The sequence below is a fragment of the Solanum verrucosum genome, unplaced genomic scaffold (genome assembly GCF_900185275.1).
Source record: "Solanum verrucosum unplaced genomic scaffold, falcon-dt-bn FXZP01000020.1, whole genome shotgun sequence".
In the NCBI taxonomy this organism is placed as follows: domain Eukaryota; kingdom Viridiplantae; phylum Streptophyta; class Magnoliopsida; order Solanales; family Solanaceae; genus Solanum; species Solanum verrucosum.
The window spans coordinates 1168680-1240768 of record NW_026019903.1 but is presented as its reverse complement, the minus strand read 5'-3'; the positions used below and the strand labels follow the sequence as shown (position 1 = coordinate 1240768).

Sequence of the window (72089 nt, the reverse complement as noted above, 5' to 3'; positions counted from 1 at the left end):
TTTAACCGCAGAAATGGTTTCGGGTGCATTACAGATTTGGAGTAAGATGAGAGACAATGGATTGAGGCCGAGTTCATCTGCTGTCTGCATCCTATTTAAGTTGCTGCTTAGGATTGGTGATTATGGTAGTGTCTGGAAGTTATTTCGGGACATGCTGCAAAAAGGGCCTCGTCCTACTGACACTCTCTTTAATGTAATGATTCTTGGATATTGTAGAAAAGGTAGGCTTCAGACAGGAGAAAGTTTGTTTCATCTGATGCGGAAGTTTGGATGTGAGCCAGATGTTTTTACATATAATATTTTGATCAATGCATACTGTATTAGGGGATGGACTTCAGATGCATTGAAATGGGTGCATATGATGGTCGAACATGGATGTCATCCTACTATCTCTACCTTTAGTACGGTTATCAATGCTCTATGCAAGGAAGGGAATGTGGTGGAAGCCAGAAAATTGTTTGATGGAATGCAAGAGGTGGGTGTCTTTCCTAGCACTGTCACGTATAACGCTCTGATGGATGGCTATGTCAAAGCACGGGAAATTTTTCAAGCAAGTATGCTATATGAAGAAATGAAAAGGAAGGGTGTAGCTCCAGATGCTATAACTTTTAACATTTTGGTGGCAGGTCACTATAAGTATGGTAGGGAAGAGGATGGCGACCGGTTATTATGGGATCTAACGGTGGCAGGACTTTCTCCAGATTATTTATCCTCTGATGTATCTATTGCAGGATTGTGTTGGGTAGGAAGGTTGAATGAGGCTGTGGCATTGTTGAATAATCTGCTTGAAAAGGGGATACCTGTTAGTGTAATAGCTTTTAATTCCATTATTGCTGCATACAGCAAAGAAGGGTTAGAAGAAAAGGCATTTGAAGTCTATAATATTATGGTTCAATTTGGTCAGTCTCCTTCAGCTTCGACATGTGCTTCTCTGCTCCTCGGCTTGTCAGTGACAGGGAGGCTGCAAGAAGCAAGAGATTTAATGGCTAAGATGATTACAATGTCCTTCCCTATTAACATAACTGCTTGCACTGTGCTTCTGGATGGTTATTTTAAGAAAGGGGATGTAATGGGAGCGAGAACATTGTGGGAAGAGATGGAAAAGATGGGAATCGCTCCTGATGCTGTTGCTTTTTCTGCATTGATAGATGGGCTTGTCAAAGCTGGCTCTGTTGGAGACGCTTATGATGCCTTTCTTCAGATGATTAGGAAAGGGCTTGTACCAAATAATTTTGTTTATAATTCGCTAATTACTGGTTTCTGTTATAGCGGAAATATGAATGAGGCTCAGAAATTAGAAAGGGACATGAGGGAAAGGGGTCTTCTCCCAGATGTCTTTACAATTAATACCATCATTAATGGTTTCTGCAAACAGGGAAGGATGAAACTTGCTATTGACTGTTTCGTGGAAATGCATCGAAGTGGTTTACAGCCTGATATTGCTACGTATAACACCTTGATCAATGGATTCTGTAAGGCATTTGATGTGGTTAATGCAGATAACTTTATGACAAGAATGTATGCCAGTGGATGGGAACCTGACATCACAACCTACAATATAAGGATTCATAGTTTCTGTAGTACTAGGAGGATAAATCGAGCTGTTATGATTCTGGATGAGCTTGTATCTGCTGGTGTGGTGCCAAATACTGTTACATACAACATTATGATGAATAGTGCTTGCAATGACATATTGGACCGTGCAATGATTTTGGCTGCAAAGTTGCTTAAGATGGCATTCATCCCAAACACTGTTACAGCTAATTTACTACTTTCTCATCTATGGAAGCAGGGACTACCTCAGCGTGCGTTGGTTTGGGGGAAGAAGTTGAGCGAAATTGGATTTGAGTTTGACGAAATAACACATAAAATATTGGACAAATCTTCTCTTTGTATACAAGAAAACACAGATTATTGTACAGAAACAACAGAAAAGAGTCTTTTTTTAGACTTCCTCATGTACATTACCTACGACTACATACGTAGAAGTAGGGCTTATAGTGATAATAATGACAGCTCTTTCAAACTAGTTGAGGATGGACCTTGTGGGTCCTTCAAGTTAGTCAACAAGGCTACTGTTTAGCAATCTGATGAAAGAGCAAGAAACTGAATGACTACCAACCCGGAAATTCTTGTGGAAATGAAAACAGAAAAACCTACTGAAAGAATTAGCTTCAGTACAATTTTCAAATGCTGAAGAAGCTTGAATTTCTTATAACCGATGATGCTTCCCGACACTGAAGTTGGTAATTACGTCATGAAGCTGCAGTTTCTATGGCAAGTTGCAAAATTTATGAATGCCGGTATATACCTTATACTTTGTATAGTATACGATTTTCATGTGCACTTCCTACAGACTTTTGTTCTTCTGTTTTCAGTTTGATTAACCTTAGAGATCTTTCTTGAATTCGAGCTTCTTAGTTGTTGGAATGCTTTCTCCTGTTGAACTCATGAAATTGCTCTGAACTAGATAAACTCATGAAAAAATTGATGCTGGAATCTGGATAGGTTTTGTGAGATGGCTTATGGGGTCTTCTAGAAATGGGTAGGTAATAGCAGCGGATATGGAATAACGCTATCGTAAAGAAAATAAAATGTACTTTTCAGCAACCATACATGGTCTTCCAACTTTTTGAAGCACCTATTTTTCTGGCTGACAGAAAGTTGAGTCATACTGCCTTGCCTCCCTTCAACCAAGCAGTATTGTTGCATCTTTCTGGCTGACAGAAAATTTGAGTCGTACTGCGTTATCTCTGTTCAACCAAGCATTTGTTATGTACCATATATTTATATAGAATTTTGATAATCTCGGTACTTAAAAGGTAATATTTGCATTGGCCATTGCTTGTTTACTGTTAAAAGTTTTAGATTTATGAGATGAGTTTTGTTAGAGGGATTAGAATCAGCTACTTTGAGTTTGTGCTTAATCGTTAATCTAGGAAACATTCTTTCAGGAATCGACATCTGGCACTCTGACCTCCATGATTTCTGCCGCCTACTTTTTGCTAGTATTGTCTTCTGAACTGCGATAATCCCTCAACACTGTGCTTCTCCTGAAGTCAACTTTCCTTTCTTCACTTCCTAATGCCCTGCTTTTTGTTAGAAACTTTCCACTCTCACCAAAAATCCCAAGTAGCCAGTGATAGTATTCTGGCATGTCTATCACCCAATTTTCAATTGACAAACATGATTAGTTTCCAGACTGCTTTTCTCTGCATTATTTACATTATTAGCTCAATGATGATTCTGAAGCTATTTTAGGTTATCAGACTTTAACATTTTAAAATTTGTTTACTCTCAGTTTTGCTCATGTGAATAATGAGGAAATGGAAAGACTGAAATGATTGTGGATTCTTGCTTATAATTTATCCACTTGGTTGTGTCAAATCTGATTGACTATTTATCCTAAAACAAGATGTTGATTTACTCGATTTTCTTTCAGTTTGGAGATCCAAATTGTGCCCAGAGGACTGCTTGAAAAAGATTATGTGATGACTCCTCTATCACTCATCTGTGCACCTGAGGGAGAAGAGACTTAGATGCTGCTCTATGTACGGAATTTCCCTGATGTTTTCTTGAGCTGATAATGAAGGTTATGGAAAGTAAATTATTGCTTGTTCTGGATGTGCCTAAAGATTTGATCCTGAAAAGGAACTATTATGATGAATGATAAAATATCAAGAGCTGCGTTATGGAAACACAGCGACAGCAGTAAATTCTCGAGGATCGTGAATTTGTTATTGTAAGGTTTTACCAACTGCTGTCGATCAAAAGAGGGTTTGCTAGCTGCTGTCGATCAAAAAAGGTTGTGCCAGCTTCTGTCGTTGTTACCGTTTGAAATTTTGCGGACATGGTACAAACAGCATGAAATGGATGATTAGGATTCACATGCAGACCCAACTAGCCTGGGATATTTTGTTGTTGATGTTTGTAAACCTCCCAACAATGATAGAGCTGGTAAGTTTATTTTTTAAACATATCTTCATCTAGTATAACTGTGTATGCAACTTCCATATAAAGGTCTATGTCTCTGCAAATGAGTTCAGGTCAAACATTGTGTTTCTTTCTTTGAACAATGTTATTTCAAGGATTTACTGACAGGAAGTTTAATGTCATCCTTGCATTATGCTCCCAACCCTTCTCACTTTTCAGCTTATTGAAAGAATTGGTTTCGGTGTTGTCTTTATCCATGTCTCTTTAATCACAATTTACGATATGTCCTAATTACATAAATGGCTGAAGAAGTTTCATGTTAACAATGTTACTTTTATTCCCATTGAACATACAAGAAGATGAACTGTACTTTTCTTAATACTGTTTCTCCCTTAAAGGTGGATGCATGACTAGAAAGCTTGAAGCTTTTATTAGAAAGTAGTAGGTATTTGTTAACAACGACATCCAGGGGTAGTCTAGCAACGCATGCATGCTACATTAAACAGCATGCATATGGAATATAGTGACATTAAAATGCGAACAAGTCCTGTTTGATATTGCTATTTGCACTATGGATAACATGATTAAACCACTGGTCAAAATCGATGCTTCCAAGACTCCTACTCGTCAGCTGCTGCTAATAGAGTGTGCCCTCAGGACTTGCAGCTCGCAGTCTATTTGATGGATTTATTAATCCGCAGTTTTATGAACTTCCATCTTCAGAAGAGAACTGCTACTTAACCAGTGACAGATAAACCTTATTGAAACTAGCATTTTTTATGCATTGATATATGTACCTTTGTGAGCCCTTTTAATGTAATTCTTGTAGCTTGGCATGACTGTCCCTTCATGATGAATCTCCCGGGTACCCCCAACCCCCTCTCCTCTTCTCTTTTCCCCTTATTGTTGCTCTATCTTGATGAATTCTGCAATCGATTTTTCACATTGCAGGATGTGCAGAGGGCTTTGTCCAAACTACTGGTGATCGGTGCCATTATGGTCCTTTGATCTGGAGACTGTTTCAATGGCTGCACAAGGTTATCGTGCCATATACAGTATCATGGTTCTGCCAAAAATAGGACCTGTTCTGGATTTTGGGGGAAGCTGGAAAGTTTATAGCCCGAGTAGTATCAGTGAGTCTCCACACGACAATAGGTGTGTGGTTTCGATCCCCACTACTCCTTTGCCCTTCCCCGCCCCCCCCCCCCCCCCCTCCCCCTTATGTATTAAAAGAAAAAGTCAGCGTAATTGATCAACAACAGTTACGCCTCAGTCCTTTGCTTATTTGTATGACGAAGTTAGTTTTTAATACATCCTCTTTTCATAATCTTCTTCCTTGCCTTTTTTCTTTTTATTTGTAGTGTAAATGTAATAAGCTTACAGTTGCTATCACAAACAATAAAAAAGAGAAAATCACTTGCTTCAATAAGTTCAATGCATTGATTTCTGTAAGCAGTCAACACAGCGTGTATAGTTGGTAGATCTATATTTGGTTTATTGAAACTATATTCGACAATATACCACAAGACATGGTTAAATAAATAGTAGTATAATCTTTGTTGACGTTGACTCAACAAGTTCTCTTTTCTTTTTTTCCCTCCCCTCCCTCTTCCTTTTCTGTCTAGCGGGGTAGTTGGGGAAGGTGGGGGGGGGGGGAGGTTTAGTGAAAAAAATAAGAATATGTTCATGAAAATTTGAGCATAGTATAGCCACCACAATAATGACTACGCCTCATGAATTCTCATTTCTATCACCCAAGGCATAGAAAAACTCAATGCTACAGATTGTTGCCTCTAGTTATAGCCACTAATGAGTCGAAATGGCAATGCCTCATTTACACGCTAAGTTAATTAGTACTTGCTATATATTTCACTCACATTCAGTAAAACCAGAATTTTCAACATATTGATATCTGATATGGAGGAAAAAATAACTTATTCTATGTAGTTTTACCCTTCTGCATGAACAGGAATCTTCTTCTGCTTATTCCACCAACATGTTCACTAAGTTTAGCCAAGTGAGCCATTCGTCTTTTCGCTGATTCTGTGTCTCCTGTCTGCTTTGGCTTTTCCTCTACAACAGGATCATCGTCGACACTCTGGAAACTTGTGTCTGTGGAGGAGCTATTTTCACCGGAAATCTGAATGATCTGCTTCAGAGTTTCTACAACCTGACTCATCTTGGGTCGATCTTTTGCAGATTTTAACAAACAGGTGTCAGCTAACTTTGCCAGCTTTCGAGCTGCACTGATGGAATACTGATTTTCCAGCCTTGGATCCATGAGCATACCAAATTTCCTGCCGTCAGCAGGGTAACGTTTAATCCAATCCAGAAGTTTATGTTCTGATTTTGGTCTGTTCCTTTCTAGGGACCGTCGACCGGTTAGGATCTCATATAATACAACACCAAAACTCCACACATCACTCTTAGCTGTGAGATGTCCTGTTTCTATGTAATCAGGTGCTGCATACCCCCATGTCCCCACAACCTGGTCACAAAAGCATGTCATTTATGGTCATTTACCATAGAGATGCTTCATCTTTAACCAAAAAGTTCTAAAAAAACTTGTGTTTTATTTTCTCGTTATGTAAAACATGTATTTGAGCAAGGATCAACGTAACATACCGCTGTGGAAACGTGTGTGTGCATGCCAGTTGGACCCTCTCTGGCAAGCCCAAAGTCTGAAAGCTTTGGCTTGAAGTCATCATCCAATAGCACATTTGATGACTTGAAATCACGATATATCACCTGTACAGTTGACAGAAGAAAGAACATTAATGTTTAGTACATTAAGAAAAGCAGTAGTGTACCACTTCAGTGATGAATCGGTATATACAAGTTTTCTGCATGTTTGACAAAAGGTCAAAAGAACAAATATACAGTAAAGATGCCAATGCAGATGACGTTTTAATTTGAAATGGTCTTGAATAAAGACATTGCTATAATTTATAGATAGAATTTAAAGTTGAAACAGAGACACTCCACTGTCAAAATCCTTGTAACTGCGAAAAAAATCAGGAAAATAAATGAAAACATATAGAAAAACTCTGCTTAAACATTTTTTAGGCCACAAAGGTGAAGCTATATCAATGATCATATACCTTCAGCATTAAGCGATACTCCACTCTTGGGTTATACATTGAAGAAATCCAACTAAGAGTTCATACACTTGTAATTCTATTAATGAAAAATTTGGACAAATACATCAGAAAATATTCAGATAAAATACCTGAACTTCCAATTCTTCATGCAAATAAGCCAGTCCCTGAGCTGCTCCAAGCGCCATTTGCAGTCTTCTTTGCCAAGAAAGAACTGGAAAGGCTGTACTGAAAAGATGATCTTCTAGACTTCTATTTGACATGAATTCATACACAAGTAGCCTCTGAATACCTCTTTCCCCATCAACGGCACAATATCCAATTAGTTTGACGAGATTTGGGTGATCTACCACTCCCAGAAATTGCACTTCTGCTACCCATTGTTTATGACCCTACATAACAATTAGAGGATCAACACAATACTAAAGTTTACAATTAGATAAACAACTTAAGTTTATTTAGCTTCCAAAACAAAAGACCACAGATTTAAGTTCGCAAAATCTAGAGAAGCAAGACACATCAACCATAACTTGCAGCCAAGTAATGGTGAAAACCAGAACTTCCAACCAATGGAAAGAAAGTACAAAAATTGCCAATATTTTCATGGTGCTCATTAAACTTTACGGACATTTATTCTCTGTTTAACAAATTTTAACTTGAAAGGGGAGCTTCTCATACAATCAAATCAAGTTTCTACAAAACTGCTAGCCATATAGAAATGATCCACATTCGGGCAGCAATTAAATGATCAACCTGAACCTAAGATAGCTAAAAGTGAGTTGGCAATAGTATTTATAGCAAAGTGCAAGGAGCAAACAGAAATGTAAATGGAACAAAGTTGGCAATATTCCTCTCTTCCACAAGCAAGATATATACATATATCGCGTACATTCTCCTGAATAATCCTACGAGGATATAGACACAAGTGAATTTCAAGGGCATCAATACTTTGATCTTTTTACTAAAGATGAAAGATTAAACATCACCTACCCCCAAAGAAAGAAGACAAATTGTTGTAATGTAAGTATCATACTCCTTCACCAACATAGCAACAAAAAACAGAAAAAACAACAATGAATGATGATATTATTAATGCTCCATTACCAGACAAAGCTGCTATAAACAGTTCCACAGATAACAACAATTTAACAAATAAGGCCACACTCAAATCACTAAAACACATATGTGTGCATTCACATTTCGGTTACCAGTCCAACTAAACACAAATTCCAAGATCAGTTACACATAATGGACCATACTCCAAAAGAAAAAAGAAAAAAAGCTTACCTGATAACCATCTCTATTGAGTTTTTTAATGGCAACAATAGTTGATTCACCTTTTCCATCAGCAGGCTTAATGTTACCTTTGTATACACATCCAAAACCTCCTTCACCAATCTTAAGTAACCTATTAAAATTATTAGTTGCTTGTTTAAGCTCAGAGAATGTGAATACCCTCAAATTCTGACCTTTCCCTTCATACACATCAGAGAAGCTACGTGCAGAAGAAGTTGAACATGAAGACTTAGTTACCCTTTCTGCACCACCACCTGAAATATCTGATTTACTCTGATCTTGAAGTACCACTGGTGCTGATTTTCTTTCCCTATTTCTGTGCCTATCCTTGAAGTAAAAAAAACACTTCATTTCCCCCCCTCTTCACAAATTTTGACAGAATTTCCAAGATTCAATTTTTAACTCCCAGAGTCGAGGAACAGCCACTAAACTCCTGCAGAAAACCACAGCATTAGCAAGAACTACATCAAGAACAGATTTTTAACCAAAAATCTAAGTACCCAAAATGAAAAATTGATATAAAACAAGGAAAAAATTATTACCTAGATAGGAAATGGGGTTTTCTTGGTTGGTTTATGATTCAAATAAAAAAAAGAGAAGATGGGGTCCTGATTTTGTTCAACCCTTTAGACTCTTCTTATAAGAAGAAAAAGTAAGTGCTTTCCAAGTTGGTGGAAGAAGAGAAGAAATTAAGAGCTTTCCATGTAAATTATACAAGTTCAAACTGGCTTTTGATTTTCTTGAAAGTCAATAAAGTATTCTAAATCTTGGGGTTTCTTCAACTCCCTTTGGATTTGGTTAACAATTCTTTCTTGGACCAAAACCAAAAAATTATTTCTTGGACCAAAGACACTATTTTATTTATTTATTATTTGGATGCTTCCTATCCTGTCTCTCTCTCTTCTTCAAGAGAGAGTTGGGGGAAATTGACAAGTCTTCTTTTGTCAGTTTGGACAACTATATGTGACTATTTATATATAGAGTTATGTCTTTTTCATCACGAGAGTGGTACAGGCCGCGGCGACTGATTAGAGTTATGTTGATATTAATATTTTTATAAAGTACTTTCTCTATTTCATAATGAATGACCTGGTTTGACTTGACACGGAACTTAAGTAAATAAAGAAGATTTTTGAATCTTGTGGTCCTAAATTAAAGTTATGTCAAATGTACAAAATTGCCCTTAATCTTGTGGTCTTAAACATGTCACGTGGAAAGCAAAAAGTAAAATGTTACCAAAAAAGGAAAGAGGTCATTCTTTTTTAAACTGACTAAAAAGGAAATGAGGTCATTTTTTGTGAAACGGAGGGAGTATTAATTAGGTAGATTTTTAAGTCATAAATTAAATGTTATACTCCTTTCGTTTTATAAAAAATGATCTAGTTTGACTTGGCATGGAATTTAAGAAAATAAAGAAGACTTTTGAAACTTGTGATTCTAAATTAAAGTTATGTCAAATGTACAAAATTGTCCTTTAATCTTGTGGTCTTAAACATACTACATGAAAGCTGAAATTAAAATGTTACCAAAAAAAGAAAAAGGTCATTCTTTTTGAAACATGCTAAAAAGGAAATAAGGTCATTTTTTTTTAAACGGAATGAGTATTAATTTGATGTACGAATTATTTATCTCTTAACAAATAATCAGGTATTATATTACATATATAAAATATAATATTTATACAACTCATTTCTAAATTAGCTATTAAACGATTTTCAATTACCTAGTACATATGGTCAATGTAATCTTTTGCTGCTGAAGATTACGACCTTTTTGGAGTTTTTGTTAAATATGAGGTCTGAAGTTTTGGATCTTTCCTCTTTTATTCTCTAATTGTGATCCGTGAGTAATTGTCAATTCGAATTTTTTTACTCATAAAAAAAAAGATTATAATGAAATAGATAGAATTAATTGATTCATTAATAAGAAGAAACTTTGAATTTAAATACTGTATTAGAAAAAGATTATATTAGAGAGCATTTTCATTTTTTAAATAGATCCCACATAACTTTAATGAAAATATATTACTTGAAATTCTAATATAAATATCAAATATTACATAAAAAGCCCTTTTGTTGTTTTTGGGGGAAGTGTACTTACATTCAAGAGTGTATGTATATATAAAATAATTATTTAGATAATGGACCATATTTTTTAAAGTATATTTTAAACTTACTGTGAAATAATCTATTGTAGATTTAGCAAATCAAATAAAAGATCATAACAATAGAAATTTTTTCCAAAAAAAATAATAATGAAATACTTGTCTTTCTTAATTTTAGAGCTTTTGAACTATTCTAAGTTTTTTGTTTTGTTTTTAATTATATATTATCAAATCTCGATAAGTTTATATTTTCACTTGTACATTTATATATTGAAATTTATGCGTGAACTACAAAACTGGATTACACGATGGGAAGAATGTTGGAATTAGTATTAAACATTTTGAAATCGTTAGCAAAGTTTAATATTGTAACAATTTAATAATTTAAATAAAAAGGTACATCAAAATCAAAGAATTTATCAAGGGTATCCACATTTTAATTAATAATTACAATAAATCTTTCGGTCGGTTCAAAGAAAAATACATGAACTGATAAGAATGTGACATGCATTTAACAGTTTGGTGTGACATTACTCTCTATGACTCTAAGGGTGTTTTCGGTATAAGAAATATTTTTAAGAAAAAATAAAAATAAATATATATTTTTTTATCTTAAAAGCATTTATATATAATTTAGAAAAATAATTAAATGAGGTACGGATGAAGAGTAGGGATGCACAGTGATAAGAGTGAATATGAAATGTATTGGAGGACGAGGATCGAGAAGGACATAATTGATGTAGAATGCCCTTTTGATCCTTATTTTCTCTACCTTTGTTAAGGATAACATTTTTTTTCTTTTTTTCAGGAATTTACTTTTCTAATGATAATATTTTTAAAATATTTTGATCAACAATTGATTATTAGAACACTTCTCTCTTGTGATTTATCTAAATATCGATTTGGTCAATTTTTCTTAGTTAGGTTAAAGTTTTGACTTTTGATATCCTAAGAAAAGGACAATTGAAGTACACTAATTAAAGTTTTGTTTAATTAATGTCACCTTCAATGTCCTGTCAATTTATATGGTAGGTAAAAAAACATAAGATTGATTATTTTTAAATATAGGCTAACATTTTTTCAATCATGTTAATTAAATAGATAAATTCTGCTAAACCTTTACTAATTTTGGAGGAACAAAGTGGACAATTTCAAATTTTACATAGTTTTGAATTAGCATAAAAAGTGAAGAATCTTTACTTTGACTCTCCCATTCTCACGGGCCGAACTAACTTATAAAGTGTGTCAATTTGAATTCAAAAGATCAGCAAAATATTAACCAACCCAACAAAAAATTGAATGAGATAAAAATCGAGTCTACTGAATTTATAATGCGTCTAAAAAAAATTATATTCGTCAATGTAATTTAGGTGATTTAATATATTCTTTCATGATTGAACGATTTATTCATCAGTACAGTGGTATCACAACTCTAGTGAACAACGAACTCACTTGAGTAGAAGATCAGAAAAGTGTATTTGAAAAATGAGATAAAGTTCCTCTATTTATAGCCAACAAAGAGTAGTATGAACGTGGGTTATGTGTTTTAATTTATCATAAAAGTCTCAACTTTACTCATTCATGTAAAAATATGTTATTCAAATTACATCTTTTCTCTTGATATCATTTCGAAAAAAATACTAAATTTTCCCCACACCCTTTTAAAACCTAAAATATTATAGGTTCACAATATGAAACTTTTGTGCAGATTTTATATTTGCATTAAGAAAAAATATTCAATATTTACTACTAATGATTTAATGCAACTGTTTAATTAAACGTAACGTGTAGATATGGAGTGGAAGTCTTTTCAATTCGTGTCTGCCAAAATCCAAAAAAAAAAGGAATATAATGTGCTTTTAATGTTGTCAAACATTATTTGGTCCTTGTCGTTGATTGAATTCTAAATTTAAATAGTATTTTCATTAGGAATAATTATTAGATATTCATTCTTTTTTTGTAACAATCAAAGCAATTACCAACTAAATAAAACAAAAGGAAGATTCCTTCACATTTCCTAACATATGACTCAAACATCAATATATGACTTCACATGCTGATGCATTACATATTATGTAAAAATTAAACTCCAAGTTTTTATACTATCATATCACTTAAAAAATGTTTAACTTACGTATGACAAGTAAAATTAACTAAATAGTGTATAAATTATTTATATTGATGGTATATATATATATATATATATAATTTAAACTCGATAACTAATCGACGTTTACTTAATTTTGTTTCCGCATGAACATGCTTTTAGATATTGTTATAGAACAACTTAATTGATATGAATGCATAAAACCTACTTAAAGAGAGATTTAGAAAAGCTTTTGATTGCTAATTAATATTAATTAATAACTATCTTGGAATTCATATATTTTATAATCGAAAAGTGTTTTAAAATTTATGAGGTTAGGAATAATTCTAACTACTTTGAATAATTAGTGTAGAACACTGGAACGTGACTTCACATCTAAGAACTAAGTATGATTAATTGGCCATCATTAACTTTTGCCACCTGTCCATTAGATGAAATGATCTTTGAGATGATTATGGAACTTATAAATAAATAAATAAATACGGATTATCAATGGTATAAATCCAATAAAAGAACCTTTTAGCTTAAACAATTAGATTAATATATATAATATATGCTTTTGAAACCACAATCAATTATTAGAGCCACTAAAATACTGGTTATATGTTAGAACAGGAACCCTTTAGGTCATAATTTGCGTCAAATAATATATTACATTATTTATCATTATAAGAAGTCAGCTGATATTGGTACTTAACCTTAATTAGTCTTTGAATTAGTACTAGGTAATATAAGTTTTGTCATCGTATGTCTTCTGACTTAATTTGTTTTATACAATTTTCTAATTATTTTATAAAAAAATAATTATAGGCAAAAATTTATAACAAGCATTAGCTGGTAAACAGATACAACAAATATGATAATTGACGTACTATAGCACGGTAAATTATATTAATATAAATAAATCATTGTCAAGGTTTATCGGATAAGATTAGTTTTATATTGTGTTTGGTTAACGATAGGATAAATTTGGGTTGATAAGCAAACATAGTATAAAAAATGATATCAACTTTAATCATAAATACCATATCAAATTTGTGACCGTTTTATCCCACCTCCCAGATGAAATTATTAACCCCAAGACTATAATTTCAAAAATAATAAAATATGCAAATCAATGGCCGCTCAATATATAACTTAACTAAATACTCTTAGGGTGTGTTTGATATTGAGGAAATGTTTTTCAAATTTTCTATGTTTGGTTCCAAACATTTTTTCTACAAAAATAATCTCCTTAAAAATGAGAAAAATGATTTTCCTAATGAAAGTAGGAAAAAATAAGCCACATAGATAGCGTTCTAAGTTTACTGTCTTCTCACATCTCACCTATCCTTACCCCTTGACTATCCTATCCTTCGCCACCATCGAATTAACCCCCAAACTTCATTCCCACCACCTATATAACGTTTTGCTAGATAATATATAAATATTCTTGAAATAATATTTTGTTGATTACTTATAAAACGTTCAAAAAAAAGTTAAAAAATCCACTTATTTATTATTATTTTAAAAAAATATTTTCTAAAAAATCATTTTTCATGAAAAAACTTTTTCTTTTCGTACCAAAAAAACCCCTTTTAAGTGGGTGGCATTTGGAGAACCAAAAGAAGGATACGCCAAATCAAGATTGGAAATGAGAGATTCTTGGCCTCAAGACATTTTGACAAATCCTATGTTGAATCCCTACTAATTACGAATTTGATAAGTACTAATTAATAATTAATAATTAATTGATACAAAATCTGCATGTAATAATTAGGTGAAGACTCCCTTGTCTTCTGCCTACCTTAATGCAAATACAAATTATCGTATCCTAATAGGAAAAATTACTCAAATACACGTTTTATGTTTCCCTTATTTTTAACATCCCCTTCTATTTCTACAAATTTCTAAAATTCCTTATTTCTTTAATGTATTCGAGCCAATATTTAATGTATCCGAGCTATATATTATGTATCCGGTATATTTAATAATGTATCCGAGCTAGTTTTTAATGTATCCGGTATATTTAATAATGTATCCGAGCTAGTTTTTAATGTATCCAAGCTACATATTATGTATCTGAGCTACATATTATGTATCCGGTTTATGTTATAATGTATCCAAGATACTCTTTAATGTATTTGAGCTACATATTATGTATCCGATTTGTGTTACTTTTTAAGGGATTAATGTAATTACAAACTAAAGAGGGATAAATTGTAATTTCTTACCCATTTTAATATTATACTTTGAATTATCTGTTATGATTTCGAAAATAATTATCTTAAATTATTTGTTATTTTAAAATTTTATGGTAAAATTAATTATTTTTCTATCATTTTATTCTTTATGGTAATTATGTTTGAATACTACAAATATTTAATTATGACATGATGGCTAAGGGTGAACATGATATGATATTGAAATCCATGTAGTTCAAGCCTAGTAGTTTAGGGAAAAGACAACGTTGGTTCAATTATTTTGATTTTTAAAAATACTATACCAGTATCATATCAAATTAATTCAATTTGAATCGGTATTTTAAAGTTTGTTTTTTTTGTATTTTGTGGTACCATAAATTCATAATAATAATAATTTTTTTTACTTTGACTTAGAAATACTCATATAATAGAGAATTATGACTTAAGTTTTTTAAAAAAAACGTTTCAATTATATCATACTAACATCTTACACATGTAGAAACAATTTTTTTTTAAAAAAAAATCCCGACATTCTAATAATTAGTTTTGTACTAATACTATTTTATATATTTGCTAGTGTTATATAATAACATACAATATTCAATATTTTAGTATCTTTATAAATACTAGAACAAAATATTGAATATTGTATCAAATATAAAATAAAAGATAAAATGCATAACAAACATCATAATATCGAAATCGTGGTATAAAAAAAATTTCAATTTTAATATGGCAATTCAGTATCTATCGTATTATCAATTATGTCATCTTTAGTGATGACACATAAATAAAGTAATATTTTAATGAAAAAAATTATATATTAAGACATAAACAAGAATAAAATAGTCAATCTTTCAAAATTAACATTTTATTTATAAATATTAAAAGAAAATCACGATAGATAATTTGAGAGAGTGAAATATTCCCTCGGTTCCTATTTAATGGTCACCGTTTTAGATTTCAACTCCCTTAAAAAACTAGGTAAGTTTATTATTGTGCCCTTATTTAGTGTTCTTTTAAAGTAAAGTTTTCAATCAATGAACATAAATTAATTTATATTGATTACTTAATTTGACCAATGGACATAGATTATTTACTTAGTTGGTCAAATGTATATTTTCAAGGCTAATAACTTTTAAGGGTAAAATAGAAAGAAAAGTGTCATTTATACATTGATTTAGTAAGGACGAGATGTAAATAGAAATGGGTGGAACATTATTACTCTCTATGTTCCTAATTACTTGTCCACTTTTGAATTGATACACCTATTAAGAAAACAATTAATGACATAGTGAGTTTACCATTTTACGCCTATTAATTATGAAGTGGATGAAAAGTTCTACATTTTTCAAAGTAATTAATCATTTAATTGAGGGTATAATAGGTAAAAAAGTTGTCCTTTCGGGATTTGTCAAAATGGACAAGTAATTAGGGATAACTATAAAAGGAAAAATAGACAAATAATTAGGGACAGAGGGAGTATTAAGGTTTTGAGATTCCAAAAGGACTAGAATATTGTGTGATTCCATCATGATTCTCTAACCTCTTGTCTTTGAGGTTGGTGAGAATCTGATTGTCTCCAATTTCCCAGGAGGGGAACTACTTCTTTGTCTTTGAGGTTGCATTTTTCAATTGTCAAATTATGTAAAGTTTAATTAATATTTTAAATATATATTTTTTCAGAAGAATCATAATGAACAGTATTTTGAATTTAAAAATATTTAGTTAATCTAATTTAAATTTTTCTTTATGAGATTTTACTAAATATGTTATTATCGTAAGTTAATCTAATCCAATTAGTTTTAAAAATTATTCATATTAAATTTCAAAAAATGAAACATAACAACTGATTTGGTCAGGAAAAAATAGTGTTTGATTAAAAAAAACATTATTAGATCGCGTAAAAGCAATTACAAGTAATTTATCCATGGTAAATGAAGATTTCTAATGAAAAAACAGGCAAATAATTTGTTATAATTAGTAAAATTACAATGATTTTTTAGAAAACGACTAACCAACCTGTTATAAATTATCATGCAGGAGTAAGATAATATATATATATATATATATATATGATTAGTGAGATTTATCAAACATTTAACTCAATTTATCAATTTCAAGCTCAAACATTTGATAATATGATTTACTGAGATTAATTTTTTCATATGTAAGTAGCACATTGGTAAAAAGTTTTCAATAACATTCAATTTTTATCCCATGTCCTACTATTCCTCTCTTCTTAAAAATTTCTAATTTTATAAAGGTGGTGCCAAAGATACTAAAAAACTTAGTTCATCCTATTTGTTACTGCAGTTCCAAAAAATGATGGGTACTAAAAACATTCAAGGACATAAACCCTTATATTGATCACCATTTAAATATATATCTGCAAAATTAAAATGTGGCCTAAAACTAGACATGAATCTCTACCAAGATACAATTCCTCCCCATCTATTACCCTCCCTAAATAAATTTGTCTAGCTTACATTGCTTCTTTGAACCTTGAGGCCGGAAGTTTTCAAGCTGCATATTAGAACTTCTGCAAATCTCCGAAACTGCAGAATCACCTTGCTCGACCTTTATCATCTCCAATGTGCTCCCAAGAACTTCAGCAGCAAGCCCTATTTCCACAAGGCGTCCTTCCTCTTCCCCGCCTTTGTATATCAAATTCCCTATTTCATTAAACGGTATCACATTTTCCAATATTACCTTCCCAAAGATGCGACCAAGAAATTCGGCTGCTCTAGGGGCATCATTTACTGCATCCTCCAAGCTAGTCAGAACATTTTCAAACCTGAAAGAGTAAACACAAACATAAAGTTGAACAGAGAATCCAAGTGCTTTAAAGCTTGAGCTTGCATTTTAATTTTTATAGGAAAGCACAACTCCATACCCTTTAATTAACTGATCTTGACTTATCGCCACATCTCGAGAAAGAGTTAGACCAATTATAAGCTTTGCCAAAAGATCCCTTTCCATATCCTTCCTCTCAAAGGAGTCAGTAACCCAAAGTGAGATCATTGATGGATAGAAGCTGGGTGAATTCAGGTCTTTCACACACAAAGCAACCTCTTTCTCATCTTTCGCACTGAAATGAAAAGGTTTTAAGTTAATTAATAATAAACTCAATTAAGTCGCAATATACTGTACAAAAAAAAAATTGCATAGAAACAATGATGCTTCTACCGTTCACAACTAGGGTGCAAGGAGAATTCCACTTAGCTACTAGAGGAAGTTTAAGATGACATATGTTAAAAGAACCTATGTTTATGTAATCTTCATTACTAGAAATTAGAAATTATAATTTCCTTGGTTACAATAGGAGACAGAAAAGTTGGATAATGGGGAGACACGCGTTCTCAAACAAACAGTGAGAAAATTCTCCTACTACACCATCCTCAGGTAAGAAAATAACAAAGTACCTTGTGCTTCGAACTTCCCAAGGAGGCGCACCAACCTATAATATGATCATCACGGGTTTTCTAAGCTATTACTGCAGATACTATTGAGATATACTTGCAAAGTTAATGTTCATCACTGAATTTCAAACTTAAACTTCGCTCCTTTTTGGTTGGAGAAAGGCTCTTTCATGGGTAGTGAGATCCCACAACAACAAAAAATGACTAGTAAATATAAACAACTTCTTTGGAAGAGGTATTATCAAGATCTATAATTGCCGAACCATATCATAAGCTTGTGCTTCCTTTACACACTCGTGATGATACCGTGAATAGGTCAAGTCAACCAAGTGTTGAACCAAAATCATCTTTGATATCAGAAGCAACTTTCTGAAAACAGTTCCAGAATGGTACTTATTTTGAAGTAGATAAACCAACAATTTTAAAATGATGTGCGCAGAGCACATAATCCATAGTAGACCCATACAAATAAATGCAAGTAAATAATAACCAGTTCAGAAGTACCTGTAGAATTCCTTGATAGCAGCCATAGACATTTCCTGCAGACGTTCTTCTGGCAAAATCCTGTCAGGAGCCACATTTTGTGTGGAAGTTGGCCCTCCACTTCTTACAAGTGGTGAAGGAGGCCGAGATGTGTCAAATCCACGCTCCTTGTTCCCATAAGTCACGCTCCTTTCTGGTACACTTGATTGATCATGTTGACTGGATAATCGCTCAGACATGTATTTGGGTGCAAGCTCCTCTCTTAAACCATAATGAGGGCGCTCTGACAAAGAACCATAGCCGCTTTGGGCATGTATCATCCTTCGAGAGTCTCCAAAACTTGACATATTATCAATACTTGGTCCTGCAGGTTGGCCCCTGGAAGACATTCCCTTTGCAAGACCACCTTGGGGTCCAAGTGTGATCGGATCATCACCAAGAGGCCTCTGGGTCAGGGGAAGTGATAATGTCCTATTCTCGAAAGAATGCCTCTCATCCGCCCGTACGTCCTGCATGCCATAGCCACGGACCTGTGGAGACATAGGACGGAAACCCCCCATCTGGGAGCCCGGAGAAGACAACATACTCCCTCCTCTGGGAGCAAAATCCATAGGTTGACCCCTTCTACTAGAACCTCCCAGACTAGGAGTACGAGCAAGCCTAGTAGCTTGTGCATGTCGTTCTTGGGCAGCATCCCTATGCACTTCCTCGATCTTCTTAGGCCCTTCAACTTTTCTCCTTTGCTGCCATTTGTTCTTTCTTAGATCAATTGAATCCTTCAACATGAACCTCACCCTAGAAGAAAGTTTCATGTTATTTGACAACTGCTCCAACCTACCAAAGTATGCATCCATATGTTCCTTTGCTTTGGCATGATCTATCATTTCCCCAATTGTACTCATCAACTTACACAAAGCTTCAACATTCTCCTCGTCAGGATTTTGATAGTCACCTAACAACTTCTTGATGCAATCATGCATAATTCTCTCTGTCAACATTCTCTTCTTATAAAGTTCACCAATCAGTTTTATATTGCCCAACATTCGTCTCCGTGCTTTGACTCTTTTCTCCTCCCTCTCCTCTGCTGACAGTTTTACCTCGCCTTCCTCGTTAGTCACATTGGCTTCTAGTTCTTCTCTTTCCCCTCTCTCAAACTCTTCCTGACATTTGTTTAGAAGTAACCTCTTAAAAGTGATTTTTTCATTGTCTACACTCAGATCAGGCAACTCAGCTGCTAGGTGTTGACAAAAGTTGGCATACATCTCACAAAAAGTTGGCTCCATCAAAGCTTTGTCAAATATCTGAGAAATTACACCATTGAGTGTGACATCATTGTCAATATTAACTTCTTTCACTTGCTGGAATAATTTGTCAAAGTTCTGGGGAGTCAGCTTATTTAAAATAGCTTTCAGCTGTCTCTGCTTGGCTTGTTCCTCGTCTGATACTTTACCTACTTCATACTTTATTTCAGCTTTGTGCATATTCTGTGTAGGTGTATGAGGAGACGGCATTAAACCCTTTTGGAAAGCAGTTCCACGCTGCCACCTGTCAGCATCAACTCCATTTCTCAGGCCTCCTCCCTGAGGTGGACCCATGGATTGCATTGGTCCAGATAGTATACCCCCAGTGGCAAACTGACCCATGGCATACTGACCCACAGCATACTGACTCATGGCATATTGAATGGGCATTGCACCTCGCGGGTGCCGCAGAACACCAGAATTGCCTCCTGGGACAGGTCGGAATCCTATACCATTTCCCCCAAAGCCAATGTCTGGCTGAAAATCTCGACCAGGCATAGGAGGCCCAGGCGTCTTGTTCCACTTGTCTCCATCCCCTACGCCACTTCCGCGACGTTCACGATGTCCGCTAGATGGCCTATCAGTACCTCTTCCTGGACTAGGGAATGGCTCACGCATAGCACTGGCATTGAAGTTTATTAGAATATCAGCAATATCAGGAGCAACATTAAAACCCTCAGGAATATCAATGCATTGCTCTGCAAATTTAAGTAAGAAATCTCTTGAATATTTCTTGGTAGTCACACCATCACCATCTTCACCATCAACTTCCTTTCTATGTTCTGGAGCAGCTTCTAATTTAGGAGTAGATACATCTGCAGCATCCTCCCAATCATCTGGCTCCGCTTTAACCTCACCAACCTTCTTAGTTGATCTAAGATCTTCCTGAGGCACATTGGCAGATGGAGGCCTAGAGTCATCTCCAGAAGTGAGTTCAATGGTTTCAATAGATTGACCAAGTTCATCCTTTTTCTCTGGACCTTTATACGCCATATAAAGATCAGAAGTCGCACCAGCAGCATCTGCCTTCTTATATAAGTCTTTTTTCTTCTTTTTTCCTCTAGCCATAGTGACCTTAGGTACATTGGAATCCACCAAAGATTTCTCCTTAACACCAGATGACAACTTGGAAACTAAACCGGTGTTACTAGTTTCAGTATTTTCATCTTCACTCTTTGAAGTGGCCTCATCAGAATTCTTCAACAAATCAGAGGCGAACTCCTGACTTGCAACACCCGATTTTGTAACAGGAGCTTCTTCGGGGTCAGCAATATCTGATTCCTGATCATCTTGAGCCGATAGACCTAATGCTGATGTGCAAGCCTCAATATTAGTAGAATCCTGGTTAGAAGTGGATGATGTAAAGCTTTCATCAACCATGTTATCAACTCCAGTTGAACAAGCTACAGATTCATTCATGTCTTCCACTCCAATTTCTGGTCGACCATTCTCAATGTTGGCATATGCTGCTCTCTTTGGAGACCCCTCTTCAGTCAGGCCAGACACCTCAGTAGATTCTACCGGAAGAGATTCTGAAGGCGGCTTCGAGCTCTTATTCTCGTCCTGCTTGCCAGCCTCAGGCAATGCTACTTCATTTCTATCCCCAGTTTTAAGTACTGGTTTGCCCGCTTCCTGATTTCTGGAATCCAAAGGTTCAGACAAATCTTCCTTCCCACAATTTCCAGTGATATGACTTCTCAATTCAGCGGACTCTGACAGAGATAGACTTTCCATAGTGTTCACAGCAGTGCTCACTGAAGCAGCAGTATTGACCTCAACGGGTCTGGTTAGTGGATACTGGGGAGTCTGACTTGAAACTGAGGTAGATTTCCCAAGAGCCTGCAAAGAACTTCCAGTCATAAGTAGGACCGAGATAGTATAGTTGTGTGATTATTCAAGAAGCATGCACATAAATACCTTATCTTGAACAGTCAACTGTCCTCTAGTTACTTGTTTTTTCTGTTGATCTTCAGTGGAGTCTGGGCCACCAAGTGTTTCACTAGCTGCATCTACACTACTATCTCTAATTAGAGATGTTGAAGACTCAATGGGAGCTTGAGAGGTCAATGACAATATGCCAGCTGCTGAGCTCTTCCCTGAGATAGAATCATCCCCTTTAGTAGATTGTATATTTTCTACAGGCCTTGAAGCAGATTTTGAGCCATCACCAGTCCTTGACTGAGTGGTGGAGCTTTGATGTGAAGTGTTTGTGTCTTTCTGAGAGTGAGCTGAATCTCCTCCATGTGGCTTTGAGAGCCTCACTGGATCTTTTCCAAAAGAAGAACTGACAGATGGTAACTGCTCTTTTCCTGAGTGTGTTCCGCCAGCAGCCGGTTTCACTGTCACCTAAAGTTGATTAGCATGAACAAGATACATTATGTTGTGAGCATGTACGCAAAATTTAATTGCAAGTAAATAAAACTCTTAGGTACTGATTTCAGTGATAAGCATAAAGAGAATTGAGATAGAAAACTCCATGCAGGATTTGGCATCAACTAACCTGATTAAAAGGCCTTGGTGGTTGAGAACTTTGAGTGTTACCGAGAGGAAGAGAACTTGGAGCTTGAAAGAAAACAGAATTGGAATTATAAGAGTTAGGATAATAGTTAGGATGACCGGGAGGAAATGATGCAATAGACTGTGATTGAGGTGGCATATTAGGGTGTGACCTCGAACCATCAAGCCTCAATTCTTCATGAGTATCCGGGTGAGTTATCTTCACACTTTTACGTTGACCTAGGAACTTCCCAGCCTGCTGCGGAGAAAACTGTGACGGCATATTCATTCCCATGTTTCCCAATTGCTGAGGGAGCTGAGGCCCAATTCCTGATGAAAAATTCATGCCCTGCCCCTGATGCATCATCCCTTGAGACTGCATTGGGTGGGGTTGAAGACTTGAGACAAACATTGGCTGCTGCATAGGCGGATTGACAATCGGCAGATGCATCGGCATTGGTAATGATGTAGCAGACATGGAATGAGATGGAATTTGTGGTCCAGGACCACCAAATTGAACAGGAACTTGTGGTGGCTGGTGGAATGGGATTTGCATGTGCATTCCAGGCATGGGATGTGTAGAAGGTTTTTGTGTTTGGGTAACAGAAGGTGGAGCTAAAATTTGTACATCTCTTTTGGGCTTGCTGGCCACCCCATAAGCCTCACTATGATTAGATTGGTCAAGGGGTCCTGCATCCTTTCTTGGCATAGGCTGCTTGGAAGTGGATGGATTTGGCAATGAAGGAATAGCTCTTGAAGTGTCACTGCGAGCCTGCCAAATAAATGAAGGAATCAGAACCATAAGCTACTCTGGAGGCCAGGACTAGATTGCTCCATGGGCAAGAATAACATCACAATGTTTTAACAAATACAAAAAAGCTAAATTACAAGCTCGGTTTTTCAGATCAGGTATCACAAAATTCATAATCAGACACAAACGAAGAAGATGACAAAAACCTGGGCTCTCTTCTGCTCGTCCAGATTTGGTGGAGCTGAGCTTGTTCGCGCAGGTATCTATACACATTGTAAAAGCAAATACCTTCAATTATTAGGACAAAAGTTTTCAAATTAACCACACACAAGAGAACACCACTCATGGTGTAGTCTAGAAATACCTGCAGAACATTCATGACACCGGGACTTATGGATCCAAATTGAAGTGGAAATGACTTAGATGCATCTCCTGGATCTAGAAAATCAGAAAATAATATCATTCAATAGTTGGAACTACAACTATATACATAAGAAGTGCCAATATTCCTACACGACAAGTCGTAAACCCTCCCCCACCCCCACCACCCCACCCAAAAAAAAAAGAGTACAAGTAGATGTATAAAGACTTAAGAAGATACTCTTTGCAGGAGTGACAGGTGCAGACGGCTCAGAGGTTGGAGGGACGACATTAGAAGTTGGAGCTCTAGGCACTGCTCGAGTAACCTTTTGAGTCGAAGCATCAGTTGGCTTAACAGTAGCACTGGGAAGAGGTGCATGCGCAATAGCAACAGAAACATCTGATGCTCCTGCAACAAGATTAAGTGAACTACATCACTTGAGTTAAAGTAAAACAAAAGTACCACTAATACTTTATATTGCACCACATTATACAAAATGATTATCACAAACGGTAAGCTTTAAACCAATATAGCCCATCTCAGCCTTCAGAATAAATTAGTACTTCCCAAGCCTAATATGCATGCAAAAAGATTATTATGGTCAATTGACATACCATGCGATGGTTGTTGCTGATGAGCACCATTCAGATGAGAATCAAGGCCAGCACCCGCGCCACTTACCCTAGGTTGCCCTCCTTGAGCATTATAATACTTCTTGTTGAAACTAAAAGAGACAAACAACAATGGGTATCCAAGAATCACCAGTAAGTATAGAAAAACCCTAGTTTTTTTTTTACAAAACGATCAATTTCACAAAATAACCCAGAAACAAGCATAAACTCACCTTCTATTAGAAGTCAAAGATGGATTGGAGGTTGAAGAAATAGGAGGAGGGGCGGCGCCTCCGCCACCGCCACCACTTCCTCTACCGCCGCGGTGCTGATAAAAGCTACCGGATCGGCCGGTTCTCTTGTACTGAGACGACTCGCGAGTGTCAGCCCTTGATTGATTGTGGGACATAAATTCAAACCCTAGAAAACAGCTTTGCTGTGTGTTTTTCAATCTCTATCCTACAATACAACAGATCCACCAATCAATCAATTAAGAAAAGTAAATAAAAATCAGAACTTTCATCATAAATCAACAATAAGAAACCCCAATAACCAAAATCAAAGAAACCCACTTCAATACAAACCCCAATAAACAACCCCAAACCCGATTCTCGTGTTTCTAACCCGACCCACCCACCCACTCAACAAACCCTAAAAACAGTAATACTCACAGTGTGTTACCTGACAAAAAAAGAAAAGTGTCGAAACTAGGGTTTCAATGACAGTGACGATTGGTGCAAACCATTACCACAGTGCAAACGAAAAGTGAGGAAGAGGAAGAGAAGGAGAAGAATGAGAGGAAAATGGGAAAAAGGGTATGTGTGTTGTTGGTAAGGGGAAAATGTTTATGTTTTATTAGAGAGAGAAAAAATCATTTATGAGTAAATATTAAGGAAAACTATCTAACCCAAAAAGGTATATTAATACAAAACTTCTTTTTTGTTAACAAAATTGAGAAAAAAAAACATTTACTCAACTGATTTAATTTTTTTCGTAAAATAGTCTCTCTATCTTCAAAGTACGTATAAAAATAGGTATGATATTATATTAAGCAATTGATTTAAATTTTTTCCTCAAAGATAACGGATAAGACCGAATATTATATTATACATATTAGGCAATTGATTTAAAAAAATTCGAAAATAATCTCTCTACCTTAAACATATGGATAAGAATGAGTATTACATTAAGTAAGTGATTTAATTTTTTTCATAAATTGTCTCTCTACCGTCAAAGATACGCATAAGAATGAGTATTACATCAAGTAAGTGATTTAATTTTTATCGTAAATTGTCTCTCTACCGTCAAAGATACGCATAAGAATGAGTACAATTTTATATTAAGTAATTGATTTAAATTTTTTCGAAAATAGTCTCGCTACCTTCAAAGATATGGATAATGATGCGTACAATACTATATTAAACAATTGAGTTAAGTTTTATCGAAAATAGTCTCTCTACCTTCAAAGATACGGATAAGAATGAGTACAAATGTCATATTAAGCAATTGATTTAATTTTTTTTGGAAATAGTCTTTCTACCTTCAAAGATTATGAATAAGAACACGTATAGTATTATATATATCAAGCAAATTGATTAAAAAAAATCCGAAAAAATATTAAGTAATTCATTTAAATTTCTCCAGCAATAGTCTATGCACATTCAAAGATACAAATAAGAATGAGTACAAACTTACAGTATTATATTGAGCAATTGATTTTAAAATTTTGGAAATTGTCTCTCTATCTTCAAAATTATAAGAATGGGTACACGCCATACTTTCAATATTCTATCATGTATAATTATATTTTATATGATATTATTTTATTGTTGGCTAGATATTACTTTCAGCGCCCATTTTGTAAAAAGTGTGACACGTGTTACTATTAATAATAATCGGTCTAATGCATTGTTTATTTAAAAATTAGAATGAGAAAAATAACATAATATATAAACAAACACTCAATTGATCGTAACTGCCAAGTAAGTACTCCAATTTCAAGAGTATATATTAGTAAACGCATCGGGTTGGTCTCAACTAGCAACCAAACACTATATTTTGTCTTTGTAATATCTTTGAATACTCGATAATGATATGACACATGAATTTTTAGTGGTATCTAAGTAACCGTTTTGTAAGTTGGAGTGTTCAACTTGCAGAACATATACAAGTTATGATGCCTAAATGTGCATACTCAAAGTTAGAGTATTTAATTATCAATTGATGTCAAGTTTGAGTGTATATATTTATATATTATGCCAAAATATGTAGAGAAGTAAAAATTAGAAAATTTTATTCTCTTATTTGATTTAATAAGCAACGATGAAATTAGGAAAATATTTATTACAGTAGATTTTATTTTTTTTCATACATGATTTATATTAAGTAGCTAATTTTTTCTTTCGAGAACAATTAATTTATTTTCGTAATGTAGAGGTAAGATTATGTACACACCACCTTCTCAATATTTTAGTTATAAAATTATATTGAATATGTCATTATTTATTTATTATAGTAAAAATTATATAAAGCACATAGTATAATAAACAAATTACTTCTTGTCCCTACTCTATCATAAATTACGAATTTCCCTTCTTTTTTTTGTGTTGCGGATACTTTAATATGCGGTCGGATACTTTAATTAAGAAGCTGTACTTATTAGGTTAGTGCGTTAAAAAAGGGATTTTAACAGATTATGCGTTAATTAAGGGATTTAAAAATTAACTGCCACAATTCACGCATACGTTTATTGCATATGCAAATCGTTCAATCTTAAAACACTACTGAACTAAAATTTCGAATTTCAAATTTTGAAATTTTTATTTCTTGTTTTACGAAAAGCTTTGGAAATTCCAACGCTTTTTGTGGTGAAGATTTGTAATGAATATTTCCATCTTGTTAAGGCATTCAGGTATATGGGAAAGTGATGTTAGATATGAGCAATACAAAATTGATGGCATAGTGGTTGGGGAAAATATTTCGTTCGTTAATCTCAAATCAGCAGTTGCAGCAGAATTGAACGTTGATGAATCAAAAAAAATATGGAGATCAGATACGTTGTAGAAGGTAATTCATGTCCATTGTGTATTCGGAATGATATGGGGATGAAATTGTACATAGAAGTGAAGAAACAATGAGGTAGAATTTGGTATGTATCCACTATGCATTGATACATCGGATAGAAGTGATGAAGATATACATAATTTTGATGCAATAATAGGTGCAATTATGTGTGTTGAAGGTGGAAAAAGGGACACAAAGGCTCTAAGTATTGTTGAATCAAAAATTTGTGATTCTTATTACATACCAGTAATTGAGGTGGAAAATCATATATCAGATACAAATGTTTCTAATGTGGAAGTGAAGCAATTGTACAAGGATAAGGCAACTCTAATGACTGTTATGGAAAAATATAAAATTAAGCATAGCTTCAATTTTAGAGTTAAGAGATCTGATAGCAAAAGGTATGTGATACTTCAATCTTATAAAATTCTTGATTTTTTAAGATTTATTTGATATCATGTTGATCATGATACACAAATAACGTGTGTATGGTGCAATTGTAGTTGTTAGGTATCATAAGGGTTTATGCTTGATACTTTAATAATTAAGAAGGATTATTGAAATAATGTTAATAATTGAATTTTGAATGTGTTATCTAATTTGTATATCAAATATATAAAATGAGTCGTTTATGAATTGTATGCAGATTACAATTTAACTAAAAGTCTTTGTAATAATGTATGTTGTACTATTATTTTATTTATAATATTATGAATTGATACATTAAACCTGATGAAATAACAATTGTATATCGTATAATTGCAGCTACGTATTAGTATGTCATTCAGATGCTTGTTGTTGGGAATTGAAAGCGTCCGTTAGAAAAAAATACGGACATATTCAAAGTGAGATACTTCAATAGTGAACATACATGTTCATTGAGGGATAGGGTATTAAGTAAGGTACAAGCTACTGTTGGGTTTCTTAGTGGTGTGATAGCTCCAAAGTTAGTGAATCATAAAAGAAAACATACTCCAAACGATATAATTGAGGATGTTAGGGCACTATATGGAGTTGAAATTTCTTACCAACAAGCATGGCGTGTAAAAGAACGTGCTTTGGAGATGATTAGGGGTAAACCTGCAGACGGATACAAACAGATGCCAAAATACATATATATGTTGAACATTGTGTATCCAAATTCATATATACGTATGCACAAGTCGGAAAAAATGAGTTTATGTATCTCTTCATATCATTAAGGCCAATGATGAGAGGGTTTGAGTTCTGTAGGCCTGTTGTTGTTGTTGATGCTTCACATCTTAGCGGATCTTATCGAGGGACATTTGTATCGGCAAGTACACTCAATGGGGCAGATATTACATGTTGTTTATTAATTTGATTTTTCAAGATAGTAATATAACATCATGGAACAATCATATATAAAGAATCGTAATGTTATGTGTTTCAATCTGAAGGTTGTATATTGTCGTTAGCTTATGGAATTGTAGGCACGAAAAATGATTGTTCATGGACATAATTCTTCCAACACTTTAAAAATGTATTTGGTGATAGAGAACAAATGTGTGTTGTATCAGATCGAAATGAAAGCATATTGAAGAGTGTAAGTATTGTTTATCCAAATGTTCCTCATTGCGCATACATATGGCACTTATGGAAAAATGTGTGTACATGCTACAAGAGAAGCAGAACCATACTAAGTGATATTTTCTATTCGATGGCAAAGGCTTATCAGAAAAATGATTTTGAAAAATTAATGGCTAAAGTGGAAAAAATAGATGGCAGAGTTAAAAAGTATCTTCAAGATGTTGGGTATGAAAGGTGGGCTAGATCTCATGCAACTGTTAACAGGGGGAGGATGATGACTTCGAACATAGCGAAATGTATCAATGGTTTCCTTGTTGATGCACGACAACTACCTATTATAGACTTTCTGGAAGAAGTTAGAATTCTATTTGGTACTTGGAATTGCAAAAATCGAGAAATAACATCTTATTCAAAGGAAACATTAGGGAGAAGATTTGAAGAAACATTAATTATAAACGCGTCCAAATGTGTGAAAATGAAGGTACAGATTTGATATTATCAATTTTTATGTTTCTCGTTATATTGTTAAGTATACCACTTACAAATTTGTTTGATGTATCTGTAATTTTTAAATATTTGCAGGTAGTTGCATCTTCTGAATATATTTTTGCAGTGTATGAATGTGCGATAAGATACATTATATGTCTTGAGAGAAAAACTTGTTCATGTGGTAGATTTCAATATGACGAGATACCTTGTGCGCACGCAATGGTTGTTTTGATGAAGAAGAATATTAAAGATGTACATCCTTACTGCTCTTATTACTATAAACATGATGCATTAACAAACACGTATGCACTTCCAATAGAACCAATGCCAGACAAAAGTGATTGGAGAGCTCCACGAACTGTTGTGGACAATGTGGAGAGGAAGGTCACAATAGAAGAACATGTACTTTCTTCCCAAAAGATTCTTAATGGTTACTATTTTATGATGCAATAAATGAATAATGTTATGTTTTGGCAACATTATGTGATTGTCAATTTATTATAAAAATTAGATTGGTATGCTATGTGTTTCTTATAATTTTTACATCGATTAATAGTGTCAAATAGCTGTAATAGAGACAACGTTTAAAAAAGGTATCATTTGAATCAATTATATATCATATACATAATATATTTTTCTAAATTTTGTATCTACTAATAATAGAGTATCAGAAGTTGTATTTTTTTACCAATATTATATATCATATACATAAAAATTTGATATTTATGGACGAAATTTGAGCGTTCATGCACAAAATAGTTTTCTGGAAATTAAGTATAAGATATTTAAAAAGTTAGATTGATTTTAGTATAAAGTTTGTATATGATACTTGATATCTTTGAAACTTTGTCATGAAATGATAAAGCTGTATCAATTTGAAATGTTTTAGGCACCTATGTATCATAAACCTAATATTTATGTAAGTAAAAAATATTTAGTATCATCTTATAAAATATAAATTGTACAGTGTTGTGTGAACAATAAAATTATGTCATTTTAAGATACTTTAATTTTTGTATCATATACTTAATATGAGTGATGAAATTTTGTATCGGATTCACTATAGTAAAATCTGCATTGACATGTATAGTACTTATAATATAGAAAAATTAATAAGGTATTAAAATACAGTGAAAATTAATTTAGAAGCGACATAAAAAGTGTGAAAATAAAAACTCTTCAAAAATAGAATAATTAATCACTTAGAAATATAATGTTGACCTGGAGAGGAATACTACAAAACAGTAAAACTTCATATCTTTACGGTAAGTCAGTCAATAAACAACTACTCTACATTAAACAATTCATCATCTGCCAATAGAATGGAAGCAGCCTTTAGCCTTATAGGATCATCATTTTCGCTAACGTATCCAGCATTGGCCATGTCGGTACCATATTTCCATAACAGTGTTGCATATCTTGAGCGAAGAAATTCACTTTGAAAAGAAATCGATGGGACCTTGATTTCATCGCTTAGAAATTCAGCAAAAACAACTACATATGTTCCGCAGTCGCTGCAAACATAGAGAAGATACATTATAAATTTAATGAAATATGTAAATAAAGTTGGGTGGATTAAATACTGACAGGCTATCGCTATTTTGTTGAATAATGCCTCGAGCAAATTCCACTTCAAACGGATGTTGTGGACCCATAAATTCACCAGTTTTGTTGTATTTGTATGCATCCAATGTTGCGCAATCAATTCTGTCGATTTTATCAAAGAATCCACTATCATGAAGGTAGTTAGGCAGGATGATAGACAACTGTTTTATCTCATTAGATTGACTTTTGTTCCTTGTTCCCAAATTTGAGTCATAAACTCGGATTAACCGATTCCTTAAAAAAACCACAGCCAACACCCAATGAAATTTTTCGTCACAGTTGATCGGAATATATACCTCATCTACTAGATGTCATGGTAAAGCAGTAGGGACAGAAAAACCATTAATGACGTCTTTGATGGACCTTTCATATACATATACAACATCAGCTCGGGCAATGTGTTGTTATGGACTGAGAGTATCATCCGCAGGACTGTAATAGTACCTTTTGTACGCATTTTTTATATAGGTATTGAACAAGCAGTTGCATGTAGTGTATCTGTATTGATCCATGCTTCTTAGTTTTGACTTCTTGCGTAGATAGTAAAAAATTACATCTATGTGTTGCAAAATTAAAGAAAAAAGAACACAATACATAAAACAACAATATATGATAAAAATTATATGATACATGTAACAATTATACAACACAATTAGTAATCTGGTTTTTTTGAGTTACACATGTTAATTGTGTATCGTATACATAATTGTATTGTATATTATACATGATCAGTCCAACATTTTTTTGGCTGTGACATAGTATAAAATCAGTTCTTGTCCAAAGGAAATGCGACAACAAAATCCATATAATCAAAGCCAAATAGAGCATTTTTGTCTCTATATCCATCCTCTGAAGGTTTCCTATGAGAATGATTATAGCAACATAAGAATAAGCTAATACAAAATAATAGTATAGAAATAATATAAAACGAAAACTTACTTATTCGAATATGCTTTGCTAAAAAGATACATTAATAAAAAAACTTACTTGTTTGCATGCATTTTGAGGAGTCTCTTCTGTATCCATTAGGAGTGCTCTTGCATTAAAAGTGACGAAACTTGGTAGGTGATGCCACATCCTTCAAATGGAGTATATGGGCGAATGTCATCGTCTATTTTTCCCTTGCCCTTATCGCTAGATCCAAAAATATTCACATAAGGAGACTGTAAAATCTTTGTAGGGATTCTGTTACATGGAGCTGGAGTCTTTGTATCAAGATTGTGTGCAGATTCCTTGATTGGAAGTTGGGTAGGTAGCTGACTATCAGATAGAAAATCATCACTGTTGGTTAGCTGTGGAAGAATGATTACACTCAGTGGTGCGACATTAATTGGCTCGTTTGGAAGTTTGTAGACCATTGCATCTATGACTGTTTCAGTGCCAGATGGAATAGATGCCGTTTTGGAAGAATCCTACATGATATCAGTAAATTATAAGAAAATAGTACAATTTTTATACGCAATTGTTGACATTTGCATTAAACAATTTAGAATCAGACAGATGTATCAACAATTACTGAATTTGAAGCATGTCTTTTGGAGTCTTGTTTAATTGAATCAGCAACAACTTTATCACAACTCAATATTTGTGTGCAATTGTGTGACTTTATGTACTGCATCCTCCTAATAAACAAAATATTACACAACATTTCGATTTAATTTAAAAAATAATTTATTATAACAATTCAAAAGCTCTTTACTTATCATTTCCTTATTATGAACAAACTCTTCTATCGGAACATCACTATGGTGTATTGTGGGTATAACATTTGTTGAATCTTTCATAGTCTAATCCTTAATGGATGTCTCATTAATTTGTGGTTGTAAACGCATAAATTAAGATACAATTATAAAGTATCTGTTACTAGTGATTCAAAAAAAAATATAGTATCAACTGAGATTTAAGTGTTTATTGTACACCAATGATACTCAAAAAGACGCTGAAATTTGTGTTTACTGTACACCAAGTGTTTTCGCATATATTAAGATGCAAAATCCTTAATGGATGACTCTTCAATCTATGTTTGTAAAACAAAATATAAGGAAGGAATTATAAAGTATATGTGACTGGTGATTCAAAACAAAAAATATAGTATCAAAAGTGATTTAAGTGTTTACTGTACAACTAATGATACACAAAAAGCCAATGATTATTTCATTATATGAATTAATATTACTAAATTATCAATCATTTGTAAACGATACATTGTTAATAATTTTAATGAAATTAACTAATGATTGAAAGTTATTAAGTTATATAATTAAATTTAAGTATCACATGCATACCTTTGCAACATTTTCTTCGTTAACAAGTCGTTGTTCAACCTCCACAACAGATGCATCACCATCGTGATCAACAATTGCAAAATCCATTTGTATAGGTGAAATAGGTTGTTGGAATAATTGATCAGAAGCAGATTCTAGATCAACATTACCTTTGTCTACTGAATTATCCACTATATGTGGCATAAAAATGCCACCAATGTCCTTCATGATGAAAAAAATAAGTATAACACAAAACTAAAAAGATAATCTAAAAAATGAAAATACTACCTTATCACTTTTGTTATCTTTCGCGGCAACTGCTTTCATTAACTCAGAATGATATTTTATAATTAACGCCTCAAGAGCTCCAATTTTTTGGTCAACCTGGATTCAAATTAAGCATAGTAAGTGAGATTATAAATAACAATGAAAATGTTTAAATGACATAGTTATGTTTACTTACATAAGACTTAATGTGACCCTCAAGATCCTCAAGTCTTGCATTGTCCGATGATGTTTTTCGAGGAACTGTATTAAGATGAACACCAGATACATTATCAAACTTTAGGGGTTGTGAAATCGGAGTTTGAAATGGCTGATTCTTTTGCACGTCTGGTATTGTCTTTAGCACATTATTCTTTGTTGGATGTGCAACCTTTCTTCTCTTGGGGGTGGGGTGGATCCTGTGGTAGAAAGGCGTGTGCATCTCCTTAATATTTACTCCAGAGGTTTTGATGAAAACTCTTCAAAACCAGAAACATCGTCTGGTTGCACCTCTTCCTGATTAGCAACTGATGTGGCTGGCAGATTTGGAGGTACATGACTATTATTTGGTAAATCAAGTGATTCGAGTTCCTCTTGAGTTGGTTGCACGTTAGAACAATCATTCTATAGAAACAAAAATTAAAACATCATTAGAACTATTTAAATAATGTATCACAAATAAAACAATAAAGTAAAAAAGGATGTTATATACTAATTACCTCTGTAAAGATGTTTTCCATAAACATCTCGTATTTAGGCTTTGCACCCACAACTTTCCAATTGCATACTCTTGGTATACCATTTCCTTCTCTAACAGCTATCTCGTTATGCATTGTCGACGCACATTCATATACCCAGTTATTAAGTGCGTATGGAAATCCATTCAACCGATACATTTGTTTGTCAGGTTTGTACTTTTTCCTAAATGATTTCATTAATTTCGTGAAGGCAAATTGTCCCCACGAAAACTGTTTATAGCTGCCATCTTCTACCATAAATAAATCTTCTATAGGAATTGGTGCATCACTGAGTTGGGAGAAAACAAACGTATGAATAAAATACAATATAGCCATCTGAAGAGCATCATCACTGCTGTCCCAAATACCCAACTCAAAACGACTACCAACCGTCCTTTGTTTACGTTATAATTTGGACCAGGTAAGTATCGTTGAACCAGCCTACTAATTTTTGAAATTGGATATGTAAATCTTAACATTTTCGATACACTTGAGACCAGTAATAATTGCAAATTCTCTAATAGAAAATTGCAATACATTTCCTTTAGCATGACGAATATGGATTTCTTTGTCTAAATTATCATGCTCAATCTCTAGAAGATATAAACATTTGGTAATTTGTCCTTGGTAGTGGCACTTGGGGATAATAAGGTACTGGCCAAATATGGTATCCTTAAACATATTCATACCTTCATCCTTTATTGACAATTCTAAGTTTTCTTTAAAATTAGAATTGTAAGTAGGACCAAACTTTAGAGGTTGCTTTGGAATATGTTTAATTACATATTTCATATTCTGCAATTACAGAAAGATAAATGATGTTGATCAATAACTAAATCGATAAATGATGCATACATAACTAAAAGGGAAATATCATAATTGATTCAAAATATTATGTTTCAGATCATTTTATACTTAGTATGCCAAAATTGCATGACTGATACAGAAAATCATATTACTTATGTATATACATTGGCTTCTATTTAAACATGATACAAAATGTTAACTAACATATATGTTAAATTCTGTTTTCGCATCATTCATGTGCATATCTTCGAATATGATACATTGTACACCAAATAACCTCTATATCATACAACGAATTGAACTCCTATCTTAAATACAAATCTCAGCACACAAAACTTGCCTTAAACTAGTGTTTCATCTACAAATGTAAAATAAATACTTGTTTTTGTATCATCTACGTATATGAATCACAAGTAACAGATACTTTATTTCAACAATGAAACCTTAATATCAACAATTGATAAAATAACAGTGTTTCTGGGTATAAAATCAACATTTTAGTATATACCAAGATACTTTATTTTCAACAATGAAACCTTACTACCAACAATTGATAAATATCGGTGTTTTTGGGTAGAAACTAAACATTTCAGTATATACCAAGATACTTTATTTTTCAACAATGTGTTTCATAAACAAATGTAAAATTTATACTCAATATCAACATCAGATAAAACATCAGTGTTTTTGATAAAAAACTCCAGATTTCAATATATACAATAAAACTATATTTTTCAACCATATCTTTCATCTACAAATTTAAAAGTCAAACTCAAACCCAAACAATCAGTGTTTCTAGGTTAAAACTACAGATTACAATATACACTATATACGTTTATTTTTCAACAATGTCTAAAATTAAAAGCAAAAGAAAGACATACCATGGGTAGTGTTGGTCGGAAAATGGGAGGGGCAACCTTTCTACCCCTTTTCTTTTTAGTTTTTGCATCCTTTGCTTTAGATGATGACCCCACTTTCGTTTTCGATTTTCTCTTGGAAGAAGTTCGATTCGCCATTAATGTTGTTGCATGCAAGCTTTTAGATCTCTGTTCATTCAAGTTGGGGTGTTTAGATTCAAAAAATTGTTCATTGTTAGGTGTTATTAATTGGGAAATTCCAATATTAAAAGACGGATGATCCATTGTGACAAATAATCCAAAATCGATTGAAAGAAAAAAATAATTTTGAAAGAAAAATGAAGAAGAAGAATAATACCTATTTTGAACTTTGGGACTGTTGAATCATTTGGAAATCCAATTTCTTTGAAAGCGGTAACTGATTTGGTAGTGGGAGAGATTATAGGCGAGATTTTGGGGGTGAGGAAGATGGGTTTGGTTTCTTTCATAATAAAATATCCAAAAAAGAGGAATTGGGAAAAAAGTAGGAATTTTTGGATTTTTATGAAAGAGAAGGGATTAATTGATAATAGGGAAACATATCTAGTGTACTTTAGTAATTTTGCCTTTATTGTAAATGCCTTTATTATATGAATTTATTTCAACACGAGTCGTAAAAAATGTGACACGCATTGTGAAAAATGTGACATATATTACCGATTATAATATTTTGTCTAATGTATTATCTATTTTTTAAAATAGATTGAGAAGAAAAACAAAAGGAAAAGCGTAGAAAATTAAAAATATTAAAAATTTCTTTTATCTGGTTTAATAAGCAATGATAAAAATGAAAAAATACCTATTACATTAGAAGAAAAATATTTACTCATCTTCGATATTTAATTAAGCACGTGATTTTTATTTTTTTTTAAACACCTTAGTTTAATCTCAAATAGCAACTAAACACTCTTTTATTGTGTCTCTATACGACATAATTTTTTGGAGGTGTTTAGACAATCATTTTGTAAGTTAGAGTGTTCAATAAAAATAATGAAAATGAGTTACAATACCTAGATGTGCATACGTAAAATCAAATTATTTAATTATCAATTAAAGACAAATTTGAACGTAAGTTTATATATTATGCAAGAAAAAAGAAATAAGCATAGAGAAGTAAAAATTAGAAATTTTCCTTCACTTATTTGATTTAATAGGGGGTTAGTGCCCGTGCGCGAATTTTCTATTGGCGTGAAAATAAAGAAGATGTGGTGATGTTTTAAAATAATACATTACTTTTGTGCGAGGTTATACAGTAAGCTTGCTAATAAAGAGGAAAAACGGACGTTAGTGGTGCAGTAGATAAAGGTGTCCGTGCCATTTTTAAGTATAGAGATGCAAATATAGATAAAATGATATGAACATATTATAGTAAGTTACATTTAGTTTGAGAAGACTTATACTGAAAGCTTGGTAGAAAGGCTAAGTAAGTTGTTTTCTTTAAACATATCAGTCTTTTTTGGTCTTTCATAAGCTGAAGGTTATGGAAGTAGAGTACCACATACTTCTTCCCCAAAGGTCCACTTGTATAGAAGTGGAAGGAGTTGATCTGTGATTGAAACAATAATGTAACTGTTACAATAAGTATAAGTAAATTATTTTTAAAAAAATGGTGAGATCCACCTAAAAAAGTTGAGCATTGTGATTATCAAATCTTTTACAACATACTAATTGTTATGAAAGTAAAATTTCAAAATGCTCAATGTCTTAGTTGCGTCTGTCATCATTGACAATACTGAAATGCAACTAAAGAAAGCATGGAGAATATTTATATCTGTCATATCAATTGTTACATAAGTACAGAATCATTGAGACAGTACAAAATTAAACTCGACATTAATAATATTTATAAATTAGAATTAGAAAAAGCCATATTGTTGTGAAATTTTCAGAAATCTTTATCTATTAAAGGAATTAGAATAATATGATGATGTTATCAAGTTAACTAAACATGTCTATGCTAAAAGAAATACGAACACTCAACTAAATACAACAAGGAATTATTTTTCCTTTTTATTTTCATCCATGTGATCAATTTTTGTTGCAATCATGTGTCCCGATCAGCAGAAGTTTGTCTGATATGTTTAGTTTTAGCCTTGGTGGTTGGGTACAAACACATGCTCTATAACAAGAAATTCCTGTCTCATATGAGTGAGTTTTTTTAAATCTCGCTCACTACTAAAAAACTGTAAAAAGAGACTTAAAAAAGAGACCTCATGAGGTCTCATTTCTGAAAAAAGAGACCTAAAAAGAGACCTCAACGGTAGGTCGATATAATGTAGGTGACTTTTTTGTAGAGACCTCATGAGGTCGCCAAACAGAGACCTCACGACGTCACTAATAAATTTTCCAATTTTTTTTAAAAAGAGACCTCATTAGGTCGCAATTTCATAATTTACATTTGTTTTATTTTTAATAAAGGTGGCCTCATGAGGTCACTATTATATTATTTATTTTTATTTTATATTTAAAAAGAGAGACCTCACAAGGCCGCTTTATCTCATAGCCTAAAAAATGAAATTGCCAAAAAGAGACCTCGTGAAGTCTCTTTACTGCATTTCTAAAAAATAAACTGCAGAAAAGAGACCTCCTGAGGTCTCTCTACTGTATTTCTAAAACATAAAATGCAGAAAAGAGACCTCATGAGATCTCTTTTATGAAATTTCTGGAAAATAAAATGCAAAGAAGAGACCTCTTTTTCTGGAAAAAAGCTAACAGCTTGTAACTGTTTTTGCAGCTGCTCATCACCGTCATATTAATTCAATACCTTTTTAATTAGCTAAATCAAGCTCAAAGAGTTTCCAACAATCAACTAATACAACACATTTATTAAATATTCTCTTATCAACTCAATATGCAACTCACCTTCAACGTAATCCGAAATTGAACGAAAAATCATAAAATCCATAAGTTATATAATAGGATTTCAATGTTATCATGCATTCACAAAAAAAATAAGTCCCATAAAAAAGTCATAAAGTAAAGAACTTAGATTATCTATTACAACTCTAAACTTCACTAATGTGGTAGTGTGTTTGCCACATGATCCTCATCTTCTTCATCACTACTAGACTCATCTGTCATATTTCTTTGTTGACCATAGACTGGATATCGAGTAGGTTGAGACCGAGAGGGTTGAGGAGGGAAAATGACGTCATTGGAACAAGGGGGAATCCCTCTTGAAGCAAGTAATGCATCTAATTGAGCCTTAAGACCCTCATACTCTATGTCCCTGCGCCTTTCCCTAGCCCACGAGTCTTGGACTTGGCTAGATAGCTCAGCTATCTTTTGCTCCATAGCTAAATTTTTCTTCATCGATTCATCATCATAGGAACTACTTAGGCCTTCAAACTCAGAATGATATTCACAAAAGGTTTGTTGTGGCATGCCATAGGCATACTCATATCTACTCGGCCCACCAATCAAGTCTAGCCACACTCTCTCAGCCTGTTTTTGGGTAAGTGTCATACCTCGATTTCTTCTGGTTAAGTTTGTCGTAAATCCTCCAAAACTTGAAGATATCAATTTTAAATTGAATGGTATTATTATTAGAATATAAATTTAGAAAGCAAGTAACTATTAGTTTAAATTAGAGGCTTACATAGGTCAATTCAGCTCGCAGCTCAACCCACACGTCTGGATCTTCAAGATTTTTCTTCTTTCTTATGTGTGTTGCCCTGAATGCCTCAGTCTAAGTTACCAATCTTCCTAGTTCCTTTTCCTACATATTGAACTAATTAAGTTATAATCAATAGTAATTAAATATTAATACCTAAAATATATAAAAACTTACAGAAAAATTATACATACCAATTTCCTCCTCATACTTCCTTGACTTTGAGCCCCACTTGTGTGTAGAGAACCACCCTTAGTAGATGGTCTAGCCTTCTTACCGATCTTACTCATTTGCTTAAATCTTGGATCCTTCGCCCTTAACAATATTTGGTTTTTCATAATTCAAACATTGACATTTATTACAAGGACACTTAAGCACACCATTACGTTGAAAAAGTTCTAGTGTCTTTGCATACTCCACAAAACCAGTGACGCCTTCTACAAATTCAGGTCTTAGCCCCATTCGACCAAAATTAGTCATTTTATACATCCAACTACGATTCATCTACATAAAGATCACAAAAAATTGAATTTGTTAAACACTAATTTATGTAATAATTTACTGAAAATCAAATTGTAACAATCCTAGTAGGGACTGCTTAATGAGGCCTTGTGCAAATGAATAAATGTATCTTTGGTGACTACAAAAGCATACTTCTCTCAACAGTTTGTCCCAAATAATGTCCACTTCCCTAAATAAATCAAAATAGAATACATCATTAAAAAAATAGTAGTAAGGTGGCACTATTACAGAAGGGTCAAGGACCTTTCTGGGCACAATGATTTCTTAACTTTCCTCTCTTCATTACTGCACAATGGTTTATATCTATAGACTATAGTATATATTTCATCTCGGGAGAGATACGATCGGGAGGAGCTAATTCAACCCCCTCCGGTAAAATAAGAACAAGCCCCCACGTAACACTTTCCTCTTCTCATTACTACAACCAATAAAATAATAGGTAGATCCATATGTCATCTTAATTACTCATAAACAAAGAACAAGTCATCTTAATTGTCAATTATCAGCAAAAACATCTAATCCATACATTTTTCAGTTTAAAAACAACTAAAATACATACAACGACATAAACCAAAACAATATTAGTTCTAAGTTTGCATCAGAATTTACAACGTGATTATTTTAGATTGAGATATAAGATATAATAATCTCAAAATACAATACAAATCTTCATAACAGGTTTTATTTCTTTATTCTTAGATATTACTACCCATGTATCTTTAGGCCTTAGCCCCTCTTGACCAAAATTATTCCTATTATACATCAAACTACGATCCATCTACACACAAAATTTGAATTTTTCAAGCAAGAAATTAAGTCATCTTCCCAGTTAGTAGTATTAAGGGGATTCTTGCATTTGAGGCAGCAACTTCAACTAGCATGATGATGATGATGATGCAGCCAATAGGCACTATTAAGGGTCAAGGACCTTTCTCGGTACAATGGTTTCTTAACTTGTCTCTCCTCATTATTGCACGATGGTTTATATCTATAGACTATAGTGTGTGTGTATATATATATATAACTTTTCTCTCCTCAGTTAAAAAACAACCAAAATACATACAGAGACATGAATCAAAATGATATTAGTTCTAAATTTAAATCAGAATTCAACACATGATTATTAGGAGTTATTTAGAATGAGATATAAGGTATAATAATCTCAAAATATAATAGAAAATCTTCATAACCGAGTTTATTTCTTTATTCTTAGATATTACTACCCATGTATCTTCTTCTAAATTATATGATACAAAACTTGCTAGCATTCATGTTAATCATCATGAGAAGTCAAAACAGGACATTAAAATAGAACAAGAGTAAAACCCAAAGTTAATTATATGTTCATGAAGTGAAAAGAGAATCACAAATTCTACTAATGCTTGCAGTAAATTGAAAGAGAGAGTCTACATTGATGGATGCTTGCAATAAATAAACAATATAGTTACAACTTGGTTTAAAGATTGAAAGATTCACCTTTATTTGCAGAGAAAGAAATCGACACCGAGAATTTGAATCGATGACGAAAGCTTTGGCTTCAAACCGAGTGAGTTCCGAAGGTGAAAACTAAAAAACCTCAAACTGATGAGAGGCTTGACGACAACCGGAGGCTACACATCTGTAAAACTATGGGGAAGAGACAAGTTAGGGCTTTTTTTAGCTTTTAGGTGAAGAGCAGGAAAGGAAATGAACTAAATTAAAAATGCCCTCTTATTTTAATTTAATAAAAATAAGAGACCTCATGAGGTCTCTTATTTTAAAATATTATTTTACAAATTTGACTAATAAAATGAGATCTCACAAGATATATAAACCTAAATTAGTATTTTTTATTTTAACAAATAGTGACCTCGTGAGGTCGCATATTTTATACAAAGACATACTATAAACTAAAAAAATTAAAATAAGTCACTTATATTATTAATTAGGAAGATTTTTTTATAAAATTGACCTCACGAGGTCTCTCCTGTTAAAAATAAAATAAAAAAAGTTATTGATGCAAATAGCGACCTCATGAGGTCTCTTTTTAGCGACCTATTTTTGAGGTCTCTTTTTTTAGGTCTCCTTTTGCAATTTTTTTAGTAGTGGCTGAGGATCTATCGGAAACAGTCTCTCTATCTCCAAGGTAGCGGTAAAGTCTATGTACACTTTAGTCTTTACCTCCCCATAACTCTACTTAGTCAGATTACACCGGTTGTGTTATTGTGGTTGTAGTAAGTTTTTATTTATCTTCAGATGCAACTGTAACCTGTCAAATCTGCTTCATTTATCAACTCATTGTATCTAATTTGAATTTCAATTTGCTTATATTAAATCTATCCATGCATTCCCTGGATTAGATGTAATGAACAAAAAGGGAGGGTGTAGCAACAGAAACAATTATTAACTATACTTTGCAACAGATAATAGGTTCCCAAATGGTGGCATAACCAGTATATACTAAAGACATGAACAATTAAAAATTCAATTCTGTGCAATCAATTGAGATGGTGGCTAGCCAAATTTCTGAAATCAGTCATTGCAATTTTACTATGTAACTAAGAGGAAGCATTACATTAAGGCAAAAACAATTCAAATATGGAAGGAGATTCAAATAGTCCATGATGCGGTATACAACTCTCGGTAGTGCTATGAACTAAGCTATCACACTATATGATATTATCATATTTTCTCTTGTAGAATCAGAAAAGAGCACTCCGCATAGATATGATTGTTTATTTTAAGCACCTCTATTGAGCTACGAATTCAATGCGACATGCTCAAATGAGAGCCCTCATTCTATTAGAGTCATCTAAGAAGCTATTAGAGTCGAAGAAGCCAAAGATGGAACATTTTAGTTATTTTTAATATTTTATGGTGTAATTTTATGACCCTGAATCCGACCATGGCACTTGGTAGTTGTTCTTGTTCCTCAAAGCAGTTGGTAAACAAACAGTACAGAGATATTTAAAGACATGTGTAAAGAAGTACATGGTTTAATTATTTATCGAAATATGAAGGTACCTGTACATCCTGAAATCCTCACAAGTTCAGATATTTTAAATTTTTCTTTACTTTCTGATGCTTTACATTCATCAACAACCTGCACCTCATCTTTCGTTTCAACAGTTGTTGCATATCTACCATATGTCTGTGTGTCATTTCTGATTGTCACCTGAACCATAACAAAAGCTATATGAAAAAAACATCACCGAGGAGAGGTGGTATAACGGTATAACAAGGTATCACAAAGAGTATTAAGATCTTGGTTAAACAAATAACAAACAAGTAAAAAAGTTGTTGCACGGAAAATACACTCGATGATCCTTGAGTTGTTAACCATCATTGCAAGAACCTAGGGGAGCTTTTACGCGAAGAGCAGTCACATTGCAGGAAAAATAGATACGGAAAATCAACAAATTATTCTTTTTTTTATTGCATGAAAGTATTGAATGTTTTGCAGTTGGTGTTGACCCACTTCTTGCTATCCGAGTTGGGTTGAGCTACAAGTACAATAAGAAGGAATGGAAGCACAAGAGAGTCCTCTTTGCCAAATTACGACTTCCAAACGACTAACTTTAGAAGTGGAAGTGATAAGAGGTTGGGCACCTAAATTGTGCAGCAAGATTCCCTAGTATCTCTCTCAATAAGGACCAAAAACATGCAATTCTCTTCAAGGATAAACAAAATTACAAAAATGTGTAATCTCCATAGTTTTGATGACTCAAAATTAGAACAGAAACACAATTGTGTGGAATAATTGTAACACGATCGAGATTGCCTCTGTACTTGAAAAATTTTGTTGAGATAAATAAGCAAGGAGTCTGAGCAGGAAACCTAAATCCATAAATATATGGCACAGAAGATTTAATAAGAACTATAAGGGTAGCTGAGATGATATCCAGATGCAAGCATTTTTTGCTGCTAGTGTATGAACCAAATAAGAGAACTTGGAATGAAAGCATAGCATAGCATAGCATACCATGTAAAATGCTTTTGATCCAACATATGTAGTTAGTTGTTGATTTCTGGTCTCCAGATAAACAGAAGCACTTGTTCATGTGCCCTGAGAACTAAGAGAAGACATTAAAACAGAGGCATGGTTAGAAAAGAACAGAGGAAACGAAAATATCCATTTTATCACCTCTTTATAGAAAGGAAAATCATAGAACGAAGAAGAAACCTACTTCTTCTCTCTTGATTGACGATTAGGATGAACATTGCTCAAAGTGATTGCAAAAAGGGTTAAATAACCTCCAAATATTTTTACCAAAAAAGAAAAGGGTGATGCTGGAAGATGAAAAGGGAAATGTTGTAACGTATATTTACCTACAGAATGAAAAAGAGAAATTTGTTTGTAACCCTCATCAAAAACTCCAGTTTTTACTGCATCTTCAACAATTCACTTGTTAAGTTGGTGGACGACAAAATACACAAACAAATAATTTTCTCACTTGAAGTATGAACAACTTCTGACTAAACCTGGTTTGAACATCTTTCACTGAGAAAAACAAATTGAAAATTTTTTGCAAGTTCAATTTTAAAATGTAAAATCTATGCCGAAACTCTTCCATAGTAACAAAGTTTTTTTATTCTCTCGTCGGTAAATTTTTCTTTCTTGGATTCCAACATAGCTAACACATGCAGAAAGAAACAACTCAGTCAAAATTAGAGAACACCAAATTCGATTATTGTCACTTGCAAGCCCCTCTCTTCAAGTCAATACCTTGCATTGAATATTTTCCTCACAATCCAAGCAGTTTGATTAGTTAATATTTTCATCATATTGATTTTATATGGTGTTTGGTTGTATTTTTGTAAATCTACATAGCTAATACTCACATAACTTGTGAGGAAATCTATGTATAATTTTATGCGGGGTAGAAGGTGGAATAAGTTATAAGGGGCCATTTTGTTGCAGGGTTTAGTTATGTGGGTATTAGCTATGCATGGTTTAGTTATGTTGGGTTTAACTATTGAATATTGAATTTGTTGTAAATTATTAATAAATATTATTTACAAAATAATAATACATGCTAATTAAATATGTGGAATAAATTGAATAATATATAATGCTAATATTTGATTAGCATATGTGCCGTCAAAAAATATACAATCAAATTTCGAATATTAAAAAAATATTTACATTTGCATAAATAAACAAAAACTGTAAGTATATAAAAAGAAATTAAAACGGTCTATATATAAAAAGAAATTTTAAAAAATAAAGCATAGTTAGGAAACAATAAAGTTTTCAATTAAAAAAAATTAATAGGGTAAATATGTAATTTATCATTTTAATACATGTACAACTAATACCACATAACTTATTCCACCTTCTACCCCGCATAACTTATACATAGATTCCCTCCTAAGTTATGTTAGTATTAATTATGTAGGACTACAAAAAATGCAACGAAACACCGTATAAATTAATATATGAATAACTTTTATACAACATTTAAAATCTTACCAACTAAACATGGTATAAGTTATGTTGACTTTTATACCTAATACAAAACTTCTACCAAACATAGTAAAGGGATAAGGGTTTGAAAAATACCCCAACTTTGGTCGAATTTGCTATTGCGATACTAAACTTTAACTTTCATGAGGACCTATTACCATGAAAGTTTAGTATCGCAACAACAAATTCGACCAAAGTTGGGATATTTTTCATACCCTTATCCCCATAGTAAAATTAATGTAACTTTTTATACATGAATAAGATATATCTTATTCGTTATACATGGATTAAATAATAAAATTTCATATTTATCCTTAATTTGTTTACTTAATTATTTGTTTGGAAATAATAATGTATATTGATTTATCAGATTAAGAAGTTAAATATTTTTCTTAAAAAAGACTAGACTATTTTTGTACCTCAAATTTAGTTTCAATATTTTAGTGCCCCCCCTCCTCAAATTTTAAAACATAGAACTTTTCCTTCTCTTATTCGTTATATTAAGCAATGCTGAACTTGGAAAAACAATTAGTATGGTAGAGAAAAGTATTTACTCGCGATATTTTATATTTAGTAACTAATTTTTTTTCATAAATAATTTATTTATTTTTACAAGATAGGGATGAGACTGTATACATACCAACTTTTCGATACATTGTAAAATTACATTAAATATATTGTTATTATTTGTTAGTTGAATTTTTCTTTCAACATACATCGCGAGAAATTGTGACATGCCTTACACTACTACTAATAATGTCTAATGCATATTTATTTTTAAAATATAATGAAAAAAACAAGGGAAAACTGAGAAATATTATTTCTCTTATTTGGTTTGTTGAGTAATGTCGAAATTGGGGAAATGTCAAATATGGTAGAGAAAAAACATTACCTCGATATTTATATCAGGTGATTAAATTTTTCTTTTGAAAATTATCTCTTATTTTTACACGATAAATATAAGATTGTGTATAAATCATTTTTTCAATACCTCATTTATGAAATTACATTAAATAATGAATATGTTATCGTTTAATTATAAGCTGTATTTTTTTTTCAATATTCGTTGTAAAAAATGTGATACGTGTTACCACTAATAACAATTTGCATAATATGCTATTTATTTAAAAATCAAATGAAAAAAACAATGAAAAACATTTTTTTAAAAAAGAAGAAGAAGAAGGAGAAGTAAAAAATATAAAATTACTGAGAAAAGGCCCAAAATAGTCCCTCATCTTTGAGTTAAGACTCAAAGTCATCCTTGAGTTTTCATATGTAGTCCCTCATGTTTGCAACATTGGTGCACTTTTGGTCCTCCTTCAAAATTTTGCCTATTTCTTAACATTGATTTTATCCATAATTTATGTATGGAATGTTTAATCGTCATTTTATATATTTAGTAGAAATAATAACTCCATGTGAGAGATTGTAAGAAGAAAAACACCTCGTTTTGCTTAGTAAAAATCTTATTGCGGGTGAAGTCGAGAGGTTCATCACAACGATTTCATATGCAATAGTACAAATTTTTCTTTTCTTGCAATGTCATATGTTAAAATGTTCTTAGTTTAGCTGCAGTAATATTTCTACTGAATAGAACAAGGTGTTCTTCTTCTCACTTCTCTCACATAGAGTTATTGTTTCTATTAAATGTATAAAAAGACGATGGGGCATTCCTTACATAAAATAATGGACAAAATTAATGTTAAAAAATAGGCAAAAGCTTAGGGAAGGACCAAAAGTGCACCAATATTGTAAACATGAGGGACTATTAGTGCTCCTTATAAAAACTCAAGGATGACTTTGAGTCTTAACCCAAAAATGATGGACTATTTTGGGCCTTTTCTCTAAAATTACTTCTCTTATTTGATTTATTAAGCAATGATGAAAGTAGAAAAGGGTTGATATACTTTAACTTTCGCCCTACCTTTTTTTATTTTATTTAGATAATTATATTATGGTATAGTTCATGAAGTTACCTTATATATTCAAAATTTTAGTAGGCGTTTGAACATGCGATATAAAATCATGAGATGAAATTTATATTCTTCAAAAATCATGATTTGAAAATTCAAATCGTGATTTGGGATTTTTCAAATACAAAAATTGACCCACAATTAGTTTATATTTTATAAAAACAACTCAACATTTATATCTACCCCAAATCGCAGGTCCAAATAAAACTTCAACTTATTTCATGATTTCATCTCGCATTGCCAAACGAACCTTAATAGTATATAAATTTGTTTGTTATTGTATATGAATTTATATACACACATTTTATAATTTCATATCATATTATATATTGAAGTATAATGTTATATATTAACTTTTAAAATGTTTTTATAAAAAAAAATTGAAAGTTGTATATATGGTTAAATACCGAATTGTTTTTGGGCTAAAAATTTGTAACGTAAGTTTTGAGTTGTATTCTTGCCATGTAAGATGGGAGGGGAAAAAACTCTTCGTATCTTTTTTTCGTTTAATATACATAGTAACAAGTTTTATTACTATTTTCCTAAATTTCTTTTATCCTTTTTTTTTTTTTTTTGAAATTCAAAACTAGAGAATGCCAAGATTGTCAATCAGGGAAACCCAATAAAAAAATTTAGTAACCTAAACAAATTATTGTATTTTACATCAATCAAACTGTTGAGTTTTAAATATAGACATGAAAAAAATTATAAAACGATTTTTAATTTGCATCAAATTTATTCATAGCATGATAAGAACAATTAACTTATTATGATCGAGCTCTCAAATATATGTACATGATAGAAGTGAATTTCAATTGGATTAAACTTTCTAGCATTACGTGGTAGAGAAAATAACATAAACCAACAATGACGATTGTGTTGGAGTGATAAATACTTCTTCATCTTTAATCCGAGGTCTCAAGTTCGAGACTCTCTGAGTACAGAGTCGCTTTTGTAATAGAGTAATTTACCTTCTAATGTGAGACTTCCTAATGCGAATTTAAATTTAATCGAACTTTAATATGAATATCGAATGGAAATCAATAAAAAAGAAGAAGAAGTGGTCCTTTAATTTATGTTTGGGGTGGATTTAAACTAATTCTTAAATTATTTTTTGTGAGTAGTTTTTGTCTTTTAAATTTGTCAAATACCAGCATTTTTTGTCTCTCACAAATATGGGTAAATCGATTTTATTTTTCTTTTAAAAAAAAAGAAAGAAATTTCCTCTAAATCTACAGGTGAAGTTTTTTAGGAAAAACTGATCGACATTAAAAAGGTCTTTTTTTTTCAAAATTATATGTAAGAAACTACTTTGAAAATGCCTCGAAGGAACCGTTTTTGTCATTTTCTGGTGCATGAAACAGTTTTTTTTTTTTCTTCATGTGTCCGTTATTTATATTGGTGCCCGACTAAATCTGAATTTACACCGTGAAGTTCCACTTTGAGGGGTAAATTGCTCCTTAACAAAGACAACTTCATATTTAGGGAAGCTCGAACCCGAGACCTCTGATTAAGAATAAAAAAATACTTATCATTCCATCACAACTCTCATTGGTTCTTTCGTTCTTCTTTTTTTTTTTTCACTAAATGATAGTGCAATTATGGAATGTCCAGGAAATAACTAAATACCATATATAGTTTGGTTTCATAGTTTTCTCAGATGAAAATATACATATGTTCAAAAGCTTGGTATAGATATATACATAAAAAAGCTATTTTAATTTGTCGTAATTGTGGAAAAAAGTTTTTAATTATAAATTATAGAGAAAATTGTCAAATGACCCCTCAACCTATTAGTCAATTCTCAACTACACACTTAAACTTCACGGGGGTCCTATTACCCCCCTGAACCTTTTATTTTCGATATTTTGTAACCCTTAAACGCTCATCTTTTGTTATTATCCAAATATACCCAAATGTTTGTACACACGCGCTAGGCAGGCCCATTTTCTTCAATTTTATTTTCCTATTTATATTTATTTTAGATTTAGTGGACCCACTTTTTTAACTTTTTCCTTTTAATTAGGTTAAATTCGCAATTCCAAACATAACCACCATGTCTACCCTTCAATTGAGTATGAACCCTCTTCTTCTTTACAAACAAAAAAAAAAAACCCTACTCCTCATAGTGACCCAAGAATTGGTCTTTTCACGATTACTTGCTCCGCCACTCAGATAATTTTAACAATGTTATGTATCATGTGATGTAATTTTCTTAAAAATAAATAAAAGCGATCTTTGAATGAACAATCGGATCTTAAAATTTGGCATTTTCTAAATCTTCAAGGTAAGTTATAATGGTGAAGGAGAAAAATGTTTTCATGATTCTCCTTGTTGGAGAAAGGTGAAAAGAATGGATGTACATACGTAGTGGTTCTATATTTATGAACTAAAGGAAAAAATAACTTATATTTGGTCATTGGCACATGGAGAAGAAATTTCAAACTCCATAGCTAGATCTCGTTGACCTTGTAATTCTATATTTATGAGTGAGGAAAATAAATTTGAACCTCAAATTTGGAAGAAAAAAAAAAAAAGGTTACAGAAGATTAGAAATCCTAGAGGTTCAAGGTTTAAAATGAAAGTTACCATGAAGCTTTGAAATTGAAGACAACTGTTCCCAAGCTTCAAGCTTTTAAAATGGCAGAATAAAGGAAGAAGATGGAAGATTTGTGGGAGAAAAAGGGCCTAAAAATTCAAGTTGCAATTGAAAGACTTGATTTTAGGTTGATTTGGACTTACACGTATGGAGATAATGTGTTTTAGATGCATCCTTACGCGCCTAAGGGAGGTGTATTCACCTTCTTGGACAAGTCAGCGTTTAAGGGTTACAAAATATAGAAAATAAAAGGTTCAGGGGGGTAATAGGACCCCCGTAAAATATTGGTGTGTAGTTGAGAATTGACTAATAGATTAGGGGGGCATTTGACAATTTTCTCTAAATTGTAAGATCTAAAAATATTATTTTTTATAAATTTTAAAAACAAATTTATTAGGGATGTAAAAAACAAAACTAGCTAGGTTGGGGAGGAAAAGTAAAAATTAAGAAATACATTCGTCATTTCTTTTGTTTGGTAGTAGTTAAAAAAGAGCAAGAGAAATGAAAATATTTATTAAGCAACGATATAATATGAATTAAAAAGATATTTTATGAGATTATTTTATTATATCTTTTGTTAATTATGGGAATAGTTGTTCGTCATTTTAGTACAATGATGGAATGAAATATTTTCGAAAGGTGGTGGAATCTGTGACGGAGAACTTGTAATATCTCTCTAGATCGGGGGAATTATAGAAGCTGACCGTTGAGCCCACTCTGGCCTCGTGGGGCGGGCCCTTGTGATTGCTAGTTAATATCTCAAACCAAACATGAAATACAATAGTTAATTTCAAAATTTATCTCGAGATTATTATTCTTATCTCACGTATCAAACAACTAAATAAATAAAAAATGTATATTCAATTATTAGGTACTTTCCTTCCAACCATACCAAACTATAAACGTAAATCAACAGTTTTTCACCAAAGGAAATAATTAAACTACTCATGAATTTTCTTGTAGAGAGCAAGTACTAAATGCATTTATACAATAGCCATACACAAATTAGTTTTTGCATTTTATTTTATTTTACATTGGATAAGAGCCATTGCATGATTTGTAAAATGGGAAGGAAATCTACTTGTTTGGCTGTGAGAATTATTTATTTATTTTTGAAACAATTTTTTATTTTATTTAAAATAAAGTGTTTGATTATAAAAAATTTAATCTAACTTGGAGTTATTGGATTTCAAATTTAGAAAACTATTCCAAACCTGTTTTGCTATTCCATTTTCAGCTCCAAGTTGAAAAAGTGCTCCAAACATGAGAACAATGTTCTATTCTCTCTTTTACAAAAAAATATATAATTAAACATAACTTCATCTTTAACTTCAAATTTATAAATTTTTTTTAAAAAAGTAAACAAGATTTGAAATCTATGGCCAAAAAGCCTTCTTTGTTTGTTAACAAAACCAAGGAAAAAGAAAGGACAGGAAAGAAAACAAAAAGTTTTCCACTAGAACTCTCTTAAATTCTTCCTACACTAATAAAGCTTATGTGTTTAGCAAATAAACAATTTTCTTATTTAATTTTTGTGTTCGATAATTAAATAAGAAAATATGATCAAAAGAACATTTATATAAGTGGAGGTGAGTGAGAAGAGGTGGAAAAGAGAGAATCCACGTAAAATGTCAATATATCACACATGATTAAAATAGTCCTTAATTTATTACAAAAAGTGTTCATTTTAGTCTTTCACCCTAAATTTAACAAAGATGTCAAAAGAAGGTGTTATTTTTATGGTGGGTCCCACATGTAGCTAACAAATTATACCATTGTTATCTTCTTTGTTAGCTCTAAAGAAATAGCTCCATAGACACCACCATTTTCTCTACTTTCTCTAACAAAATTCATTATTTTCTCTTTTCATAAATATTATTTTAACTCCAAAGCAGTTTTTAGCTGTTAAATTATACTCCTTCTGGTGTTATTGTCGATAGTTTATTCAAGCTTAAATTAAGATCTAAATGAGCCCAAAACAACAACTTGACGGAATCTAATGCGAAAGCTTCCTTAATTGTTAATGATAATGTGAAAATTGCTTACTTCAGTGAATCAAAATGACGGAACAATTTTTATCACAAAAAACATATAGAAAAAATCAAAATTTTACGATCGAATCAGTAAACAAAAAATACCATAAAATCTCCAATAAGATAAGACACCCAAAGCTTAGCTAAGTGATTTTCCACAAAGCTACATCATATATAAACATGAATTTAATATGCATAATTGAGAATAGAGAACAGTATTTAGAAATCGAGAGATAAAATAATATTTTAAGAGAGAAAATAATATTTTTTTGTTAGAAAAAATGATGATAATCATGGAGCTCTTTTTTGGAGCTTGCAAAGAAAATAACATTATTATATTTTGTTAGTATGTGGGATCCACTGTTAAATATAACACCTTCTTTTGTAATTTTAGTTAGATTTAGGGTAAAAAACTAAAGTGAACACTCTTTGTAATACATTAAGGACCATTTCAATCATGTGTGATACATTAAGGACCAAAATAAAGCAACACATATACATTAAGGACCATTTTGATCATCCTCCTTATCAAACACACCCTTAACCATACTAGTTTTTAGTAAGTGTAAATTTCATATATGACATATATTATAGTACTATTTTCAAATTATAGCAGTAGATTTAGACTTTCAAGCTATAGCATTAAAAATTTCAAGTTATACCAAATTCAAAAAAGAAGAAATGTTTTTATTAATTGGAAAAAACTTAAAAAATAACTAAAAAGATAAACGAAATTTTTTAAAAAAATCGGAATTAGAAATAATAAAGTAAAAAACTGAAATTGTGGCCTGTAATTTAATTTGAACTTATTGTAGATAATTAATGATTAGCATGAAATAAGGGATCCAAACAAATTAACAATATTTTTTATCCTTAATTCACTCAAAATCAGTTAAAATAAAATAAAAAATCAGATCATATCCTTTTTTTCTTCAACGTTTCTCTCTCTTAATTCTTCAAAGTAAAAATTTACTAGAATCGAGTAATTGAAGGTTTTTTTCATTGAAAAAATTGATTTTATTGAGATGGACAATTACGTATCAATTCTAATTAAACATGGTGAAAGATGGGATCCTTCGGGTTAGTATTTATTATTGTTTAGTGTTTGTTTTTAAATTACATTGAAATGAAAAAAATAATTATTAAACTGTAAATCGTCTCTATGTTTAAGATGATATCATTACTTGTTAACTGTTGTGAAATGTATAATATTAGTGATTTTATGTTTTTGTGATTGTTTTGTGTATTTTTTTTCTTAAAGTATAAAGTAATTGTATATTTATGAATGAATTTAATAGAATTATCGGAAAGAAATTTGTAAGAAAATGTGTTTCGTAAGAAGTAAAAAAAGTTACTTGGATTTTTGACGAATTGTATAACAAGTGTTTTAAGTTGGTATTAAATTATAAATTTTAGTGTGTTATATTAGATGTTGTCATTTCTGAAGTAATTAGTGAGTTAGAAATGAATTATTTGGTACGATAAGATATAGATATTTGTAATGTATGATTATTTGTTGTATGAAATGTGTATTAAGTGAATTTGAAAGTTGTTATGAAATAAGTTGTCTTAATGATATATGTATGAAATGTATATTAAGAAAGTATGAAATTTGTATGAAAGCGTGTCCAGTAATCTGAATTATTTTTTTTTTGAATTTTTGATGAATTGTATGATAATGGTTTTAAGGTTGTATTAATTTTGAAATTTTATTGTTGACATTTTTGTATAAATTTGTGTGACATTAATGAAGTATTTTCGTAAAAAAATGTACATATTTGTTGTATGAAATTTGTATTAAAATAATCATCAACTGTTGATATGCATGTTGTTGTTGATGGACCAAAGGAAGTACATAGTAAACTTAAACACCAAGATGTGTAGTTGCGGAAGATTTCAAAATGATGAGATACCATGTGGGCATGGAATGACAGTTCTTAGATACAAAAGACTGCATGAAACATAATTCTGCTCTCCTTTTTATAGCCTGAAGAATTTTCAAGATGCATATGTCATTCATGTTGAACCTATTCCTTGCGAGAGTACATGGGATATACCAAGTTATATTTCAGAGCCTAAATTGATGTCATCTGGTCCAAAGAGACCGGTAGGAAGACCACAACTTGAACGATGGAAGGGGTTTGCTGATGTGAAAATTCAAAAGGTCAAAAGTTACCTGTAGTAGATGTCGTCAAGTTGGACATAACAGGAAGACATGGTCAAATTATCCTATGCAAAACTAATGAATGTTCATTTGTTAAGACTATATATAATTTTTATTTTTGTTTGTTGGTTATATTAAAGTTTTGGTTTGATATAAAACATAATAATTTTGTGTTTAGCGTACTGGTTATTATTTATACATTGTTCATTCAGTTATCATACAAAATGCATATTGTTATAAATTTAGTGCTTGGAACAATTTTTAGTAACAACTATATGAATTTTGTGTACTTAATGAATGAATCGTGTATAAATTAAGACAAATGTGAAAACACAATTCATAACATTTGTATATAAAAATCATACCACGATTAAATACAATGTCCAAACATTTAATATGCATTCTATATGATTACTGAATGAACAGTGTATGAGTGTGTTTCTATATGATTACTCATTAGTTGACACGTGTATGAAATCTATTACTATGACTTTAATATTAAATGTTTGGACATTGTATTTAATCGTGGTATGATTTTTATATACAAATGTTATGAATTGTGTTTTCACATTTGCCTTAATTTATACACGATTCATTCATTAAGTACACAAAATTCATACAGTTGTTACTAAATTATTCCAGATTAAGTATATTGTATATATTAGTAATAATTATAAAAAGTTAATTATGTAATTCATTCCAACACTAGTTTAAGGGTTGGTCATACATATATTAATCATATTTAATTCATGAGAAAATAAGACAAATGTGAAAACACAATTCATAACATTTGTATATAAAAATCATACCACGATTAAATGCAATGTCCAAACATTTAATATTAAAGTCATAGTAATAGATTTCATACATGTGTCAACTAATGAGTAATCATATAGAAACACACTCATACACTGTTCATTCAGTAATCATATATAATGCATAATGATACAAATTTATTGTTAGATGTAGTATTTATTATTTATACACTATTCATTCATTAATGACACAACTTGCATATCGTTAATGATAAAATTTGTTCCATATTAAAGATATTGTATATATTAGTGACTAATTTAAGTTGTTGTTGGACATATATAAATCATATTTAATTCAAACGAAAATAAGACAAAATACAACTATAAAAATTATACCATGACTAAATACAAATATTCAACATTTAATATTAAAGTCATAGACATATGCATATAAAATGTATTTCATACACGTTTCATCCATTCGTTATACAAATTAAAAACACAGTGCTACTTTAAAAAATAATGTATCAGAACTGTATGAAGTCTGTATAATGTTTTTGTCCTGAACTTATAATATCTAAACATTATAGGTTAGTGCATGCCAGTCACCATGTGTATAATTAAAAACACAGTGTTACAATTTTTAGAACATTCAAAAGAGAATCAAAAGGTGCAATCAACTATTTTGATAACATATTGTAGTATATATCATTAAATACTTAAACAAAAAAGAATTATCCAAAAGTTAAACAAAAAAAATTATCCAAAAGTTAAAAAATATAATATGTAATTCTTAAAAAGTAGAAGATGCAATCAACTATTTCAACTTTCTAGTTGGTGGTATTGATGTAGGATAATTGGTGGTATCCGGAACGTGTTCTTTTGCTATCCGAGGTCCACCAAATTTGCTAGCAATCGTACCAGTAACTTCACTTTCGTTGATCGCACCAACATCATCAATTGAAATTCCGTCAAATCTGAGGCTCTTTCGTGGAGTTTCAATTTGTTTCTTAGACATGATGATGAATAATCGTGGGTAAGATGGGTAATCAATTTTGATGTTGGACTAGATGAGAAAGAATGGAGAAAGTTTGATAGTGGGTTGTGGGTTGAGTCGTGTGGGATGGTGGTGTGATCGATGATTGGGGATGGTAACGGTAAACAAGGAAAGGAAATCCCTAAAATTGGGTAACTGAAATTTTTATTTTTTTTAAAAAGGAAGTAAATTAATTATCTATTATTAATTAATAATAAAAAACTATAAATAGATAAATAATTTATTAAATAAATATAATTTAATTTAAAATTAAATTAAATTTAACTGATATGTCATAGGCCGTAAATAATCAGCAAGAAATTTTTAAAAGTAGGTTTAAAACCCGTAATATTTACTCTTAAATGTGTATATGGGGTGATTTTTCCAAAAATTTCAACAGAATTGTGCTCTTTAGTGCTTATAACATTACTTTATAATTTATATAGGTTCAGAAAAAGAATAAAACTAAACTACTACTCTGCTAGTATTATAGTAAGAAAAAAAAAAGTTTTTCCTATAAATAATTGGTAGATTTTGTTGACATCAATTTATTCCCACCATGAATAATTAATAAATATCAATCAATGTGTCATTTGATTGACACATCTCTCAAATCTCAGTTTCTACTTTTTGTATTTTGCAAAAGCAACTTGAAGCAAATATTTTCTGAAAAAGGTACAAAATTGAGGTAGCAAGTTCACCTAAGCTGGTACTGGTAGACAAATCCATTAAAAAACGCCAATATAAAACAACTCAAATTTCTTTTATACAAAGGCAAAAGAGGAAGGTAAGCATAAAACTTCTCAAGTAAAGAACCAGAGTACAAGGAGTTACATCTCACAGCTAAATTTTTGAACAAATTCAGTAAATCTGTAGATATTGCAACAGTTAAAGGCCAGCTATATTGACAATAGTTTCATTATAAAGCTTTCTATCAGAAAGCTAAGCTATTCGCATTCTCATGCATAAGCAGCATATTATAGGACCCAATGAAATTTCTATCTATACAAAAAATCCAAATGCAAACACACCAAAAGGGGGAACGAGGGCAGAAGGAGTATCACAATGAAAATGGCTTCGCATACACATCGAATGGCTGGCAAGCTGTTAACTGGGGCTCCTGAAAAGAGTGCAGGGCAAATGTCAAGAACTACACTTACATTCTGTAACTCAAGGAAAATTATGATAGAATAATGACTTTACACCCGTACGAGTAAGTTTGATAATGGTCATAATTTCAAAAGAAGAAAGCTGATAAACACAAAACATGTCAAGTCTTTCAGAGCATAGCTAGTGCATTTATGCTCTTGCTAACCACGAGCTGCAAATGGAGTTGATGCTTCGATCAATGCCAATTTTTTTTTTAAAATGTAGGTGAAATACACAAGGGTACTACAATAAACTCCCAAAATCACCCAAAAGGAAGAACAAGATTGAATCAAGCCTCAGATCACTTAAGTAATTGTGAAGCACCAAAAATTGAAGTTTGAAAGCCTCAAGTGAGCCAAGAATTTTTTCAGTTCAAAATAGATTTGAATTATTCAAATATATGATATTGTTGACATTCTACTTAATGGTAAAATGAAATCACTAGATAACTAGAACTTCAGAAATAAAAGTGTGTGCAAAGCCAATTTTTTTAATTCAAAATGTATGAAATTATTTTCAACATTTCACATAGATGATGAGAATTTTAAAAAATATTACATTAACCTTATATATTTCCTAAAACATTGCATACATGTTTATATATAAATTTTATTGTATAAATTTAAACCACTTATCAGAGATAGGATTCAGAATCTAAACACTGCTTCTTCAAGAGCATTTTTTTCTTTATCAACAGGTTGTGCTGAGATCTAGACCTTTTAAATTCTTAAATCACCTAGCAAAACATGTACAGTGCCAGGACATTGTGAAGCATGCATGGCAGGATAATCAAAGAGGAAATGGTATGGGGAGAGTGTGGCAGAAATTAAAGAGGGTGAAGAAAGCACTAAAGACTCTCAATACAACTGAATTTCAGGGAGTGGAAGCTAGAATCAAGTTGTACAGACAACAGTTGCAGGATGTACAGAGCTCTATGAGGCAACCAGGCCAGCCTACAAGCTTGATTGAAACAGAAAGGGAGGCGAAACTAAACCGAGAGAAATGGCTAAATGTAGAAGAAAGCATCATGAGACAGAAGTCAAGGGTGAAATGGTTGAAACTGGGAGATGGTAATACAGCTTACTTCCATGTTAGTCTAAAAAATAGGCTAGCTCAGAATAGAATCACCAACTTGACCAGTGCAAATGGAAATATAATGACAAGCAGCAGTGATATAGAGGAGGAGATACTTGGTTTTTACAAAAAATTATTGGGGACTTGTGCAAACCAATTACCAGCAGTAAATCACCAAGCAATGAGAGATGGACCTAGATTGGATAGAGGGAAACAAGCACGTCTGATAGTGTCTGTCTCAAGAGATGAAATACTACAGGCTCTACAGGGAATAAATGACAATAAAGCACCAGGGTCTGATGCTTTTAATGCCATCTTTTTCAAGACAGTGTGGGCAACTGTAGGAGAAGAGATCACTGATGCAACCCAGGAGTTTTTCTTATCAGGGAAGCTACTTAAAGCCATAAACTGCACCACTGACACTAATCCCTAAAATAGACCATCCATCAAATATTTCAGAGTATAGACCTACCTCATGTTGTACTGTGGTGTACAAAATTATTTCAAAAGTGCTCACTAATAGAATGCAGAGTGTGATGAATAGTCTAGTAGATAAGGAGCAGTCTGCTTTTGTGCCAGGTAGGCTGATAAATGACAAACATTATCTTGAGCACTGAACTGGTCAAGGGCTATGAGAGGAAAGGGGTATCCCCTAGATGCATGCTGAAAGTTGATATGAGGAAAGCCTATGATTCAGTGAAGATAGATTCCCAGTATGTTTGTGGACTGGATTTTCCAATGCATAAGCACAATGTCTTATGACTGTCTTGATTAATGGCTTCCCCAGCACTCCCTTTGAGGCAAAGAAGGGGCTAAGACAAGGAGATCCACTATCTCCTTATCTCTTTGTTTTAGCCATGAAATATTTCACCAGACTGCTTAAACAACTGAGGAAGTCCCCAAATTTCAAGTACCATCCAAGATGTGCTAAAATGCACCTGGTCCAATTAAGCTTTGCTGATGACCTACTCTTGTTTAGTAAAGGTGAACTCACATCTGTTAGACAAGTTTATGAGCTTTTCAAAGTTTTCTCATCAGCTTCTGGGCTGGAAGCTAATATAGATACAAGCTCCATTTATTTTGGAGGAGTATCACTTGAAATGCAACAAGCTATACTATAGGAACTAGGCTTCTCACAGGGCACAATGCCTTTTAAATACTTGGGAGTCCCCTTAAGTACTAAGAGAGTAACTATTGTGCAATGCCAACTATTGATTGACAAGATTATGGGAAGGATACAGAACTGGACCTCTTGGTTCCTTTCCTATGCAGGAAGGGTCCAACTTATCAGAGTGTGTTATTCTCTGTTCACACGTGTTCTGGTCGCAGGTGTTTATCTTACCAAAGAAAGTGATCACATGCATTGAAGGGTTATGTAGAAGTTTCATATGGACTGGAGGTGCAGATATATCAAAGGAAGCCTTGATTGCTTGGGACCAGCTATGTAAACCAAGGACTACAGGAGGCCTAAGTATCTTAAGTATTCAGTAGTGGAACAAGGCAGCCATCTGCAAACTCCTGTGGAACCTGAGCAAAAAGAAGGACAAGCTATGGGTACAATGGGTGCATATGTATTATGGGAAACAAGGAACAGTGTGGAATATCCAAGCAAACCAAGCCTCATGGATGGTGAGGAAAATACTACAAGCACATTAATACTTGGAGGCTGTGAGATGGAATGAAGCACAAGTAATACAAACAGTGAAGTTCTCAATTAAGCAAGTGTATCAACTGCTGAGAGGGGAATATTCAAAAGTAGAGTGGAGGAAACTGGTGTGCAATACTATTGCTTGCCCAAAATGGAGTTTTATCTTATTTTTAACTCTACATGGGAGACTCCTGACAAAGGAAAGACTACTTGCTTGGGGAAGCGTGGATAGCACCAAATGTATACTGTGTGATGCTGGGAATGAGAACATCGAGCATTTATTCTTCAGCTGCCCCTACTCGGGTCACGTCTAGCAGAAGGTTCTACGATGGCAAAATATCCAGAAGCAAGCATCTGGATAGAATGAGGAGAAGAGATGGGAGACTCCTGACAAAGGAAAGACTACTTGCTTGGGGAAGCGTGGATAGCACCAAGTGTATACTGTGTGATGCTGGGAATGAGAACATCGAGCATTTATTCTTCAGCTGCCCCTACTCGGGTCAGGTCTGGCAGAAGGTTCTACGATGGCAAAATATCCAGAAGCAGGCATCTGGATAGAATGAGGAGCAGAGATGGGCACAAGACCATTACAAAGGGAAATTACCAGAAGCTGAAATCTTTCGAATCACACTTGCAGCCAGTGTTTACTACATCTGGCAGGAGAGGAACCATAGGATTTTTCAGAAGAAGAATAGAGCTGTGGCGCTCTAATTAAGAAGATTGTTCAAGAAGTCCATATCAGAGGAGGAATGAAGCCGAAATTGAGCACGAAAATGCAGATGCTAGATTGGTACCCTATCTAATTAACTACTGGGTTATACGTGGTATTGGATAGACTAAGCAATGGTTTGGGGTAGAGTATGATAGAATGCTGGTAGTATACAGTTCTGGGAGATGTCCAGACTGTTCTTTTGATTTGTAACTCTCGCTTGGTAATAAAATCAGTTTATTTACCAAAAGAAAAAAGAAGAAAAATACACTTCAGTGGCAAATTAACATAGTTTGTTCAAGTTACCTGACTAAATCCTCCACCCATACCAACACTACCACCTGTCAGAAGCATGGAGATGAGAGATGTGACAGCACCGCCACCAAAGTCACCCCCTGAACTTCCACCAGCTTGTCGAATAGCATTTCGCATTGCCGTCAATATACTTCCATATGTGGCACCATGACCACGCTCAATAGCTTGAATGAAACAGAAAGTCATAGCACCAGTTGAAGTTATTTTTGAAAGAGCCTGCACATCAAAGTCATTAGTTTCCTAATAGCTTCTAAGTTTAATCCAGTATACAGAAAGAGAGATAAACTAATAGTTTCAAGTTAAATTCAGTACACAAAAAGAAGGATAACATTAATCAAACTTACAGATGTATCAGCTGAAGTTTGATCATCATCACAACCACTAAAAGAGAAAACTTCACCACCATTAGTTCCTTTCCAGACACCAGAACGGGGACGATGGTCTTCCCATACATATTGTCCGCTCCTGTTTTCATGAAGTTACAAAAATAAGTATTACCAAAGATAGAGTAGAATTAGAAGTTGAACCTAGCTGGAAAAAAAATTACAGAACATTTTCAAGGTATTAACTTGTGTACTGTATAGCATGTTCTAATTTAATCGTATTTGTAGAATTTGTTGTTTAGTCAAACCATATACATTCTCGAACTGAAGAGTCACTCATGGAACATATCATATCTCAAATGTCAGAGTAACCTATGAGTGAGGCGGCTCTTACTTATCAGCCCTCTATCTTAAATGAAAACAAAACAAAAGATACTTTGTTAATCTTTAAGATTAGGAATCTCTTAGTTGTAAAATAAATACTCATTAAACATATTTAATGAAATTCGACTTCTTGTTTATCCAACTATACCTAAATGCTTCAACCAACAGATAACAATATCTAACAAAGAAAAATATCATAAATTACTAAGGATAAGTGACATACCTGCTCATTCTACAAAGGAATGGAAGGTCTAAAACAGTTCCGCTGTGGCAAGCATCTATTATGGCATGAAGTTTTACTCCTTGAGGAAGAGGCCTGACAATTGTTGCATTGATTTCATCATCAACAATCATACCCTGAGTTTCAAAATCTAGGGGACATAAAGTTTCATCATATCCGTCCACTTCATCTCCATTGTAATTCCTTTGTCTTGAGCCATGACCAGAATAATGAAAGAGTAGTGAATCTCCCGGTTGGCATCCCTGTACAAGCCAATACAATGCCATGCGCATGTTCTGTTTAGTCGGAGTTCTATATGGATCGGTTTCCTCTTCTGCACATGCCAAGAGAGTTGAAATGATGAAACACGTCTCTAAAACAAATTACCCAAAGTTGAAAAAATTCAAACATCCACACTTCTGAGATTATTGTCAATGTAAAAAGGATAAACTATGATAACTAGTTGTTTCAAACAATAGAAGAGTGTAGACATACAATCATAACTATTCATCCTTGCAAATTTGTTAGGTACACTTTGAAAATTGATGGTGGCAATCAAAACTCAAAAGACTGTAGAGGTTGCACAACTAACCAAATAAAAAGAAACTATTAAAACGACTCCAGGCCGCTAACATCCATAATGTTAGACGTGCCATCATCTGATCATGTGGAGTATGCTGTCCTTTTTTCTTCATAACATGGTTAGCTCCACCTGAACCCCCTACACCTAGGAGCCTGAAAGTCATTTTTTTCTCAGTTGCTCCTTTGGTAACTCTAATCCCCTCATTGTTAGAAGTTGAGGCCCTAACCACACTAGCCTATCCCTTGATCCTCTGAAAACTTATTGATGATCACTGCGTAAAAGGGACTATTTTGAAAGGCAATTTCCTTCTTTGACAGGTTTGGACACCACATGTATATCCGGGAACAAAGTTGTGTATTGATTTGCTCAAAAGTGAAAATAAACAACTTCTGCAATCTCAATCAATGTTTTCTCATTAGATTTTCAAAAGGTTATATCAATCAACTATATCTCAATCCTAAACTAGTTGAGTAAGGTAAATGAGATCTCCAAAAGAACAATTCTAAAGCAACAGAATTAAACAAATCATCCTAATTTATGCAATTCATATAATTGTCAAAACAGCTTAAAAAGCACAAAGATTCAATTTTTTTTTACCAGTAAGCATAAGAATAGACGCCTCTGGAAAATGAAACTTGTTGATCAAGAGATATTTCATACATTTAGCATCATTAAGGCATCCTTTCAGTTCATGCCTAGAATACTTATACGATACACCAACAATCACAGCTTTCTTTCTTCCATGAGCATTGGGTGGTGGGCCAGGAGGTGCGTGGTTGTAAGGGGACGGAGGTGCGGCGGCGGCAGAGGAAGACGGTGGTGGGTGCTGGTATTGATTATGTGGTGGTGGAGGAACAGCACGCGGGTCAGCCAACTGTGTTACTGCCTGACAAATCGCACAACGAATGGATCTTGCACCTGGTGGTAGCTGTAATGGGGTATGACAATTGGAACAGTTTACCAGCATCATCATGGTTGATCTATGGCTCAAGAAAATTGGGGTAAGGGTACCAAGAATTTTTTGGAATTGAGGAATATGGAGAATGGGGTTTAGGTTAAAGGGAGAATAATTGGGAGAATCAAGAATATGAAGATGGAGGAATGATATGTTATAATTAGAGTATAAAATTTGTCAGGTATGCAAAAAGGTTTTGCTTTTTATTATTTGGAAGAAGAAGAAAGAATCTAAGGGAAAAAGAAAATGACAATGGCTAAAGCAATTTGGTATTGGTATTGTAAAGCTTATTTCAATTTTATTGTTCGAAGTTTCCATCAATTGTGCAGTGTTTCGTCCGCGTACGCGCTAAATGACGATGTGATAGCTTTATCTTCCGTTTGATTATAGATTATACAATTGAAATTTTGTAAATTTAAGTTTTTGAAGCTGTAATTTTTGTAATTTGAAATTTATGTTTGACATTTAACTTGCTTTTTTTTTGTGACTAAAAGTCTCAATCCCCTTTCCGCCAAACATATATTTAAAAATAAATTTTCAAAAATTTATAACCAAACGTCATGTTAATATATCACGTATTGGGGTGTGCTTTGGTTTGATTTAATGTATTATCGATTTAATTTATCGATTTTTGATTTTTAAATATGATAAATAAATAACCAAACCAATAAGATATTTTTTATTGATTTTTGATTTATCGATTTTGGTTCTTAATGGTTCGATTTTTGGTTTAACGAATAAGAAAATGCTTATAAAATAAATACATGACTTCTCCAACAATTTAACGCGACAAGACACTAATGTAATTTTTAAAATGTTCATAGAATAAAAACAATAATAACTAACATAAAAAGAACTATACAAGTTACACAATGAGAATATGAAATGAATAGAGTTCTTACTTTAGATATTGATGTTTTGTATAATATGAAGTTGTGAACTTAAAGTTAATATGTAGTGTAAATTGAAGGCTAGAGGCCAAAGGCAATAACTACTAAGGTACTGAGATTAATATTTAATATTTATGTATGAATAAAGTTAAAATTACTATGCTCTTAATGAGTTATCGCCTATTAGTTTACCCAATATTAAAAAACCAAAACCAAATCAATAACTCGATAATATTTTTTTATAAAATCATTAAAAAACTGTTAGCCCAATAACCCAATAACAATAAACTAATTACACTTTTTTTATTTGATTTATCGATTAGTTTGATTTTTGCACACCCCTATCACATACTCATGTTACATGTTTACATTTATTTTTAATTTAACACAAATCTAAAAATTAAAATAAGCTTTAAAAAAACAAAATATGACAATAATTTAATATTTTCTTAATCTTGATGACTAAATCAAATTAAACTCGATTTCATACGATTTTAATTCACTTTATTGAAAACTAAGTTATGAATTTGAATTATGTCACATCTCATTACAAAATTTTAATTCCCAAATGCTATTATATGTGTATTAGACTAGAAAAAAGGACTAAATGGGCCTGTATCCCTTACTGGATTTTAGGGCAAAACCCATGTTAGGATCCACCTAGAATCGGGCCACCCATATAAAAGCACCAACAAAAAGGACTAATTCTTTGCAATCTAGGGTTTTATTGCAGCAGCCGCGGCGTCTTTCTCTTCCAGCAGGTGTCAAGGTTCTTCCGTAGCTCGCCAAAATGGTAATCTCTACTCTTAAATTCAAACAACCATTACTGTTTAATACCTTCAGTAATTAGCAATTTGAACAATATACTGTTATGCGGATTTACGCATCTTGTATTGTTTTGATGGATTTTTTTTTCTGGTTCAAGTGTTGGATTAATCCTCAATTAGGTGAACTGTTTATTTAGTTTTTGTTGGTTCTTTCAAGTTGAAAAAGTGGCGTTCTTGGGATATGGTTGATTGTTGTCGTGTGTATAGACCAGTAAAAGTCAAGTGCTCGGGGTAGCAAAGGTGGAGTCTTTAAGCTGATGATTATATGGGCCTCTTCTTCTGTTCTGTTTGGTGTTCTTCTGATTTTCTATTCTATTGTACTACGCTCTTTTCTCATTGTATGCATATAGCTTGGGTTAGAAACAGTTTATGGGGAATATTACTCTTGTCATTTTGCCGACATTGCTAGCTATATGAATTATTAATATTAAATATTTTCAACTTAAATCTATATATGATTGCCACATATGTATAGGCAGAAATATCTTGTGTCCTTTGCGGTAGAGCCTCTTCTTTCCTTAATCTTACTTTGTGGTTGCCTGAATGGAATAAAGTCTATGGTTGTCCAATTGCAATGCATGTCTTTTGATTTAACTGATTATTCAATGATTTGATCTCTTATAATTTCTTGTTCGACTGCTAAGATATTTCTCATTTTCTTCGTTCTATCCTATTTCTGTTCTCATTTTAGCTTGACATGCTTGTTAAATGCAACTCTTTTATTTATGCAGACCAAGAGAACCAAGAAGGCTGGTATTGTCGGGAAATACGGTGTGTACCTTAAATGCTTAAGATGCTGTTGTGTTACTTCTGTATTTTAATGGTGAACAATAAGTTGCTTATTCTAGAAGATTGCATGTGAAGAAAAACAATAAGATTTGGATTTGCAGCTTATAGTTTATCACAATGATTTTCTAATAAACAAGACCGTTGTTATCTGCAATAACAATAATTATACCAGTCATTTATGTGGATTCTGTCTCCATTACTTTATTTTTGGTCATGATTTCATTTATACCTGCATTTGGTGGCTACGATCTACTGGTGGTATCCTTTAAGAAGCTTCATTTTCTTTTTTTAATGAAGTCCTTGAGTAACCTCCTCTTTCTCCCAACATATAGGTACCCGTTATGGTGCCAGTTTGAGGAAGCAGATCAAGAAGATGGAGGTCAGTCAGCACAGCAAGTACTTCTGTGAGTTCTGCGGAAAGGTACAATTCTCCTGTGTTTTTTGTATGATAATTTTTTATAGAGCATGGATTCATTATTACATTGATAATAATGTCATTATGTTCTTACCTTGTAGTATGCCGTCAAGAGGAAAGCTGTTGGTATTTGGGGTTGCAAGGACTGTGGCAAAGTGAAAGCTGGTGGTGCTTACACATTGAAGTAATTATCATCTGAGCTCTTGTTGTTCTCTTTCTTGTTCTTTTCTTGAAGTACTAATTCTTTTTTCCTCTTTTTTCCAGCACTGCTAGCGCTGTTACCGTAAGGAGCACTATCCGAAGGCTTAGGGAGCAGACAGAGAGCTAGTCATTTAGCTGCTAGCTAATTTAAAGTTGAAATTGATATAGTTTCACTGTTTGATATCTTGGTTTTGCATTGAAAGAGTTGTATTGTCTACTGTTTTTGAAAATTTTGATTTAGCCTAAGCATTGGAACAATATTCCGTGTGTGACTTATCCCAGATCTTATTTTCTCTATCTTATCAAGTTGAAGTTTAATGGATTTCATGTTTCCTTGCTGTGCAAGTGTTTTTGTGTGGTCTATTGTTTTCTGATTTGCTCTTTCGTCATATTGGAACTTGGATCCCTGTTCGTTTAGGAGAGCCAAATCCCTCTATCTTAATCGAGTTGTAGTTGAAATGACTTCATTGGCTTGACTTAAACATCTTTGCGTGGTGGTTATTGTACCGAATCATAGAAAGTAATATAGCTACATGGATTATACAATATAGCTTACTTATGCGTGAGCTATACACTAACTATACATTACGAAACACTCAAAAAGTTGATTATAACTTAATTATACACGAAGTATACACCAAATAGACATATACACTAACTATTCAATCTCAAACAATTAAAAATTTAGAAATGAAATTCTCTCAATCTTTTGAGTCTTTTAATATATAATTCGCTTGAAATGATTATTGTTTGCAGTACATCAAATTATAAAGAAGAAAATTAAGAAAAAAGATGAAGCAGTAAAAAGGAGGAGGAGGAAGGGGGAAAAAAAGAAGAAGACGAAGAAGAGAGAAGTTGCTGGAGAAGAAAAAGAAAACGAAGAAGACACGACAATCATTTTCTTTTACTTTTGTTTGAAAAAATTAGGGCCAAATAGCCATTTTATATTGGACTAAAAAGATGGTATGGACTGACATTTTGCATATTTTGCCCTTTTAACTTTTACCATATAGTTAGAATTTTGGGCTAATAAGAGTGTTTTGTACTTGAATCAAAACAAGTAAAGACAATCTTATTTATATTGATGATGATGTAACCTTCATTTTTTCTAAAACACTAATTTCGAAAAAAGTTTAGTTCTCGGGTCGTAGGTTTCATCGAGAAAAACGCCGCACTTTCAATCTTCTTCACTCTTATTTTTCATCTTCTTCGATTTCACATCTATAAGTTCTGTTGATCGATCAAAACTTTTTTTTATTCTTTTGAATTCTTGATGGAATTTTTTTTAGAATTTATAAATGTCAAAAATTAAATATTACATTACTTGGGAGAAAAGTGAGAAATGTCGATTGATAGATCGGTTGACATCTCAAATAAAGTTGAAAAAAGAATTTTGTTAATTATATTTATAATTTTACCTATACGAAGTAGAGAAGTAACTAAAGATATCTACTTTTTAATCAAAAATTAAAATAAAGATATTTTTGCAACAATTGATTAAGTATGAATGTTTATATACCATAATATCAAATGTGGAAGTTCAAATAGGAAAAAATGGATGAAAAAGAGTGTTTCTTTATGATTAAATATTAAGTAATCTAATTAGACAATTAATTTAATTTAATATAGTGTAAGGTTCCGTTCATTATTTGAAGAATGATTTCTTTGTGATAAAAATCAGGTACTATTATATCATATTAAAATCAAGTACTATTATATCATATTAAAATTAATTTAATAATTTTCAATAAAATCGTATGTATATATATATAAATATATAAGAGAACCTTAAGCCCGCCTACGTGGCGTCACTACAAACCAGAATTCCCTTTTAATTTATTTATTTACAAAACTAGTCTTCCCTTTCATGAAAAGTTGTGAAATTTATGAAAAGTTGTGACTTTTATGAAAAATTGTGACTTTAATGAAGAGTTGCGACTTTTATGAAAAGTTATGACTTTTATGAAAAATTGCAACTTTAATGAAGAGTTGCGACTTTTATGAAGAGTTGCGATTTTTATGAAAGGTTGTGACCTTTCCGAGGGGTTGCAACTTTTCCAAATAGTTGTAACATTTCTGATAAGGCGCAATAAACATTTGTTCACACTACCCTTTGTTGTCTATAAATAGAGGGTTTTCCTCTCATTTTAAAACAACGAAAATTCTGAACCTCTTCTTCTTCTTCACAATTAAATATTTGTGTAATTTGCTCCTGTTGAGTGGCTCACTGACACCATTGCTTATGTTACAAATCGCGATATGTATTTTCACAATCATTGGTTTATGCTTTAAGGATAAATGATGAGACGTAATAATTTTCATTTCCTTTACATTATTAATGTTTGTTACTACGTAATTTTGTATGTAAGATAATATAATGTTTTAGTTTAATGACTGATAGGCTTTAAGTATTATTTTATAAATTTCATGATATTAAATTCCCGCGCGAAGCGCGGGTAATTTTACTAGTATATATATAAAAGAGAACCCTAAGCCCGCCTCCAAAAGGATAAGTTGCGTTGGAATTGATAAAGTTCTGTGGAGTTCATAATTGCATAAAAGGAGCCAAAGTAGTGGCTGCGGCGCGTTGAGGCACTTCTTCGACGGTCCCCGTACGCCTAATTCCCTTTTAATTTGTTTATTTTCAAAACTAGCCTTCCCCTTTCATGAAAAGTTGTGACTTTTATAAATAGTTGTGACTTTAATGAAGAGTTGCGACTTTTATGAAAAGTTGTGACTTTAATGAAGAGTTGCAACTTTAATGAAAATTTGTGACTTTTATGAAATGTTGTGACCTTTCCGAAGGGTTGCAACATTTTAAAATAGTTGTTGTCACGACCCGATTCCTCGAATCATGATGACACCTACTATAACCCACCAGTAGGTAAGCCAACCCGTAACCCGGAATAACAAGTAATGGGTTTGAGGGCAGAAACTAAACAAGAGTAGGCAAAATTTAAGATAACAACATAAACAGGCGGAAGCAAACCAAAACATATATACAAATAAAGATCCCTCCCAGAACCTGGAAGTCACTAGTACAGAGCTACTAACAAAACGAGTACAAGTCTCAAAAGTGGACCACAGAGACTGGACTGTCTCGAAAGGTAAAAGACAAGTCTATATACAGTTATACACAGATGGAGACTGAAATAGTGCAAAATGCCGTGTGCTCACCCCCGTCTCCGGATCAGACTACTCCAAACTGGATCAACGCTGGCCACTGGTGCTCGGACCTGCATCATGAAATAGATGTAGAGCGTAGCATGAGTACCAAAACAACAGGTACCCAGTAGGCATCATTGGACGACTGAACTTGAAAAGTAAAGACAATATGAAAAGAAGGAATAACACAAACCGAAGTCAAGAACGAAAATCTAACTAACAATGGAATGCACACGAGTGTAGAAAGAACTAACTAAAGTAATCTATAAGCTAACTACACCTAACTGGACCCCCATAAGCCCAGAAGGTACACTTGTACGCAAGTTAAATAAAAACCCGAACGGATCCCCATAAACCCGACGAGTACATATAATAACTATAATTAAAGAGAATTGTATATAAGAACCCAAGAACGGCGAACATCGAATCAGAACCTCAACCCCAATTAGTAGAATCTAACAGTACGGAGGCTGGACCTCGATGCTTACCAGAAGTACCCAAGTAACCAATCACAAGTATCAAGTAACTCAGGCCGGAACTCTAACCGGATGCTCTATATAAGTATCTGGGCAATAGAGGCCGGACTTTAAACCGGATGCTCTATATAAGTATCTGGGCAATAAAGCCCGGACCTTAAATCGAATGCTCTATAAAGGTGCCAATGTAGCTGCTGAAAGAGTCTTAATCGATCCACGCTCATAAATGTCTATGGAACGCCGTCCACACTTAGCCAATCAATGTAAGTCCTTGGAACCGAATCGAAAATCAAATTCTAGTCGCGAAGCAGACTTAGTGTCGCCGACGTAACTCGTGAAGTCGTAACATTGGGGAAAATAAGAATAACTATAGTCGAAGCAAGCGTTTCGCCTGGCTAAAGCCCAAACTATCAGACTCAAGTCTGCTACACCAGTCTACAGGGATCTAAGCCGGTCAAGCGACGTCGGGACAAAACTAAGGCCTATCGGATCTGAATCATGCATTTCTAAGCCAAGCCTTAGTCAAACCTAAACTAAGGCCCAACATACTTCAAATAAATAACAATTAAGCATGCAAACACTCCACATAGAGAGAAGGGTCATTAATAACACAAATCATGCTCATGACACCCTAAACAGCACCCCAAACTTGTGTTCCAAAATGGAACACAATTAGGGGCTCAAAACGCAGCAAAAATCAACAAGCAAGAAAATCACACTTTAATCAACTAAAAAGAAAACATTGCAACAATCTAAACTCGAAATCTACAAGGATCTAATGGTGCCCATCACTCCTTGAACACTCTAAGACGAATCCACGACAATTCTCAACACGTGGGACTTCGAATCACCCAAAACCGAGATAAAATGAGTGAGATATGACCAAAACAAGGATGCCAAAAACAAAAGCTCGAAAAAGGGTACATTAGTCAGTTTTATCGCAAAATTTATCTCGAACTACGAGTACCCGACAACTTCCGAAAACTCTATAGCGAAGCCACCAAAAATACGAAGCTCCCGCACTTTGAATCGCCTAATTCGAATGAAAGATGAGAGAGTTATGAGGGTTTCAAGTTTGGGAAATATTGCTGATGAATCTGCATTTTATAGCAGATTTTCTGAAATTTTTCAAAAACTAAAAACTCCGACGGGGTGCTCCGATCTCGTTCAGAACCCCGTGCATGCAAACGATATATGCAACCATACCAAATTTGATATTTCAAACTCAATGTCACAGTCAAAATTTCTATACGAGGTCATCTTGACAAAAAGTGGGTCCCACACTGTAGCGACCCTAAAAATAGATAGGTGAAACTAGAGCCTAACGTATGAATTTTTAAAGCTTAAGCATAAATTGGAGTTATGAAATTGGAAGTAGTCACTTTTGGAAAAAAAGTTCTGAATCTGGAAATTGGCTAAGTGTGGGAAATCAGTGAGTTTTTGACCAACTTTGAGCAGTCATAACTCCTAGATCAGGATGATCCAGGAGTAGTTCCAGTTATGTTTGGAAAGCCCTTGGAACGATCTTTCCAACGCCACCGAGTTTGCTCGATTCCGAGTTCGTATGAGCGAGTTATGCCCTTTGAAAGTTGGGCAGTTGGCAAGGAGTCCGTCCGGAAATTTAAGGGGCATTTTCGTAAATATTAATTTTAGTTAAATTAAAAAGTGGGTATATTTTATATTATTTCTAATTTTTATATATGGTATTAAAACTTTAAAAAAGGTTTGTTTTAATTCATTCTTCAAAAAAAAAAAAGGGTTCTCTCTAAGAACACCATTGAAGGCAAAGGTCAAGTTGGAGCTAGGGTTTCGAATTGAAGGTTTCTTGCATCAATTTTCGTGGGTTTTCTCAATACTAAGGTATGGTGGCTCTTTATCTAAAGCTAGTTTTCGCTTTAGAACCAATTTCAAAGGGTTTTCAAATTCTCAAAAGTTATGAAAAACTTTTATTTCTTACTCTACTCAAGGGTTCTTGCATTAAATGGTTTTAAATGATGGATTGTGAT

The 72089-nt window shown here is 32.8% G+C and overlaps 6 protein-coding genes and 2 pseudogenes across 6 annotated transcripts in view; 3 read left to right on the top strand and 5 right to left on the bottom strand.

The window, feature by feature from the left end:
• LOC125820718 (pentatricopeptide repeat-containing protein At1g12620-like) overlaps positions 1 to 2162 on the top strand; it is a 2887-nt gene extending 725 nt beyond the window's left edge. The window contains exon 1 of the mRNA XM_049500145.1: positions 1 to 2162. This exon is cut by the window's left edge and continues 725 nt beyond it. Coding sequence (XP_049356102.1) covers positions 1 to 2083 — 2083 coding nt within the window. The 3' untranslated portion in view covers positions 2084 to 2162.
• Positions 2163 to 5641: 3479 nt separating this feature from the next.
• On the bottom strand, positions 5642 to 9262 carry LOC125821066 (probable serine/threonine-protein kinase PBL19). Its single transcript, XM_049500486.1, has 5 exons — positions 8870 to 9262; positions 8319 to 8760; positions 7163 to 7423; positions 6559 to 6681; positions 5642 to 6421 (listed from the first exon to the last, which is right to left on the bottom strand). Exons 2-5 carry the CDS (start codon positions 8676 to 8678, stop codon positions 5873 to 5875), a joined length of 1293 nt encoding a protein of 430 aa, XP_049356443.1. The 5' UTR covers positions 8679 to 8760; positions 8870 to 9262; the 3' UTR covers positions 5642 to 5872.
• Positions 9263 to 17065: 7803 nt separating this feature from the next.
• Positions 17066 to 24638, bottom strand: LOC125821059 (eukaryotic translation initiation factor 4G). The gene is made up of 10 exons (XM_049500480.1): positions 24380 to 24638; positions 24150 to 24259; positions 23776 to 23943; positions 23539 to 23612; positions 23381 to 23437; positions 22428 to 23195; positions 21845 to 22273; positions 18648 to 21766; positions 17618 to 17812; positions 17066 to 17518 (listed from the first exon to the last, which is right to left on the bottom strand). Exons 1-10 carry the CDS (start codon positions 24553 to 24555, stop codon positions 17188 to 17190), a joined length of 5427 nt encoding a protein of 1808 aa, XP_049356437.1. The 5' UTR covers positions 24556 to 24638; the 3' UTR covers positions 17066 to 17187.
• Positions 24639 to 28887: 4249 nt separating this feature from the next.
• On the top strand, positions 28888 to 29699 carry LOC125820361 (uncharacterized). Its single transcript, XM_049499797.1, has 2 exons — positions 28888 to 29238; positions 29340 to 29699. Exons 1-2 carry the CDS (start codon positions 28888 to 28890, stop codon positions 29697 to 29699), a joined length of 711 nt encoding a protein of 236 aa, XP_049355754.1.
• An 832-nt stretch (positions 29700 to 30531) lies between these two features.
• On the bottom strand, positions 30532 to 35939 carry LOC125820353 (uncharacterized; annotated as a pseudogene).
• A 2857-nt stretch (positions 35940 to 38796) lies between these two features.
• Positions 38797 to 39912, bottom strand: LOC125820345 (uncharacterized; annotated as a pseudogene).
• A 16921-nt stretch (positions 39913 to 56833) lies between these two features.
• LOC125820738 (metacaspase-1) lies at positions 56834 to 63488 on the bottom strand. Its single transcript, XM_049500166.1, has 5 exons — positions 62963 to 63488; positions 61786 to 62116; positions 61200 to 61320; positions 60847 to 61071; positions 56834 to 57080 (listed from the first exon to the last, which is right to left on the bottom strand). The coding sequence occupies exons 1-5, from the start codon at positions 63336 to 63338 to the stop codon at positions 57021 to 57023; spliced, it is 1113 nt and encodes a 370-aa protein (XP_049356123.1). The 5' UTR covers positions 63339 to 63488; the 3' UTR covers positions 56834 to 57020.
• A 1443-nt stretch (positions 63489 to 64931) lies between these two features.
• Positions 64932 to 66787, top strand: LOC125820708 (60S ribosomal protein L37a). The gene is made up of 5 exons (XM_049500133.1): positions 64932 to 65003; positions 65769 to 65808; positions 66159 to 66247; positions 66343 to 66425; positions 66506 to 66787. Exons 1-5 carry the CDS (start codon positions 65001 to 65003, stop codon positions 66567 to 66569), a joined length of 279 nt encoding a protein of 92 aa, XP_049356090.1. The 5' UTR covers positions 64932 to 65000; the 3' UTR covers positions 66570 to 66787.
• Positions 66788 to 72089: the final 5302 nt, after the last annotated feature.

Bases quoted from the DNA above. Each gene is read 5' to 3' on its own strand.
- LOC125821066 (XM_049500486.1), bottom strand. From the start codon at position 8,678: ATGAAGTGTTTTTTTTACTTCAAGGATAGGCACAGAAATAGGGAAAGA. The intron at 7,424-8,318 runs GTAAGCTTTTTT...ATTGTTATGTAG, and splicing joins TCAATAGAGATGGTTATCAG to GGTCATAAACAATGGGTAGC. The intron at 6,682-7,162 runs GTATTTTATCTG...TCAACTGTACAG, and splicing joins ATGAAGAATTGGAAGTTCAG to GTGATATATCGTGATTTCAA.
- LOC125821059 (XM_049500480.1), bottom strand. From the start codon at position 24,555: ATGTCCCACAATCAATCAAGGGCTGACACTCGCGAGTCGTCTCAGTAC. The intron at 17,813-18,647 runs GTACTTCTGAAC...TTTTCATTTCAG, and splicing joins GCTATCAAGGAATTCTACAG to TGCGAAAGATGAGAAAGAGG. The intron at 17,519-17,617 runs GTATGGAGTTGT...TTACTCTTTCAG, and splicing joins CAAGATCAGTTAATTAAAGG to GTTTGAAAATGTTCTGACTA.
- LOC125820361 (XM_049499797.1), top strand. From the start codon at position 28,888: ATGGCAAAGGCTTATCAGAAAAATGATTTTGAAAAATTAATGGCTAAA. The intron at 29,239-29,339 runs GTACAGATTTGA...AAATATTTGCAG, and splicing joins CCAAATGTGTGAAAATGAAG to GTAGTTGCATCTTCTGAATA.
- LOC125820738 (XM_049500166.1), bottom strand. From the start codon at position 63,338: ATGATGATGCTGGTAAACTGTTCCAATTGTCATACCCCATTACAGCTA. The intron at 62,117-62,962 runs GTAAAAAAAAAT...TGGCATGTGCAG, and splicing joins GTCTATTCTTATGCTTACTG to AAGAGGAAACCGATCCATAT. The intron at 61,072-61,199 runs GTAAGTTTGATT...TTTGATGTGCAG, and splicing joins AAACTTCAGCTGATACATCT to GCTCTTTCAAAAATAACTTC.
- LOC125820708 (XM_049500133.1), top strand. The intron at 65,809-66,158 runs GTGTGTACCTTA...CCCAACATATAG, and splicing joins TGGTATTGTCGGGAAATACG to GTACCCGTTATGGTGCCAGT. The intron at 66,248-66,342 runs GTACAATTCTCC...CTTACCTTGTAG, and splicing joins TCTGTGAGTTCTGCGGAAAG to TATGCCGTCAAGAGGAAAGC.